Below are 72,089 nucleotides of genomic sequence, written 5' to 3' on the forward strand. Positions count from 1 at the left end.
TTTTAAGAGTTAATGACTTTCTGGTAACTTTTGGTTAAATATTAATGCAGATATAATAATTCTTATTCCTTAAGTAAACTTCTAAGCAATACAACTATCAAATGAATTATTCCTGCTGAAAAATCAGTCACGTCACAGTCTAGGTACAAAAATTTTAACCTCAAATAAGACTTTCTGCCTGTAGGAAAATGAATACAATGTTTTTTGCCATTTTTTCCCCAATTATATTTTAGATAAGGACATTCTCTTACTGTTCTTAATTTCTTCACTTGTGTATCTTACCTAAACCAGGATGTACCCTCACTTTTCAGGTCTCCAGAACCTCCCAAATCTGCTGAAAGTTTGTGTCTGTCTCTCTCAGGTTCAGGTGAGTTGCTGCCTCTCTGTTCCTCCCAGTGAGGCAGTGGCATCAACACTGAGGGCTGCATCCAAACATTGGTGCAGCTTGAAAATGCAGCACAGTGGGTTTTGTGAAGGAGTTCATGGTTCATCCTGTTGGCCAGGACTTCTTTCAATCACTCTGTAATCAATAAGAAGCCTCTGTGGGATTGCATAGATAAGGCTTCTCTCTCTCCACACTGATGGCAGGACTAGAGTAAAGATGATGGCTATGTGACATACAGGCAGTTAACAGCAGGTCCACACAAGTAAAAGCTGCAAAGCTATGAAGTGCTTTATGAATGTTTTGCTGTCCAGGTGCTTTCTGCAAAGGTTTTGCAATCTCATCCTCTACTCACTCAAGTCAGTCGCACCAGCTGGCAGGTAGGAGCTCCTTCATTTGTTAGAAAAGGGGTTATTTAGCCATTTTCCTTCAGTAAATCTAAACCAGAGTAGCCTGTTACACACACCCGTGTCCTCATCCATTCTTCATGAAGTTGCAAGGGACTATTTGTCCAAAATAGTGGGCAGTGCTGATAAGTGATATTAAAATATGATTCAGACATATGAAAGAAAACTACTTGATACTCCTCATGGCCTGCAAAACTCCTGCTCAAAGGTTGATTTCATGATTAATTTATGCCAGCATTATCCCTATTTTAGTGATACTAGAAGTGATATCCTATCCACAGCTATCAGGTAAATGAAAATAATCCAATACATAGTGCACAAATCTTTTTGAATGGTCACCATTTTAGGCATAGGCAGCAGCAGAGGCAGAAGAACCTGTATTTATTTATTTTTTCTCTGGACATGCATGTTGCCATAGATCAGTTGTAAAGTGATAGAGTCTGTTATCAGGCAACCCTTTAAAATCATTCAGTGCTTAGGGCCACTGATTTCTTACCCACATCCCTGTTTCACCTTTACTGCCAGGATTTTGCTCTGGTGACATCTCCCCAGCTAGGTACCAGAGAAGGTTTTTATTCTTTCCTTTGTGTGTTTTCAGTTTAACAAGAGAGAGAGATGCACTGTTTATAGGCCCTAGATATGAACCACTGACATACACAGAGGCAGCATGAAAATCCAGTAAGAGGCAGACTGATTTTCAGTAATCAAATAGTTTAAGCACTTTCTAATCATAAGCCTAAGGAAGGTAAGACTCAATAAAAGAAAAATCTTTGGAAATAAGTCTAAATATGCAATAGACTTTCTAAAGTTGTAAGTTTCAGAAATATTTGCATGAGAAAAAAAGGACAATGTTGTATTGTACTTAACAACAGACCTTATTTTACATGATGACAGAGCTACTAAAAAAAATCAGGAAAATAAATACATGGCCACAAGAAGTGACCTCTATAAAACTGACTGCTAAAGTTTTTCCCCCTGTAAGTAATGGGCTAAGAGAAAAATAAATTAAAAATAAATATAAAAAATAAATAAATATAATAAATAAATGAATAAAATATAATATAATGAATATAATGAACATTTTTACCAAGAATGCAAAATGTCCAGTGGTGCTTCTGATTTCCAATTGTCTCAGGTAACAACATTCTAGTCCAGCAGAATATGCAGGTAAAATCAATGCAACACACACTGGCATGCCCCATCTGAGCTAACCAGACATTGTATGTCCTTAGAGGTGCCTGAATTAGCAGCATAGTAGCAATTTTTGGTTACACTCAAGTACTTCTATCCTTCCAGTAAGCCTATTCAAACTCAAAACCATGAACCTCCACTTTTCTGGTATTCAAAGTGTTACTGCTGTTTGTCTTGTTGCAATCCTGTTTATAGAACTGTACACTACAGAGAGATTAGGAGCTAAAAACAGCAGGCTAAATTGAGTATTAATAAATGCAAATAAATGCTCACAGGGGAAAAGCCAATTCTCCTATATATACACACTGATGGATATTAAATTATTCAGTAACCTTCAGAATAGCTCTGTGGACAGTTCTGTGGAATGGCAGCTTAGCATTCAGTGGTACTTCAAAAAATAAATTAAGAATATGATGACAAAAATCAAAGCATAATTATGACAACATGTACATTTCTGGTGTGTCTGCATTTTGAACACTGGTTGCAGCAGAACTAGAAGATACAGAGAAAAGCAGTAACAATGAGCACAGATATGAAGTGCCTTTTGTACAATATGGTATTAAGCTCTGGCTTTTCCTCTGGGAAAACAGGCAGTACTTGGAAAACACACTAGGGGTCTGTAAATTCTTGAGTGGCACGGGGAAGACAAATAGGACACAGTTGTTCACCTCTTCTCACAATTTAACAGGCAGAAGGCATTACCTGAAGTTGTTGGGCAACTGGTTTAGGAAATCACAAAATTAATTGATTTTTCCTACATATTAAATTGTGGAATTCACTGATATTCAGCATGGAAAATCCTGTGAGTTTAGATGGAAAAAAAAAAACCAAAGAGCTGAGCTTTCACTACTACTTCATGGGGGCAGCATGAGAGCACTTTTCCTACCATTGCTGAAAAGGTCATGCTGATATTCCAGGTCTTGCAATATGGATTTTTTAAGATCAAAGCCACCAAATCCTTGCCCACCTTAGACAGGTTCACAGCCACCCAGGAGCGGCAGCCATGTGCTCTGGAATTGTCCCCTGCAGCTGTTAGGTGACTGACCAGAGCAAACTCACAAAATGCCACCACAGAAGGTGCAGGTGATGGTTGAAGCCCTGCTCTTCTACAAGGCCAGAGCCCTGGTTAGGCTGTCTCTGATTCCTGTACCTCATTCTTTCCACGTAAAGCCTGTGGCTTTCTCAGACCTTAACCACCAGAGAGAACTGCAGAAACTACAGCTGCGGACCGGAGGACCTTTTGGGTGGAATAATTCAGTGAGTGGAAGACTTTAATGCACATTGCATGAGTGAATCAGCTGATCATTTTAATGCAAACCTCTTATTTTCTTAACCCCTTCTCTTGAACATTGACTATCTAGAGAGGAAAGAAGTTAAGGATTACAGGAGGGTCAGCCATGGGAGCAGAGGGTTTCACCCTACAAACTCCAAATGGAAGTTCTTGTGTTGGCAGATCAGTGCTGTGACTAATGGTATCACTGTACAAACAGTGAGTGTTTCATGAACTGTCACTTTAAAATTATCCTTTAAAAAATGTCAAATTGAAGATTTCTAATAAATACATAAACACTGCAAACTGAAAACTAAATAGCAACCCTTCAAAGCAGCATTAATCTCACAGAACGTTTGGCATCTTTATGTCCTATGTTGCCATTGGGCAACTATCAAGGTCTATTAAAATAATCCTAAAGTCCTAGTCCTTGAGGACTATGTGACATAATTCTACAAGAAATTACTCAAGAAAGTGAATCTAAAAAGCATGCTAAAATACCAAAATACTTCTAAAAAAGACTAGGATACAGAATGATGACAAATTTTCCTTATTCAACTTTTTATTAAAATGGAGCTATTTTTACATATTTAAAATACTTCATATCAAAATTACACAATATTTATGAAAACAATTGTATGCAAATGCATAAAAATATGTAAAATCAGAGCTAAGCAATATAAAGCAATATATAGCACGTTTCAAAATGTATTTCAGGGCTAGAATACCTGAGTGTTCAATAAGCTGGTTTCTTGCATTTCACTGATTTTGACAATTAAGTTTAATAATGTATCTGATCTCACATAAAGCACTTTGGTTGGGAGAAACTGCACGGAAAAGGCAGTGATCAAGCAGAGATATTACTCAAGGCCTGTCTTCAGAATCCTCATCCACATGAAGATCCACTGTTTGAGATGTCAGGAAGGACTCCCATGTAGCAAGGCACTTAAAAAACCCAAAGACATACATATGAGCACAGCAGAGATTTCTGTAAACTGTTAGCCAAGGAGAAAATGAGTAAAAAAAACAGCAGAATACATACACATTGTCACAAGCTGCTTTTGTACGTGAGAGCAAAATAAGGTTTCCTAGGCAGCTCAGTGATATGCAAAATGTTAGCTAACATGCTGAGTGAGCTGTAAAGGTCAATTTTACATAATGACAAGCACACACTGTGAGCACTGTAATTGTATGTTGTAGCATGGAAGATGCTAACATTAATTACGCTCTTCTTTAATCTCTTCCTTTAGTTACAGGCAAAGATCTCTTCCAAATAGAAAGCACATTGTCGGGCACTGTTGCCTTGTAATCTCTGTGGATTCCTAATGTATACCCAATTTTCCTTCCAAGTTAAATGAAACCATTTTTTTTTTTTCTAAATAAGGAGAGAATTCATTTTTCCCCAGAGTAATGGGAAAGAAACAGAACCAGAAAGGGAGGGGCTGGGAGTAGGGAAATTGTTATCCTTACAAGTGGTATTTCTCAGCTTATGGAAAAATGCATTTACAATTATAAAACCTATTTTTTTTATTTGAAGCATCAATTTTGCAGGCAGTAAAATGAAAAAAAAAAAACAAAACCAAAACCAAAGCAAATAAAACCCCTATATGACTTTGGTTCAGTTTGGCTTAAATGAGTGTTGGCAGCTTGTCAAGCCATTTGAAATCATAAATTAGTGTTGAGAGCCATGGCAAGGCTATCACAAGGTAACCTGTAGTGCGTTGATCCTTGTTACCAAAAGCACCAGGTCTCTACTATTTCAAGTCTGCCAGTTGAACAGGATAGGCAAATTGCTGAAATAATTTACTTGTTCTGATGCTGTTGAAAAAAAGCCCTTGGAATGGAAATGTTCTTACAAAATTTTGACTTATAAATTCATACCTATTGTTCTTGACAATGCACCTGATTTACTACTTACTCTACACAGCTTTTTTCCATGAAGAATCTTTATTATGCACCATAAATCAGTCTTCTGAAATTTCCCAGGAAATAGATATTAAAACCTGGACAGCACATTATATTTACCTAAACTTTGAATTAAATCAGTGCCCTGAAAACAGCATTATTTCCTAACTGAAATCTTTTGCCATAAACTATTTAAGCCACAGCAACTTGCTAAGTCCAGCTCATTGAAACACCTCGTCTCCATCTCTCATTGCTAAGGAGATGTGGAAATGACCCTGCTTGAACTTGCAGCCACCTAACTCCATTTAACATTTCTTGTGAATGACTTCCAAACTCTGCCATTAAATATGGAGATTTAATCATACTACACTGAAGAGCTAGGTCCTGGTGCATGTCTGTGTGTAAGCAGATGAGTGGGAGGATCTGATAATGTTAAATATAAGCTCAAAGAGAAAAACAAAGAATACACACAGAATGACTGGAGATTGGGGGAATCCATGATAACACAAGGATACAGAAAGAGAGATACCCATAAAAGTAAGGGTGACAAAAGTAAGAAGAAAAAGAAAATAAACAAGTCAGCAGTAGCTTTGTCTCTGAAGACATAAGAAAGTAGAACATGTGGGTCTGCAAGGCAAAGAGAGCAGTTAAAAAAGCCAACTGAACTAAAAGATCACGAAATAAAAGTAAGAGCTTATTTTTGCACAGGTTTTTGGCTACTATCAGGCACGGTAGAGATCACTCCTGTTATCCACATTTTGCCCCATAGACTATGGATACCAGGATCTCTTCCGATCTTGCTGACAAAAGACCCAAATACTTCTGCTGCTATTGCACACAACAACATTATGCTGCTGTTCAGAGTATATCTAAGATTTGAATTACTGTTAAAAGAGAGAACTAACAGGGTAAGATTCAAGTGGAAATTTGCTTTCTTCATTGACTTTTTGGAGAAATGTTATTTTGAAATGGTACACCAGGGAGAAACTGAAGATACTGCCAGCCTGAAGAGTGAACTGAAGTGCTGAAAACTGGTTTCTGATTTAAAAGGTCTTTTTGATCTTTTGTATAAAGCCTTTAAGTTTGATCATTAGATTCTCCCCTACTTCATGTGACACTGTGGCAGCTGAGTCTGTCTGAGTGGCTTGAGCTGGAACATGGCCACTTGGTTTTGAAATGTCAGTGAGGCAGCTGCTAGCAATGTGTCTTCACTGTGGCACTCAAACTCATCAATTTCTGTTAGAGCTCAGCCTGGATTACCATCCTAGAAAGCTGCAAGGTGCAGCTGTTGTTCTAAGCTTTTTCTAGGTGTGGTACAATAAAACATCATTTTTTCTTGAAGAGTCTTTCATTGGCAATGACAGATTTTTTTTCTGAGACACAGTTTGATTTAATTACCACATAAATCCATGTTTTGTTATTCTGTAATTTCAGTAATGTGAATTAAAATACATGTATCAGCACCGGCTGCAATGTAAAAATGGCTTTGTATTATCTTTTCAACATAGAGGCAAGCTGCACATGGTAAAATGCAATCACAATACACTGCTTAACCAGATAGATATGATCTACTGAAGTCTGTCCAGACAAAGATGCAAAGCATTTTTTTCTCAAACAAATTATTTGGCTTTTCATTTATCCCTGTTTATATAACCAAAACACATTTTTCAAAATGTAAGAGCAATGTTGGCTCATTTCACTGTCAGACATCACAGTGCTGCTACAGCTGACAAATTTTATAATTAACCACACCAAAACTAAACTAGGTCTCTGTGCCTTAGGCTCAAGCTTTTCATATTGTGAAGCATGAACTGCATAAACGACATTTTGTTAGTGATGTATACTTCAACATTATTACAGAATGATTTTACTCCAGTCTCCTGGGAGGTTGAAAACGGAGATCTAAATAGAGGATCAGCCAGTTTTCACAAAGGAGACAGAAAGGAAAAAAACCCCAGAAAATCCAAACTAAGGAAATTAAATGTGTTTGCCCAGGATTGAAATTCATAATCCAATTACTCGTAAAAGCCCAATGGAAAACATAAAAAAGCCTAAATACACAAAATGCAATAGCAGGAACTTAAATAAGGCTACTTTACCTAAAATGTTCTGATCACTACTGGAGGATGCATATCTATTCTGCAACATCATTCTTAGAAAAAGCAGCAAAAAGTTTTTCATATAGTACAATTGCATATATAATGAAAAAGGTGATATAAAAATAGAACATGTAGTAAGGATGCTAGCAGAAGCAGTGTGTCACATGCCATGTTCCCAGTTATACGTGGCTGATACCTTAAAAATAGCACTTATGATGGCATTTTTTGGAGTAGAATCTGAAAATGGAGTCTTGTTTGTGACTGAAACAAAAAATATTTTCATTATTTCTGTGTGCATGGAAACAAAAGCTAGACTGCACAGAAATAGTAATTCACACTCTAAAAAATGTCTTCCCAAAATGATTTTAAAAAAATTTTAAAGGCTGAAGTGAATGAGGGTTCAAAGATGGATCTGCCTTTGAAGTGACACGCACAGGGACAAAGCGGCTCAGACGGGGGAGCTTTTGAAAATCTCCTGAAGTTTGGTAGCAGAACTCCCAAGCACGGGACGTGATCAACACGCAGGAGCAGCCAAATTTCTGCTACATGACCAAATAACTGCTTCAGTGCATCACTACAGAGGCCTCTAGGGCAAATAACAAATCTCATCAATTTTCTGCAGCTTTTACAAAACCGAGAAGTACACAAGGGCTTTGGAGTTAGAGGCAAGTTACTGTAATAGGGAACAAGTATTGCTTTGCTCTAATGAATCTTTTGGATCAATTTATACCTGTACAACAATGTAGGTCACAGAAATACACTAAATTGTACTTGAAATACTTAATAAAATCATGAAATTATTTATATATTTGAAAAACAGTAAGGTGTGCCAACACCAACAAGAATGTGACTATATCAATGGTAACAGATTCTGATTAAGATGCAAGGGATTAACAGGATTAATCTCACATGCAATTAATAAAATAAAATGCTGTACTTCAAAAGAAATGTTCATCCATGCTCAAGAAAAAAACCACATTCTTTCAATGCCAAAACTAATTAGCATCCCAGATTAAGAAAAACCACCAATCTGCCTGCATTTCCTGGAGTACCCAACAAGCAGTGGAACCCCAAACTCTGGTATATTTGCTGGATTTACAATGTCTAACTAGTCTTTGCATTGGGCTGTAAAATCTAGCCACTTATTCTGGTGATTTTCCTGAAAAGAACAGGATATCAAAAATTCTTTGGCTGCATATGTACTAGCTATACTAAACACATGAGAAGGAGGACAAATGTAGCATATGTTTAATTGCTTTTGCTCTTTGAAGCCAGAGTTCAACAGTACCTGGTTTAGTTCTGCTATTCTGCAGCAGCAACACTTCAAACCTGCCAGCTAAATAGCACTGCCAGCACCACCACTAACTGTATCCTGCTTTGGGTTTAGTAATGCTGCATCTTTAGAATATCTATTTCTAAATTAATGAAAATATTCATGGTGACAATCGGTTTCTCAGATGAAAGCTCCACCCTGTGGACAGTTTGTGATTCCAGCTGTTTGGCAGATAACTCTTCTGGACTAAGCTATCAGATAATGGTGTCATGACTAAGGCCTGATGAAAATGAATAAAATAAATGGTACATTGTTAACATGTGCTGAATAAATGCTATTTACTTCAGAATTAGGAGGAAATTTATGAACTTCCAAAAATTAAAACCTTTTCTTATTGTTTCAGAAAGTCCTCTTTATTTTAGCAATGCATTTACTGTCATTGTTAGTACTGTTTTTTTGGACTTAAGACTTTGTGGAATATGGAGAGACTTGAGGATGTATTCAACGCTTTTTCAGAGAAAAAGAAGTACAGAACTGTATGAACCATTGAGACCACCTACAGGAATACCAAATGATTGGTCAGTCATGGTAATTCTTGGCTCCTAATGATTTAAAATACATTATAACAAAGCTTGCACATTATCCCTTGAAAGCTTTCGTTTTCATAGGCCTGCACAGGAGCACTCTGTAAATCTGCAACACTGGGCTTCTATTCATGTCTTTGTTACCACAGCATTGAGAGACATAAAACAGCTATAGAAACAAAGGAACAATTCTTATTTGAGTATAATAAATGCAGATACCCAATGAACTGGAAGACTACAGGAATAACTCTTAAATTTATAAATCTGCAGAAACATAATTACAGGTAACACTTTTAGAGTAACACTTATGTGAGCAGTAATTCAGCTTAAGGAAGAGATACTCTTTCATGTTAGCTAAGTTATGCTTGACAAGTTTGACAGCAGAATCCTTAGGCAACTACAATTAAGAAAAAACCCAAACAAATGTCATATTCTTTGCCCAAATTGTGACAAAGATTAAATGACATTTTAAAAATTTTACTGTACTTTGACATGCTGCTATGTTGTTTTTGACCACACTGGCTTGGGTTTTATACAGTTTTGAAGGACTGCATTCTCTACTGCAGCAGCCATCAGAAAATACAAAATGCCTGTCTCTCTGTGGTTCCCAAAATTTAAGGGAAGCAGAGAATGACGGTGAACATAAATGACTCCTTCTTTGGTTGTATGCCTGGGAAATGCAGTCAGCAAGGGGAATAATGAGAAGCACAGTGAAATGCTGCTGAAGATAAGAGAATGGGACACTGCTTGTGGAGAGGCAAGAATAGTTTAACTGAGGGGTGGGGGAAGTTGTGGAAAGAATGAGAAGCAGGTAGACACTAAGTGAGAAAGCAGGAGATGATTCCTCATAGGAGTTGGACTGAAGAACTGGGCAACTGAATCACATTCATAGCAACCATGGTGCCTTGGAAAATGCACAGAACATGCTTTGGGAAACAAAAAAGGCAGGAAATAACATGAGGGATGTTACAGCAAGAAAAGGCTTAGTAAGCATCAAATGGTGCATCAAAAGTCTGAATGAGTAACTTCAGACATGTGAAAAAATGCTAATGAAGCAAATAATAATTAAACAAGCAAAAAACACTGTAACAGACTCTGTGCATGAGCTTAATGAGTCAGACTCAAACTATTACATTTAAGGTTGGATTCTCTTTCCTACTGAAAGCGTAAAAATAATATTCTGCTTCTGAGTTTCTGAGATTCCTTTCCTGGAGTTTCACTCCCAAACAGTAGGAGCAGATGCCAGAGCTTCTTTTCCTGCTGCTTTCAGGAGTACACACTTGTAGTTTGAGATACACGGGCCTCTGACAGTGATCAGTAATCACTTCTCTATTAATTAACCATCACCATTAACCATGGGTCTTGAATAAACGTATTTTAGGTCAAAACTCCCAATCAAAATATTAACTTTATCAAGTTCTTTTGAATATCAGGATTAGATAGTGGTTTTCTGATAAAACAGAAAAAATTGGTAAGCAATTTTTCTTTGCAAACAAGAAGCGATAGCACAATGTTGCTTATTATTGCAACTGCTGCAGTGAGATAAGGTGCCTTTTCTAAAATGTGGATCTACAAAGATCTAACAGGAAAACCATTTAATGAAGATTTCAATACTCAAGAAAAGTACCAACAAAAGATCGTGTCTCAGTATAAACCAATTTGTCTGGCATTTCAGAGGATATTTAAGAAGAACCTCTGGCAGATACAGAGACAGCTGAATAATTTTCTGCAGTTTGTGGGTTCAGAATAGTAATTTCATATATAGTATGAGCTTTGGTGTTCTAAATTAAATTTCTAATTCAGCAAAAAAGCATTTCTAGACAGGAAAAAGAACCAAATAATTATTTTTACCTTTTAGCTAATCATTCACAAAGAAAATTTTCTAATATATTCAGCATTGTTTTAACATACATATTGCTGCTACAGAAGTCAGAGACCATCAATAAATGAAGACAATGTTAGAGGATGCCAAAAGCTTGCTGCCTGATTTCTGAAAATATTTTGATCTTAATATGTAACAACAGATTGTCAATGTCCATGCATCTCACAGACTGCATGTTAATTAATTAGACTTGATGATCAAGAGCTCTGTCTTTTCAATCATGTTTTAACAAAATGATTTGCAAAATCAGAGCACTGCCACTGGCTAATGCACAATCCATAAAAGGCTCAGACTACAGGACTGAAGTTACAGATACCAAAATATATCTGTGAAAATGACTAATTTATGATTAATAGATTGCTCAGTGCATTCCATTTTTTCCCCCCAAAACAAGGAAAAATTATTTTAAAACTTCAGACATTTGGGATATTTTCAAAATGCGCATTTCAATCAACATTGTGTTACCCATGAGGAAACTTCAAAGAATGCTTAATGTATTTTGTTATATGTTTTCAAATTCTACTTCCTAGAATATATTCTTGGAAATTCTCACCAAGAATATTACCTCTGGCATTTGAGCTGAAAATAAAAATATGATGGAAACATATTTAAAGGTTTTTCTCATGCAGGTTTGAGCCTTCCAGAATGCTTCTTCATGCTCTCACAGCAAAGTGTTTCCAAAGTGAAATATAGCAGCTGACATTGAACTGAAAAGCATGTTCCAAGTTGTTGTGGTTAGTAAAACAAGAGTGCCCTCTGTCGATGATGAACTCAGGATCAAACAACTTGGGCACAATAAAATATATTCTGCTTGAAATCTGTCAAATTCAGGATAACTGCCTCTCTACTCCCACAGAAACTGATTCCAAAGTTACCAAATGTTTGAGCTAAAATGTAAAATTTCCTCTTTACAGAGAACCCATGGACTTCACAGAAATAATGAAAAAATAACATTTTTTGTGAGAAAGAGTTTTACCTCTTCATAATAACGGAGATTATTCTCAGCCACATTAGTGAATGTCGATCTCATATCCCACTGCATGTTCTGCTTCCACCTGTCCCAATCTGCTTTCAGAGCATTATTGGCATGCTCAACTTTGTCTTCAAGTCTCCCAATCTCTTCTGAGAACTAAATATTAATTGTAAACATTAAAAAATGTTAGTAAAATCACCATTTTCAAAATTATTGAAATCAATTGACTGTAGTAGAGATGAACTGTAGAACCAAGATTGTATTTAACTTAGCAAAAAAAGTATTTCCCCAGAGATAAATGTAAAATTAATTCTTAATTAATAAGTCACTAAAATTTCTGAAATATTAATAACATAAAATACAGACCAGAATTAAAGTGTTCCTGGAGATATTTTTGTTCACTGAGAAGTTACACTCTGGCACCTCTTCACTAGCACTTGACATTAATGCATCAAAAGGAACTATATAGAGGGCTTTACTGAAGCAGAATCAATTGTACAAGTTAGATTTGGCTAGAAAAAATGAGAAAATCCTGACAGAATCTTTGATAACAGGAGAAAACAGAATGATGAGAAGACAGCAGAAATCAAAATCACAAACTTTCTGGTTTCTTGCCTGTCACATTGCCATCTTTTCTTGTTGAACTGTGTGTGACCATATGAGGGAAGAAGAAATACAGAAGCAGAGAAAGAAATTAAATGGAAGGACTTCTACAGAGAAGAAACTCTTTCACAGCAATCCAGGACCCAAAACCTTGAGGGCTACTCTACAGACATTACTTGCTTCTCATTACTGTAGATGCACAAACTGACTTGCCAGCTAATGGGAGTAAGTGGACAGCAGCCTTGTCTTTAAGGAGATTTTCTGGTCTTCTCAGTAATTCAGTTACCTATTGTCATTTACTAATCAGCTGTGTCTGTTCTGGCTGGCACCAGGTCACAGAACGAGGCACATCTCCTGTGGCTACAGTGCAAAATCTGCTGCAGAGATGGGACTGCAGAGCCACTGTCTGCAGCAGCAAGGAGGGCATGCACAAACACCACCAAAATAAGGAAGATCAGGCAGGGAAACTTAATTCCTCGAATTGCTTCCATTGCAACTCAGGCTCCATACATTTCTTCTTCGTCCTTATATTCTCCCATAAAGCAAATAGTTTCTTCCTCATTACCTCATACTTCCTGTGTAAAGTAGGATAACTGCTTTTGCTTTCTGCAGAGCTGGTGTTTTCATTGATAGGAAGTTCAGGATTCCAGGACTAACTTCCAGGATTTTTATGACATGTTTAGGGTCCTGGCAGAACACAGAAACATCAGAACTGACAGCAAGACATGAAAAGTCTGGGTGCACAGCCACCAGCTTGAACCATGCAGGGGAATACAGTGATCAACTGCAACAGCAGTGATGCTGCCATCAGCCACAAACTGAATCATCAAACATTGCCTGAAATGGTCACAGAACCTGGATCCCATTCAGCTCTTAAAGAAGCCAAGAACTGCTTAGCTAGTTAAAATTTCATCTGAATCAATGTTATCCAATAATGTAACAATGTTAGCCAATAACATACATTTTTAGTTAGATTTGATTTCAACACTGATTTTCTTTGCCATGCTTCTAGATTAATGAAATACAGGTTATTAATGGGGAAAAGAATGAAAAAAAAAAAAATAAATTCTACTTTACTGAAAAGCCCAAGTTCAGTTATCTGGCTAGACCACTAATCAAGCTACAGACAAGGGTAATTTCAACTACCAACTGCATTCAAAATGAAAAGGTTAATCCAAAGTTTAAGCGTGGGGGAATTACCTTTACAGGAATTACAGACAACTGGATTTGGTATTTTGACCATGTTCAATGCTAATTGCCTGTCCTTCAAATACCAAAAAATGAACGCATACAGAATACCAAAAGTGATGACATTTTAAAGATGATTTAGAGTAGGAAAGACAGTTGAATCTATTCTCTGCTTTTGCAGAAAGTTCCTATATGGGAACGCACTAGTCTACACACATAAAGAACTTCTCTGACTTAGAAGTCCTGGCTGCAGCAAATTCCCCTGACCTCATTCTTTATAACTTTATAACTTTAAGTAAGTTATTTTACAGTTTGTTTTTGTCCAGCCTTTTCTAGCAACTACAAATTTCTTCCATACTGTAGTCAGAACATGATATGGACAGGTAAACTCTGTTATACAACTGTCCTGGGGTGACTTTATGATGCTTGTATCCCCGGTCGACTGTTCTGCTTATGCAGTTTGTTCAGAAACGGCTCTCGTTCCCCAGCATCCTGCTCTGGACTGTGCTCTCTGCAGCACGGACAGACAGCGGGACAGAGCTCTCCTTTGCTTTTACTTAGTTTTTAGCTAGCTGAGGCAGAGAAGCTCCCCAGACTGTGTTTTTTCTTTTTCCTTGAATCTGTTCAAACCTGCTGTGGACTGAAACCCCAGCCAAGCCCCGGGAGCTCACTCCTGTGGCCCACCAGGGCCTGGGCCTGGGCACTTTCCATCTCCGGAGGGACTGATAAGAGACTGAGCGAGCCGAGCTACACCCCACAACAAGGACTTGCTGGATTTGCCATCTCTTCAGAACAGCGAGAGGTTTTATTGATTACTATTATTCATTTTTTATGCTTGTAGATACTTTGCTTGTTAAATAAACAGTTTTTTCCACTTTTCTCCAAGGAAATCTTTTCCTGAACCAGCTGGGGGACGGTCCACTTAAATTTGCTTTCTAGAGAGACCCCATTCAGAGGTTTTCTTGCAAATTTTCCCTAAGCCAGGACAACAACTCTGCCTGGATATGAAGTTTAAACATCCCACTCTAAAACCCCAAAGAAACCACATACTGTATTAAGGCAAGGGTTGGACTCAAGGTCTAAAGGCAGCATTATGCTGCATGTCACTATGTCAGGTAGAGATGTTCAAGGTCTACTTTTTCAAAACTGAAATAACTCATCAGTGCTACTCTCTTTAGCTGCCATGACAGCAGAAAGGAAAGAATGGCTTGGACTTAACAAAAACATCTACCTAGTGTGTTTCTCATTTACAAGGTGTAAATTGTTACAACTGATCCTGCAAATTAAACAGGATTCTGAATCCATTTTCTTACATTGATCTCACTAAGGCAGCTGGTGTGAGAAATGAAATATCCCATAAGTGATGGCCAGAGGCCAGCACAGGACTAATCAGACATGGGACCAGAGCACAGGAAGGTGGGAGCCAGGCATTGCTAGGGCAGAATGTTACCAGACATGGACCATGTGACTGTAGCCAGAGAGACCTGCTCCAATAGCCAAATTACATGGTAAGTGACACAGCATTTTACACTATCTCACTATGCAAAATAGCACGAATTTCTATCTGCTACGTGAATTAATCCTACAGCTTGGTGATACTAACTCCTTTTTAGCCTGGAGTTAAAAGACAAAATATATTCAGAATGTAATAAATTCAGCATTTCATCTCTTTACTACTCAGTTTCAAGCCTAAACACTAGAATCCTTAAATTGGCATTTAATGCTTATCTCGCTCTGTCAGAGCACATTTATACCAACCTTTTTTCAGAATTATTATCAGCCCTACTGGCAAGACTAAAACTATTAGAAATGCCCAAACCATAGAGAGATACACTAGAGAGCATTTCTGTGTAACCTCCAGGATGGAGTGTGGGAGTCATGGAGCAGCATATCCCACTATCTTTACAGCCACAGCTCTGGAGGTAAGAAATGTCTAGATAAGCAGGAGGGTACCAAAGTCCTGCCCAATCTCTCTGTCAGAGCCTGCATCCAAAATCAGTCTTCAAATCATCCATACCCTGAACAACCACCTCCTTTGTGGACCAAATTTTGGAGTAAAAACCAAGGTTTTGGCTTTTGTAGCAGCACCACAAGCAGCTTTCTAACAGCTCAAGAAAACTTTTTTTTTCTCAGCCGATGAGCCTAATGTCCCATAAGGTTTAATTTACAATTACAGCCTATTTCATCTGCACCGACCTTTAGGGATGTTTTGCATTGTTCTGCTGTACAACCTTGTGTTCGTTAAATCATTTACTGTTTGCCATGACCAGTGCTAAACATCTCACAACCTTTTATCAGCTCTAATGACAGTCTGAGACTCCTTCTCTGTGGTGGAAATGTACTTCAAATGGGATTAAGGTTCATGCCACTCACTGTCAGCAAAAGTTCTGGCTACTAGATTGCACTGACAAGTTCAATCTAACATCTATGAGATCATTAGAAGCTACAGGAGTTCAGCTTAGGAATAGATACGTGCAAATACACCCAAACTTGGTGTCTCACACCTGTTCCAACAACATACCTGTGTTATGACCACCTTTCATTATGAAGTAAGTCTGGCTAGAATTGTCATAAAAATATTTCAACTCATAATAAAAGTTAAAATATAGTAAAAAAATTACCAAGAAAATAGTTAAGTCACTTGAATGGTTAAAAATAACAGTACACCATTTTCTGTTGCCAAACTATCCTTACTAGAAAAAGGCTTCAGCTTCTAATTAAGAAAAAGGCTTCAGGATACAGCTGCCACTCAATTAGAGAACACAGGATTTTATTATCAGATTAGACTAACAGACATCTGTTTTACTGCTCTTCTGAGACTCTAAGGAGTACCAGGCTCTCAAGAACAGGATTCTCTGAAATTAGTAAGAAATAGAGGGGCTGGAAAGATAAAGCAAAATCTGAACACCTGAGTAATCAGAGTGTCCAAAGCCTTTACCAAACTGTAAATGCAGATATGGAAACATATATACAGTGAAAAAAAAATAAGTTTGGGCAAACTGATTTTAAAATCCTACTGCAAGCAAGTACAAACATCTCATGATGGAGTAAACCACTGTCAATATCAAATCAACATGGTATGATCAATTCTATGCTAAAATACAAATATTCTGGTTTTTTATTTGTAAGAGTTCAGGAAAAGGGAGTGCATGCACGTTGTCTCAGAACTCCATCAGATTATAACAGAAATGCATCCTAAAAGGTGGCACGCCCTGCCAGGCTATGGTGTCTTTTCTACAGTAAACAATGAGTCTGGCTGCTAAACAAGCTGTATGAAGCTGAATTCGTCACTGAGTGCACCTGCCATGGCCACCCAACTCCCAGCCTAGGGGGCTTCTCCAACTCACTATCCTCTGTTCATTTTATAAGAGCTTCAGGCTTTAAACTACAGAAAAAGGACAGGAAAAACAGCAAAGAAAGTAGAGAAACAAAAACAAATTACAGAACACAAAGGCAATAAATAAACAAAATTTCCACTTCAGGAAGAAAACTCCAAAACTAGAAATATTTACTTAGTGTCCCACTGCAGTACACAGAGGCAAATTGTTACATAATATACTATAGCCATTGTAGATATCAGAAATCAGCAATATATTTTTAGTTATTCACCTTATTGCCAAAAAAGTCAAATGAAAATATGCATTTCAAGTGCCAAAAACAATCTAAACAGCTCATCTTCACATGGAAACTAATTACGATAAGCCTAATAAAAACTATCTGAAATGTTAAGGATTTTCTCCTTTGATGTACTAAAAGGTTAATAGTAATTTTTATATATTATTTACCCTGTATAACACTTGGTATTAATACTGTGCTAAAAGGACATTATTTAGGCTGGAGAGTTTAACAATCAAAAATTTTAAAAATGCTGATTCTCTTCCCAGAAGTTGTTTTTAATTGGCTACTGAGCCTTGCTGGTGGTTTTGGGGATGCCTGTCCCCATGGGGTATCAGTTACAGTCTGACTTCACTAGAATGAATGAAAGTTCCATACTGGGAGCAAAAGAAAAAAAAAATCCCTGGGTCCAACTGGAAAAAACAGAAATCTGAAAGAACAGAATGCAGAACATTTTAATTTAAATAAGTTTAATGAACAGCTTTGTTGATTCTAATCACCTCCTCTACTTCTCCTACATCAATGAAGCAGCAGCTACAAGAGCACTGCAGTAACTGTTACTTTCCTTTAACTCCAAGCGTGGAAGCAAATAGAAAAGCTAAAAATAAGCTGTGGTACAGCCTGTGTTGACAAAGGCCAGTGGTCACCCACCACAACCAGCCCTTCCCTCCAGCAGCCCAGCTCCAGAAGCGCTGCTTCTTTCTTGTGATGGCCTCTGCCTGGCACAAAGAGCTACCAGAGACAGCACCCAGTCCCAGCACGTGGCCTCAGGGGACACATGTCCTTTTTCTGTGTCTCCCACTGCTACAAGAAGGCCCAGCTCTCTGAAAATACTCACCTGATCCTTTTCTGTCTTTTTATTGGCTAAAGCATCAACTTTGGAATCCAGCTCACCTTGAATTTGGTCTCTCCTTTTCAAAACACCCTTAGTATGAAAAAAAAAAAAGAAAGTAAATGGCAGCGAATTTTAGCTCTTTCAGAAAACAAGATCATAGAATTATATCATTTAATAATTTTGATATATGTTTTATAAAAAAAAATTAAAATCATGAAGACTTATTTTTCCAATACTGTATTTTATCTTACAGGTTTTTCAATAATCTTACTAAATCCAAAATCAGTACCACAAGAATCTGCCATACACAGTATCACTGCCAGTTGTATGAGCAGAACTGCTACAGCAGTTTACTTGGTATCAGCTTAACTTACTATATATTCATTTAAAAACAGCAACATGAGTTTGCCAAATATCATGAACAGAAGTATGTTGAGTAAAATTTACCAAATAAAGTAGAATGACTAGAAATGGTATACAAAGCATTATTGAAATAGTGACTTCAATCTTTAATATTAATTTGTAAGTGCCAAATATAGTTTTGGCAAATCAGAAAAAAATATCAGAAAAAGCAGATAAAAGTTATAAGAATGATAGCTTTTCTACCATTAATATATATGCTTATTTTCAGCATATGTAATTTTTACCTCCTTTGAAACTATCTTATCAGGTATTGGGATTTTAGCATAATGTCAAAAAATAATTAGAAAGGGGAAGGAATACTACTCGTTGAGCTACAAAACAGGAACAGTATTACAGATTAAATTTCAATTTCTAATGCTCATTTGCTCTGAGACCTTGATGAAGCCTTACAAATGTCTCTTTGTCTTAGCTTCCTGATTTGTAAAAGCACACTCAGGTATGCTTATCCTGCAGAAGTGTTGCACGGCTTTTGTCTTTTTGAAAAAAAATCAGAAGCAGGACATACGTAATTACAAATCTCAAAACCTTCTTTTACATTACCTTGCCACAACTGGTTTTACTGCTTCTTCTGCAGAGATGTTCAGTATTCACCTCTAGCATAGGGCATGTTGAAACAGCACAGGCCACAAGCAGCTCTACCTTCTCTAGCTCTCTTATTTGACTGAGTTCTCTCTGAAAACTTGACACTTTATCAAACATGATAGAATAATTTAAGAGCTTAATTTTCAAATAATTTTTCAAGGTTTCTTTTTGAACAGGTAATCACTATAAAAAATTGGTAGACCTGACTTTGGGCATTTCTGAACAACAGATCAGCAATACAGATGAATGCTCATTAATAGCTTGGAATAATTTGGTTAGATAAATACAGAAAATATTTAGCTGGAAGCACAGAAGCAAAACAAATGTCTGGAACAGCTTTTCTTCATAATAAAAATGTTTTCTGTTTCTTCCTTTCTTTTGCCTCTTTTAAAACTTCTAATGACTGCTTGGCAACATTTATCACACATACACTTTAAATTACAAGACAAAACCAATTACTTTAATATTAACATGCTACATCTATAGGCAAGTGCTGAATTCTAATGGCCAACAAAGGCACTTTATTTTTAAAACATATTATTATACTTTTACAAGTTTTTTGTATAATACTTAATGGTACCTTGCCACAAAACCCACAAATATTTTATATGGACCCATAACTAATTAATGCTGTAATTTTTACCCTGAGGGACAGCAAATTTGCTCTGTGGGTCAGTTAGGAAGGGGATGGTCCAGATGTAAATATTTTAGCTATGAATTCAATTCTTTTCCCAGTTACAGGTTGAACTCTCAACACTGGAAAATATAAGGATTGTACTCTTTAGATCACACCTCTGAACATTTGCATGTGATCTTGGCAGCACTGCACCAAGGCCCCTGCAATGAGGGGTTAAACACACCTCTGAAGTGTGTTACTACCGGGTGAAATCCACAGGGTAAGCAATGGGCAGGCAGCATCTCCTCAGTTGCATGAAGACTACAATTGCTTATGGGTAAAAAACACAGAAATTCTGAAAAATCAGGTTGGAAGTGAGGGAGATGACCTGCAATTGCTACAACAGTAATCTCTTCAGATCTTTAAGCAAAGCAGTACCTACCTCCATCTAGCAGCAAATATTGAGGCCTGTGAGATACAGGACATTTTGTATGGCCCCTTTTCCTGTGAAGCTTGTATTAAAGACAGCAGTCATTGCAGCAGGAATTCCTAACTCTCAGTAGCTAAGCCTTACTGAAAAAGTAGCAATACCCTGCAGAGTGCCACCAAAGGCTCAGTTAACTTGGGTCTTGCTCTAGTCATGGACTGGAAGACTCTTGCAGCCCCTACTGAAACCACTGCAGCAGGAGCTGGGCTCCCAGCAGGAACACAAGAACAGATTCTGCAGCTGGCATTGCTCAAAACCTAGACAAAGAGGGGTTTGTACACATGTTCTGCTTTCTGTAGGCAGCTAAGTGGGAATTATGACATACTGAATTCAGTTACTTAATTATGTTGATTATCCACCAGCACTGACTATAATAACTCTGGAGTCTGATTTTTTTACATCCTCTCCAAGTGTAAGAAAAATACATACATAAAGGGAACTGAGAGCAGTAGCTTGTGGCAAAGACTAACACATGCTTATGTAATGGTGCAGGGACTGGAAGTTCCCAGCTGTTCTGGAAAAAGAAAACATACTTAGGAAGAGCTCCTAGAAAGGGAAAAACCTCTCCACTCCTTTTCCCACACACAATCTGTTACTCAATGAGTTCATGTCTTTCTCAGCTGCTGTCCCCAAACTCTCACTGCTACAATGCAGAGCTCATTGAAGACTGCAAACTAGACACCATAGCACAGCTACTCAGGGCTGCCTGCCAGGCAAAACTATCAAGCTCTTCTTATTTGGAAGGGGCACCTCTTGCCTGATTTGCAAGAGAAACAGGACCAGTTGGATTTCCCGATAACGGACAGGTATCATATGCTGTGCACGCTTTGTACTGAGTAAATACAGGGACTGTAAAGTCATTTTCATCAGATTCTCTCCTGGGCATTTTCATTGGACTAAGTCAAATTTTATACTGAGCCAGAAAGAGTCCTTCAGGAAACCTTACCATGAGAATTTCACTGTAGAGAACGTATTCATGTAAAATGGGCAGGAGGTGCTCTGAGAGCCCTGCCATTCGCTTCTCTGTAGCCCTGCAGCAGCGGTCGATGCAGCTGGCAATGCCCTTCAGGGAGTCTGCTATGTCTTCTTCTGATGCTGACCACAGTGTGTGGATGGGGCCATACTCCTTCATTTCATTAAAATAGTCTTAAAAGGAACATATACACCTATTACTCTTTTCTTCATCAACAGAGGTCTAAGTGACACTAATTACAACTTTGTATTTACTGTGAACCAAACAAGATACTGATGCTAATGTTTAAATTTGCTCAAATGACCAAGATAAGTAAACTCCAGTTCACTGTTTATGAACAAACTAATCAATTAATGTAATTAAGTAGCTTTGAGAAATCTATCAGCAAAAATGCCCCAGACATTTCACAATGACACACATACTCAAGTAGACTTGAAGAGCTGTTTTCAGACACCAATGACCTGCATTACTTCACAGTCTTCATACAGAGCAACAGGAGCCACAGCAGTTGGTCTGACTTGCTGACTTCTACTGCCCTGAATTCCTCTGCTTCTTGATAATAGTAATGTTCCAAATACAGTCTCAGTTATTAAAACTAGCAGCTTTGTTATGTCCCAAAAGCTTCAGAAGAAACACTGAAGTTCACTCCTGCTCAGCAGGTATCTCCTTCAGTAGTTTTTATTAATTTAAATACAGGGATATCTTATTAATTAATTTTCTTATGTTTCTAGACCAAGTGATAATCCATAAACAGGTAGAAGGCCCACAAATCACTGTGCCATTTGGTACAGCTAAATATAGGCAAGCTGCAATTCACAGGACAAACACATTGGTCATGCACTGAAAATGGAATTTTGTCACTACTAAATTTATAATGAAGAAATGTCCTAAGAAAGATGAAAGCAATTGTGTGACATAAAGGGTGTAATGTTTGCTTTGAGATTATTTGGACAAAAAAAAAGCCCTCTATGGAAGATGTAACCAAGCACCCCGTGTTAAGGTACTGCAAGCAGGAATGTTCTCTGTATCAGTGTTACCAAAAATTCCAGTAGTGTTGCCCTGCTTAAGGAAAAAAATCAGATTAAGCCATCCTTCTTGAGAAAACTTTAGTAGGCACAGCTTATCATGACAAAAATTATGGCCAACAGTAAAACTATTAAATAATTAAAACCTGCTTTATCAATGGATAAAAGATGCAGAACAAATTTGAACAGAGATGTTTAGAGACCTGGAATCAACATAGTCCCATGTCACTATGAGATTGCACAGTAAACTGTACATTCCCTTGAAAGTTAAAAACCAAAGGTCATACAGCTTTCCAAAAAGCACATTAAAATATTCTTCTAAGTTCCTTATAAGTAGCTGAATGACATGTTAAAACTCTTCCTATTAAAAAAGTTAATCAAACTTGAAGGTCTGTCAAAAACATGACCAGAAATAAAAACACAATATAAACACAGAAATCTCCCTTTTTCCTTGCTAGCTGGAAAGCATATTTTGCTTGCCACAATGAAAACTAATTTACTTTTTAATTACTTAAATCAATAAAACTGACACATTTTCTACTTACCCCTTTCTTCCTTGTAAATCCTATGAGCTATTTTATCTAGTAAGTTTATTTTCTGACTAAATGTTTCCATGTAATTGTGCATTTCTGTAAACATTTCAGGGCGATTTTTAACTGCTCCTCTTACTGAGGATGCTACAGCTCTGACGGTCTGTCCCATCCTGCTCAGCAAACCAGGACCCTGCTTCTTGTGTGAGGAGAGCTCCTAAAGACAGAACAAACTCTCTTTACTTCCAGGTACTTTTGTTAATTCTCTGAAAAAAAATAAATAAAGTGCCTTTTTTTTTCTTTTTTTCTTTTTTTTTTTTTTTTTAAATAAAACTACATACACAAACCTGCCTTTTTAATGTATAAATCTTATCATTATTAGATCAATGCCAGAACCATCCCTGTCCTGTGCATTTATTAGCCAAGCCTTTCAGAGCAAACACAAGCATGCCATGTATAACAAAAGACTGGTTTAAGAACCTTCACCCCTTCACTCCTCAGGGTGAGTTAGCTAGTTTGCCATTTAGCTTTTTGAACAGGAAAGCAGAGGTAATGATTGCAGAAATAAGTCTTGAGAAAAGCAGACAGTGCTCCTACCAGAGGAAGTAATCAATCTATTTTTTTAACTCTTTTTATATGTTACTAGAATAACCTTTGCTGAAATTTAGAGGCAGGCTTTTCTGAGTACAGAACTCCAATTTGCAACTGGACACATTTTACAACAATGCAGCAGGAAAAGCCTGTATTTTTCTTTTAAGAGATTAGTAAAACTTAATTAAAAAACAAAACACTGCCATGCAAAAACAATAATTAATTAAAACCACTATTTTCTCATAATCTTGGAAATTTATATGTGTACCTAAAAACATGCAGAGTTGAAATACTATGAATTTGCCACAAAAATCCAAAATGCAGAAACAAAAACAACTTTGGAAGGTACAGCAATATTTATGGTCATGTGCATGATTACCAAAACCACTGAAGAAACGGTTATCTCAAGTTATGAATATTCCACAAATCCCTGACTGCTTCTGCCGCTTCTGTAACAAGCCATGGGATGACACTACTCAATACTGAACCAGGGAGGCTCCTGATATACCCTACTAGCACAACATATGGTTTCATGTAACTGTAAATAAAATCTTACCCAGGCTTGTGCAGTAAGAAAAATTTTGAAGTCCTCATTAAAAGTTAAAGTTGGATGATCAGCAATCCGGTTCAAAAATTTATGTAAAGCTTTTCTTCGAGTCTCAATGAATTCATCACTAAATCGTTCCACCATTCCCTTCATTATGAATTTTTCCGGCAATGGCTAAGGAAATAAACAAGAAATATATTGTATAATTTGCATAATATTCAGAGTATTACAACAGTTCTTCTGCTTACTAAAAACCATAGATATACCTTGTAAAATCCACCAATAACCCAAAAGCTATATAAAGTTACCATATTCAACTAAGGTATACTATTTTTCTTGTAATATGCAGTGCAGACAAGCATAACTAAGAAAGGACATAAATTACTGCAAATTACTTCAAATGCCACAATTAAAAACCTAAGAAATACCTTTATGTGATTTTTTGTCATATACATACAAAACTAGGGAAAATAGGTTGGCTTAATGTTTGTGAAACTTCAGAAGGTGAAGAAAGACCTCAAACATCTCTGTACAAAACTGGAGCCATCTTATAAACAAATAAAAATAACTTAAGCTTTAGCAAACAAACAGGAATAATCAGTGTTGGATGTGCTTCTTCAAGTCTGCTCTTCAACCAAAGGAAATCCTGATATCGTCTTCGAACTTCATATTCACTGGAGTCAAATTCACCACGGGTTGTCTGACAACCAAAAGCAGAAAAAACAGGTTTCGATTAGAATACCAGAAAAAAAAAGGTTTAGGTTTTGGAGAAAACTGATTACTTGAGGGAATGCATATGTTCTATTTCATCCCTGTTACTGGTTTGCTGTTATTTTAAAGAACAGTGATCAATTATTTTAAAAGTTAACACATCCTACTTCAGCAACACATCAAAGTTTTCTTGGGGAAAAAAAAAAAGCGAGCAATAAGCTGCACTTTGTGCAGAATAATGATTATTTTACCACAATGTTTCCAAATAATTGCAATAATTACTTTAGTGTGGCATTTTTCTTTCAGCAATCACAGGTATGTTCGTTACTTTAATGGCACTTCTTTTAAAGTAATTAGTAATCTATCTGAACAAAGCCCAAAGAGCTGACACACATCCTTGGGACCTGGTGACATTGCTCAATAATCCTCACATTCAAAACATGAAAACTTCAGCATATCACAGCAATAACACTTCCTGCACTGCTTAATGCATTCTGCGGCCCATCATCAATTCCAGTTTTGCAGCCCCTGTTAGAACTTGCCAACAAACCTTTAATGCCTACAAAAAATGCTTATTACAGATTACAAAATTGTCAGACCATGAGATTTATTTTAGCACTGCTCTGTCTTCTGGAGGCAAGCCACAAAGAGCCAATGTTTTCATTAACGTGTGCTATTTAGCATTCATTGTTGCACAGAGATTTATAACACAATGCAAGTAAATTCTAAAAACCTCAAAACATGCTTTTGTAATCTAAACATTTCTGAGGGTTGAATAAAAATTTTTCAAGGTACGTGGGAGGAATGCTATTACTTTATCATCAAGAACCAGCACTCCAAATTAAATATGATAAGAAAGGATAGAAGAGATAGAAAAAGCAAAAGCAATCCACCTTACAGCCCTTTCATACTTGCCTGAAGAAAAAATGTTCTCTCATCTACAGAAACAAGCATAAAGTGAAAATTATTGCTAGCAACCTAAGATAGCTCTCTTCCTACTCATTAAATATTTTATGACGAATTGATATCTCCTCTTATTTAAAGATGAAGAATTCCCATTTGAAAATGTGTTTTTAAATGTATCTTTTAAAAATAACTCAAAATAAAATAAATTAACAGCATAATTCTCGAAATGGAGCCTGTAGAATATTTACTGGTAATCTCAGAAGACCTGACTGGTCTCACAAGGCTGATTTTTCTTCCTTATTTCCTGTAAATAACTTACGTTCAGGACAACTAAAAATACACTTAACTGTTTCCTAATACTATTTCATTAGAGAATTGCAGCAATTTCCCCAGAAATCACATGCAACTGCACATGGGAAGCAATCACCCATGTGTTAATGGATGCTGCCATTAGAAAAGAATGGAATTGAAAGACTGTAGGAGGTAATGTTTATGCAAGATGTAAGACTGGTAGCCTGTAAGTGATCCAAAAGTCATCAATACTTGTGCTAATATAGTGTCATCGAAGGGGATCTGTCCTTTGGCTGTTTCCTGTTCCTGCTAAAATCACAACAGAAAACATTATTGCCTCACAGCACTCATTTTGCCATTGAAGAATTATTAACTATTTATTATTTAAATTTTTAAACTATTCATTATTAACTATTATTAACTATTTTATCAGCATAAAGAATCTAAGCATGAATAATCTAAGCATCTGTGTATGCAGACTCACACTGAATTTTTCCCATTATATAGCACATTTTCATTCAGTTTCAGTTGTCTATAACTCATGGCAAAATTAAAGTTTAAATTTAGTAATATCCCAGAGAATGGTGTGCAAGAAGAGTGAAAATGCTAATTGTTATCAAAGTAAGCCATTAAACCATGAACAGATACTTACCTTTGTGACTACTCTGTATGTAATAAATGTTTCGATGGCTGTAATGTGGCTTTCCGGATCATCGACTGTAATGAAGAGATCTCTTAATTCTGGCCCATCTTCAAATTTATACTGGTTTATCATTGATGAGGGGGATATTGGCACTGAAGGACTGAATGAGTTTACCTCAGCCAGAGACGTATCCTACAGATAAGACACGAGGACATCCATATCAATAATCTTTGCATACAGACACATCTCTGATGCTAAAATGGCAAGCTTTAAAATAATCTCATAGAACAGATGAAACTGGGAGCAGATAAAATTATGTAGTGTGTAGCAAATCAGTATTTGCTTTGGTGAAGATGGAAGAAATGAGATTTATTCTAAAATGGATGAAAGAACAAAATACTACCATTTGAGAAGAATGTTATGCATAGCTAGAAGGAGAACTTGCCTATGAACAGTAAAATTAGTTATGAACCAAGCACACATTAATTGTGTAGGGTACTTACCAGTTTTATTAAAATTGTTAGAAGCCAGTTACTGAGGACTTATGATGTTTGAATTATCTCTAACTACCTGAACAGGATGGATGAAAAAATGATGATTCAAAAAAAACAAGGCAAAATCCAAATCAGAATTTTTACTGGAATTGGGTGTTTCAGTTTTCATTTATTTTAAAATAAAATTTGAATTGGAAAACAATTACAGGTACATAAATTAACCCCTTTTTTATTTTTTTAAGAAAAACAGTAAGTAAGGATGCAGTACAAATTTGCTGCTTAATTTCTAAAAAAAAAAAGTCAAACCACTGTTTTGCTGGAGCAAAAACCACTTTTTGATAACACTGACCACTTCTGCACAACTCTGTAAGAATATGTCCCCATTAGCAACTGCTTCTGCTAGTGTATTCAATGGTGCCCAGTCTGCTGAGAAATGAGGTGGAAACTGGAAACAGGCAAGACGTCTCATTTTCTTCCTTAAATACAAGTCTGGGTAAGATCCACTAATCAAGAATCTTGAAGGATACTGTTATGAAAATGAATTTACTAACTCTAATTACTAATAACAGAGCGTAACAAATTAATAAATCTTTAGAAATAATAGAGAAATTGAAAGAAATCATTATATTTTAAATATCAGATACTGTATATGGCTTTTTAATATATGCAATGCAAAGAATTATTTTCATAACAAACTTTAAAATTAATGTATTTTCTAGAAGTTTGCTAAAAAGGTAGACTACACTGAGTATGAGTGGCAAAGAGCTGCCCTCTCCAGTGCCTTGTTAACTATGCAGGAAGGAGAACAGAGATGTAGTTTAAGAGAAAACTGCTCAAATTCCAGGACTGGAAAGGTGTGAATCCTCACTAACTGGAGTCACAGCACCATCTCAAGGCTGACCTCACAGGAATGAAGAGAACCCCACTGTAGAGCTGCTGAACTGGGTGAGAGTTGCTTTTTGCCTTTCAATTCATTGGATCAGAACTTTCTTTGGAAAGGAACAACTTAGCTTGTTCTTTTTCTTTGAATTTATCAATGTACTCCCACAAATATGGGACTGACATTTATATGAGGAATTATGCCCAGAAAGTGCTCACGTACCAGTTCTCCTCCCATCGCTTACATGCAGTTCTGTGAACAGGGAGACAAAAGCAACACAGAAGACCAAAGACAACACTTTAAATATTACACAGTGGCTTTCTTGTACACCTGACAGTCATTTTACTTTTACCCAGTGTGTTTCTACATGGTTTCTATACAGCCAGCACTATCCTGAGTAATGCAGAATAAACAGAGCTGTTCCCAGAGCCCGCTTGCACTGGCTGCCCATGGTCTAGATGAAGAATGAGGACTGCTAGCTCAGAGCAGCCCACGCAATTCAAACTGCTGAGGCAATGGGAAATTTCCAGGGAAAGAAATATGCATGTGAGAAAGAACTTGAATGGCCATATAACTTGAGGAGTAATGATTCTGCAAGGCCTAAATTGGATCAAGGTAAATGTGTTTCATATTTTCTCATTTTCCATGGGGCATTAATATCTTAATGTTATATTCCTTCTTATAGGCTGCTACTAAAATTTGCTCTATTCATGCAGGTGTCTGAAAGTATATGTTTATGTGGAAGGGCTTATGAATATGTGGTTTGAGAAACAAAATATGGGCAATAAAAATCCACAGAATAAGCAAGTCTTTGGTTTTGTTTAATGCAGCTCTAGCATTCACATGCACATGAATGAATAGACGAGTTTTAAACAAGCATCTGTCTCTTTATCCTCATGATAGTTCAGGTTTACTTCCAGTAATTCTTGAAGTTCATGTGACCTAAGTCTGATGTCATCACAGAAACACAGTTAAAAACACCATGACAATTTTCTATACAGCTGTAATTTTGTGGTTGGAACTATGTTTTTGTGTGCATACAGATGAGGGCAGGAGTTTTGTTGCACAGGAAAAATAGATAATTCTTCTAGCTTTTGGGTTGCGTAACCTTCTTCCTCCTCATCCATGCAAAGAGCATCAAGGTCCTGTCCCAGAAAACGATGTCCTTTCCCACACCTCGCCCCTCCCCACCTACCTGCAGTACCCCTTTCCAAGCTCCTTCCCTCCTGACATAGCAGTTGGCATAGCTGTGTGTGCCAGTCCACAAACAGATTCATGCCTTTTGATTTACTGGCCAAGAGACCAAAGAGATAGAAAATCAATGAGCAGCTTGAGGGCCTTTTTCTGGGTGTCCATTTTCTAATACTTGCAGTTACCCTATCTCAGCCTCACATTTGACTGCAACTGGTCACTAACACTCCAAAATACATAAGGGAAGAAAACACTCCCACAGCTGGAGCAGCCTCAAAACAGGCTACAGACACAGCTGAGACTGCAACTCTTCGGAGAAGACACTAAAGTCTGGGGGTTTGTATAAACAATGCTCCCTCCCAGAGCATAGGGCCTTGACCCAAGGTTACCTCTGTACTCCATCCATCCATCCATCCATCCATCCATCCATCCATCCATCCATCCATCCATCCATCCATCCATCCATCCATCCATCCATCCATCCATCCATCCCTACCTCCCAGCAAGGATCCAGAGCTTGCGATAATCTGAAGCCAGGATCCAAAAACAGATCTTGAGATAAAGGACATAGGGCAGTTTGTCTTATAAGTGAATAGCTTGGTGGTTGGAGCATTCTTCAAAGAGCAAAGAGATTCAGGATGACTGATGTATAAGTGAATTTTTTTGCCAGGCAACTATTCTGTCTCAAAACCTTGATGAACTTGAAGAAAAATCTTGAAGAAAAATTAGTCTCTATGGAATTCTGAAGTGGCATATACATATTTTTCAGAAATATCATTAAGTTTTCTGTAATTATAAAATGCAGACAAACACTGTGAAACAGAGTTTGAAAGCAGAGGTGCTAAAGGTTTTAAGTATTAACCAAACTGCTGACAGCTTTGTCAATGCTACATATCAGTTATCAACAAATGCAAAAGATAACTGAATGGATATTTGTGATACAGGCAGTACTCTACAGCTAAAGGAAGAAAGCAGGGTGAAAACATTCCATCTGTGTGACTCACAACTCAGCTCCCAGAATTTGTCTCTGCTGAAAAGAATTCAGAACTTTTTCAGTGGCAGTGGAAACTAGGATAAAGTGAAATGCACTTCACATCATGAAATGCTTTATCAGAGCTGCTGAAGATGCTGGTCTGTAATATTTAAGATATGTTAGAGGATACCAGGTCAATGGTTTATAACACTATCAGGTTAAACATCTATGGATTTTTGTAAAATAAAAGCCCAGAGTTTACGTTCTGAGTAATAACTCAGGGTATTGAGGTTGACAATTTTTAAGAATCTCATTTTTCACCATTTTGTTAGCTGGCACATTGCACTGCCTAGACAGAGAACGATGAAGCTGACGAGAGTGGCAGGCAGCGAGCTCTGTGTGGCTGCTGCTGTCCTGCTTAGCCTGCAAAGGCAACACCACTGCCTTACAGACACTGAGTGAGGAGCCCCATTAAGATGCAATTTAAAACAAGGTAGTCCTGGAACAGTATGTTATGGAAAAATTAGTCTTACAGGACTTAGTTGTAAACTATATTTAGCCTGTCAGATTCCTTTGAATATATGGAACATGAATAAATACGGTGTAAAGCCCAAACAACCTCACAGATTTTCAACAACTCGAAAGATCAATCTCAAATTGCACTTGAAAACAAACAATGAATTTCTGGTTGATATATACAACCACTACATGCAGGTATCCAATGCTTTGGAAGGAAAGCTGTATTTTCATATAATATGACAATTTTTTTTGTTTGCAGGAATAACTTATCATGTAGCATGCATTAATAGCAGTTAAGATTTCATACAGGAAAAAAAGATTTGGCATGAATCCAGGCAGAAATGTAAAGATCTCAATATTTGCAAAAAAGCAGCCGTAACTTGTATCTACTCCACTTGTTTTTATCTTTTATTCCCAAGGAGAATTGCTCTTGACAAGCAAGCAGCATAAGCATCAATCCATTGTGTTGATAAGCAGATACCTTCATGGAGAACTGCCTGAACTTCACTCATAAAAGGAAATGGATGCAAAGTGAGCATAAGCAACTAAAATTATATTTTAGCACTGCTTTTGCATGCAAGTTCAGTGAATCATTCATCTTTTTATGTCAAATCAGGACTGGTGCTTTCCAAGAAAATATAATTCAGCCCGACCCTAGTTATGCTTCAGAAAAATATAGGTAACTTAGTGAAATTTAGCCTTATCTCTTGCATGTTACAGACTATTTATTAAATCACCTAAGAGTCCCTTCTGACCTTAAAAGACGTGAGTTTCAAGAATTCTATTACAGTCAGAGTTTAAATACATAACTCCTAAGAAGCAAGTCCTTATTCCAACAGTTGTATTCCTACATACCACAGCAGTGTTTCTCACCTACAGAAATATAAAAACCAAACATTTGCTCCCTATGACAATCTGTCCTACTGAATAGAAATACGTTGTCACTTTTTCAAATCGGAAATGTAACTGCTATTTCTCTCCCATGGCACACATTCTGTCACAGCACTTCACAAGTCTCAGATGGTGAATGACACCCTAGCCCCGTACATATTTTTTCCACCCTAGCTCTCTGTGTGCACTTATATTTTAGATGCTCCCTTGATAAGGCAAATAGATCCATGACATGCCCTCTTCTTTAACGGCTGAAGAGACAAGAGGTAAGTCTTGTCTTAACCTGTCCTAAATCAGTACTAAATGAGAAACAATATATGTGGAAGCCATACCCCCCCCTTCATTGGTTTAATTAAAACCAGCACTATCAGACAGACTGGCACACATGTACCTGTGTGCTCTCTGAACGTGGACCCTGATACATTGTCAGTTATGTTTATTTTATTCTCTTCATCAAAATTCAGATGTTATCTTCTCAAATCTTCTATATGAAGGTGTGAGACTTCATCTTTTAAAAGAAAACTCAAAGTGAAACTTGGAAACATTTATTTACATTCAAACACAGCTGCAATTACTAAACACGACTGTTTATTTAATTTACAGATACATATATGGCACCTGACGAACGTAAGTGCTGATAAGGGTACAGCGAGTCCAGATTAGATGGCATATTTAAGGTAAGCGCAGTCATGACTCGCATTGCTGGTCCGAAGCAGCGACTCCGCGTTTCGTGCCCGAGAAGTCACCCGGGACTGCGGGCGCGGCCGAGCGCTGCCCCTGCCCGCCCCGCGCCCCCGGGCAGCCCGGCCCGTCCCGGCGCCGCGGTGGCAGCGGGGAGCACCGTGCGCGCGAGGGGCGGGCGGGCAGAGCCCGCGATCGCCGCCCGGCCCGGCCCGGCCCGTCCCACCGCACCGCCCCGGCTCGCCCGGCGCCCGCTGGGGCAAAGTACCGGCGAGCTCGCCCGGACAACCCCGGCGCGGAGGGCGCTGCCGTACCTTGCTGAACACCTCCAGATCGTCTTCCTCATCGTCCAGCGCCAGCACCTCGGCGGCGGCGAGAAGCGGCCCCCGGGCCGTGCCGAGGGCACCCTCAGAGAGATGCGACTCGATCCCGGGCCCTTCCCCGCCGGCTGGGAGCGGCGGCCCCAGTAGCCGGCCCTCCGCCTCCATCCTGCCCCGCGAGCGCGGGCGGCGGCCCCGCCACAGCCGCTCCCCGCGGGACCGCAACTGGCGGCTCCCCCGCCCGGCCCTGGCCGCGGCCGGCCCGGGGGGCGCGCCCAGTGCGCAGGAGTGGAAGCGGCGGCGGGAGGGCCGCGCCGCCGGGCCGGGCTGGGAGCGAGCGGGGGTAGAGCCTGCCGGCAGGCCCGGGCAGCGGGCGGGGGGACTGCGGCTGCGGCCTCTGCGGAGGCGGGACGGGGCGGCTCAACGCCCACAGGCGTGTTCGTGGCGGCGCGGGGGACCCCGCCCGGGCCGCCCCCGGGGCTGCCGGGGGACTGGGCGAGCCGCCCACGGGGCTGCCGCTGGCCGGAGCCGCTGGAAAGTGTGTGCCGTGCCTCGGTCTGGGGAGCCCCGTGCCCGCCCAGGCAGCCGCCGGCTCTGCCCTTAGCAGCCCCCGGGCCCGGCAGGGACGTACCCAGGCTTTCTTTCCTGCGCTCTCCGAGTTGGTCTTTTTGCCCTCCTGGCAGGCGCCCAGGTGCCGCCACCGGGGCGGCAGCCAAAACCCACGCGTTGCTGCTTTGCCTCTTGCCTCTCGTACATCTTCTCTGGGGCAGCCGCTGTGTCGCTCCCAGCTGCAGCCCTTCGCCGTGGGGTCCTGGTGTGTGTTCTGGTGCTGAGGCCAGGGACTACTTTGGCGTCAGAAATGTGCTTGTGCGAACAAAGTGATACCACTCTACATCAGAAGAACAGCGGGGAGAGAGATACCAAACATTTAAAAGCAGCAAAGCTGTCCTTTTTTTTTTCAAAAGTGAAACCGTCGGAACTGTGATTTTGAAGTTGCCAGTATTGAACTGAAGGGTTGGCGGGCGCTGTTGGCTGCAGGGGCCAGGGCCGGGCAGGGGAAGGCAGCTCTGACCTGCCATGCCCTTCAGCGCCGGACGCGGGAGCTCCGCTGCGGGGCCGGCTCCTCAGCGAGGCCGCCTTTGCTCAGCGGGGAGCGGAGCACGTCTTTCCAGGCGCCGCCTGAAATAGCTGAAGTCAACTTTGTTGTTAATGTAAATTTCAGGAGTCGTGGGCGGGTTCTTAAACAGGCAGATACAACATTGCCTTTGTGTATCTTGGTTCCCTTGCTGTCAAACTAGAAAAGGCAAAACCCCGTAATCAAACGAAAGTATTTTGGAAAGTATTCCTTCGTGAGCCGCTGCTGGCAGCTGATGGGGAAATACATTTGATATTTCACACTTTTCAGCGAAGTCCTGAACCACAACTTGAAATAAAGGGATTAAAATAAAAACCACCGAATGTTCACTGAACTGTGCAAAGAGACAAAGACTACGTCTGCCTAATTAGAAAGCGTTTACTAAGACATTTTAATTGTTGTTTAGAAAATCCCCTAAAATTCCTGAGGAGCCGGGGGCAGCGGCCCGCCCCACGCCTGAGGTGCCAGCAGCGTTTGCTGCAGGGCGTCTCTCGCACGGAGCCGCCGGCAGAGGGAGATGGGATCCGCCTGTCCTGGAGCCTCGGACACTCGCTGGTGGCTGAGACCTTTCAGTAAGTGAGAATAAACAGTTTCTGTAGTACTAAAATAACAACTGACCCTGGTACGAGATGCCCAGGCTTTTCTTCCCGACCCTGTGTAGTCTGCCCCTGCCTTACTGCTCTTTGCTGTGCCTCAGCTCTGCTCCTCTGAGGAGCTCGGGGTTTCTTTGGTGCGCTGCCTTCCCCGCAGGCTGCCACGGGCCCTCGCTGGGGGCTGCTCGCCTCCAGCTGCTGCAAGGGCCGTGCTGGGGCCCCTTGTGCTGCAGGAGCTTCTCATCGGGCGTCCAATCTCCAGCTCTTCCTACCTCTGTGGTTTTTACGGTTCCTTTCCAGTGTCGTCGCTGCTCTCGTGTCCTCTGATTACCTTCAGGTACCAAAGACTGATGAAAAGTGACTATTACAATATAAATTTTCTACTCTGTCTTTTGTCCATCAGAGAGAAGTGTAGCTGGTTTGTTTTGTGACTTTATATATAGCTGATAGTATATAGTTTCCAATGGCTTTGCCCTTACTTCCACGTGTTCTGCTAGAGCCCTGCAGGTTTTCTGAATAAAGTACCTACAACCTGTATAATGCCAGGATTTTAATATGTCTGTATTTAAATTCAGATGATATGCATTGTGAGGCAATAACAAAATAAAACTCATCAAGGATCACAATTTCAGACAATACACATCAGAGATGATAAATAAAGGACAGCCAGTCAAAGAAAGTATAAAATTGATGTACTGTAGGCATGAATACTGAGGCTGTTGTCTGAATCATACTAATTTTTCAAAGTTTTACTGTGTTCTTGGATTCTTTATTTGTGTTTGAAAGAAATATCACAAGATGCTTTAATTGGATTTTTTCTTATTATAGCTTTTTATTAGCTCATTAATCAAGCTTAAGAAGACATATTTTTAGATTCCTTGCTGGCAGCGCTTATCTTTCTGTGCTTTATATTTGAAGTATCAATCTGTAAGGAAAAGGTATTCATTGTCCTTCACTCTAGAAAAATATGCATTGCATTTAACAGTCATTTGGAGGCTTAATCATCAAAAGGACCCCTGCTAAAACAAAATATGAGACTGTTCTCTGATCATTTCCAGCTGCCCTCCCCACCCTCTACCCCAGCTGTCCCTAATTTCTATTGAAAGGGCTGAGTAAACAAATACATCTTCAGTGCACCTTCCCACCCATGCTGAGTCCCAGGGGCGTTGCCAGGACCTCTCCCCTGCATTGTTTGCCAAAAAGAACGTTTTACAGACTTAGGAATTTTGTGCTCATTTCCTGCTATAGGACCAGAGATGACTTTAAATAGTTGAATAATTGTTCTATTCAAAGATATTACAGATAGTGTAAATACAGAGCTACACTTAGCAAAGGGGTTTTTGCAGGTTTCTCTTGTACTTTTATTTCAGAAGTGCATTGCTATAGATCTTGGTTTTTCTTCATTTCCATTTGTGTATATTCACAGGCTCCATGTTTCCTGGGCACCAGGGGTTTACGCATTTTAGTGCAGATAACCTTTTCTGAACCTGTGGAATGAGATCCTGGCAATAATTAAGAGTCAATATATTAGATGATTTTATACCATGACTATTGTTGCCCTGCTTGTTGCACCAAAACAATGCTTGACAATATTTTGCTAAATAAATCTTTAACATTTTGTAAAATATGCCGTTTTCTAAATTCCTGTATAATTTTCATGAAATACTCAAGCTTCCCAGGCCCTCCTACTCAGGAACACTAAGTGGAATATTCTCATATGCTGGGGTTGAGCTACAATTGCCTCCAAATTTTATTTATTCACTTAAGCCCAAAAAGCTATTTTGTATTACAAAAACGTCAATATTATTCCTTCTTGCATTTTCTCTTTTTCTTTGGTAAGAGTGTTGATCCTAGCTAGTAATCCCTTCCAGAGTTGCTTTTCCTTGAACAAATTAAATTTACAAACGCCGAAGCAGAACCAAGCTATTCCTTTGCTCTTATGTGCAGGCTGCATGTGATCCCTTTAGGCCACAATACCACTTTGAATACTTAATGTTGACTTGTCAAGTTTCACCAACTGCACAGTGATATGGACAGGATTAAATCTTGTTTTATTTCACCATCTCCCTAGCCAGGCAGCAGCGGGGTATGGAGGACTCATGGTATTTTACTCTGTTCCACCACTGCAGTGCAAATAAGCGTGTTAGTGAATCTGCTGACATTCAGCACCTTGACGCAAATGAGAACGTTTTTCTAGGTCTGAAATGGATTGTCAAGTAGCATTCTTGTCAGGGTTGTGTAGTGCATAAGCAGAAGTCATTATGTTTACACCCAGAAGATATTTTGATGGTGAATTAAGGGCTGACCTTCATATCATACCATTTATTAGAGCAAGCTTTTTAGTAAGCTCCATTTAATGGCTCAGAATAAGGTTAACTATTTATGTTCCGTGCTTGAACTCGCAAGGAAGTTGGGTTATTAAAGCTCTCTACAACGTGAGCTGCTTAGCTTTTCAGCTGCCTCTTATTTTGTGGTTGAAAGGTAACTGTTAAGTTCTTGTGTTACTTTTGTTGTTGTTGTTAATTGAAGTTTGGAAGATTCTTTAATTGGAATATTGTTAAATGATTCATCTATCAGATGGTGGATATCCTGCAAGCTTATTTTTCTCAGAGACTATCAGACTGTTTTTCCTTTCTGACTGCCCAAAGGAAATTACAATGCAGTGTACTCATAATCATGTTATCTCTTTTATAGCTGCAGATCATTTTTATGGCATTGCAGCTGTACAAAGCCTTGATCAATATCTGGAGATGTGCTATCCTTTTAAGTTATGTTACTGCCAAATTTTAGACATAAAAATATTCCAGGTGAAGCACTATTTGGTTTCATGTATTTTACAATATTTAAAAGCAGTTCTCAAGCTTCATTAGATATGAAAGCGTTGATTTTTTGGAGAGGGTGAGTGGGTATAATACTTTGCATTGTCAAATAGAGTCTATCTGTTCTAATACAGCATTGTCTTTTCTGCTGAAAAAATGGTTTCCTGTTTTCAAATAAATGCTTCTGTCCTTGTTTGTTGAGGAACTGTATATTTAGCAATCCATACTGTATGAAATGTAGTGAGTGAAATACTAGAGTATCTCCTAGTCAGAAAGTATGCAAAAAATATTCATACATTACACATATATAAAGGCTTATTGAATTAATTTGATACAGGAATTAGAGGTCTCTCTATTGTTAATTTTTCTCATGCCTAGTTTGGAACTCTAGGTAAAGGGTTTACTGGATTAATACTGGACCTCAGTTATCCTGTTTATCAATGACCAGGTGTAGTCCTGCATGTTAAAGAAATTTTAAGAAAAGTGATGGTGGTTGATATGAATGTTATTTCTTTACAAGTGTCTGTTTATAATCCATTTACATTGAAGAATTCTGTATTTCATCTGGTACAGTGTAATGGCTCTGAAAACATCGTGCAAACTGGTGATCATTTTTTGATCTTTTAGGCACAGGTTTTGCCACTATGTCAAAGTTAATTAGCCTTTATAGAATTGCTTTATCTGGATTTGGCAATCTTTAATGTTCACATGCTTTCAATAATCCTCAAAACTTTTTAGTAGGTGAGCCTAAGTACATTTGTGGTAGGTGAGAGTTCTTAGACCAATACGGAAGACACATCGTGGTTGAATTAATGCTCCATATTAATGATGTTTTAATAGGCTTATTTTTTTAGATAGCAAATTTGTGTGCTTTTTGCCTTAGTTTATTACTACCAGGATGATTACTAAGAAAGTTTTATAAAGGAGATTTTTTTTTAAGTTTTCAAATTCACATCTGAACTATTGACACAAAATTTGAAATAACATGCTACCTAATTAACAGTTTAATACTAATTGATAGAAAGTCTATAAAAGTATACATATATATAGGTAGTCATAAAGCATGGAGAAAATTCATACTGCAGCTACACTGCTGGAGAATCTCTCACTTATAACTAAGCTCTTCCATAAAACTCTGTGTAATACTAACTGTAAAGGACAGTGATTCGAGGTCATTCTTGCTAAAAGCTTCCACTTTTTGTTCTACAAAGATCAGAAAATTTAAAAAAGCCCGCATCATCATAATGCAGAAATAAAAATATGGTCATGTTTAGTAGATTATGACCCAGAGGAAGGAATGTGAACAGCATGGCTGCAAAGAGGAATTTTAAGTGATCTATGTGAAACTGCCAAAATGAGAATTGCAGCTGAAGGAAGTGAGCCAGCAGTCTAACTACAATCAATATCCAGGTTAAGTAAACAATTACAATCTGCCAGAGCTGAAGGAAAATCCACATAGCCTGACAGGGTACCTGAAGTGTCTTTGGGTATAAATTCTGAATTTACTTCATGGATAACTTTCTTGTCACTTGTACAGACTGTGACTGATTTTTTTTTTAATTTTTTTTTTTTTTTTTGTAATCCATAAGGCAAAAAACTATTCTCAGTGTATGAAGAGCTGTTGTTAAGTCCTTGCAAACAAATGATGCATTTTAGTTTATATTAGAGGTTGTTTAAAAATCTGGAAACTGGTGAGACTCAGAAGTAACCAAAGAACAATCTATTTTATCAGACAATCTGATTGGTTGGGAAGCAGGCTTGTGAATAATTAAGAAATACAAAGGAGTAATATTGGGGTCCTTTATGAGCACTGAGCTTACCCAACATAGGTGTCAACTTTAAAATGGGAACAGCTGTGTTTACAGTATTTTAGTATAGTTTTCTTATCAAAGACTAATACATGGAAAAGCCCTTGTGTTGGTCTAAGATTCTTCCTCCCCGTGACAACATCTTCCTTTCCTAACTTTAATTGTTAAAAAGTCGCTAAATAGTTCAAAATAGTTTCAACGCCATTAAGAGATATGCCTAAATCTCAAAAAGAGCTGAGATAGATTTATAGAAGAATGAATGTTTTTTACATTGTGCCTTGATCTCTTACCCCTTAGGCAAAACTTCTCAGGAAACCTCAAAATTTTCCTGCCAGAGTACATATATATAAAACTGGTAGTATAGTAGATAACTATTAGGGCACTCATGTGCCCTAGTTTTATATTTAACCCCCCCAAATATCTTCATTATTTAAAAATATCTATTGCTTCTGGTGCACAGTAAAGTGACAGAGTATTTTTTGCCATTGCTCAGAACACACAAAAAGCAACAAGCCAGCTACTGTCTGTTCCCTTACCACTGCATGACATGCTTGGGATTAGCTGAGGCCTGTGATGTATTTGGTAGGAATGCTATATAGCAAGTGTGTGCATGAGAACAAGTGCACAGAGGAGCAGGCTTCAGTCATTTTGTAGATTGGCGTTTTTTTGCACTGTGTACAATTTTGCGGGCTCTGTGTCTTGAAAACGGAGACGCATTTGTCTCCAGATGCTGAGAACTATTGCTAAATTCTAGAAAAGAGTAGCAAGGGAAACAATTTAAATTTCAAGACCATACCATGATGTAGTACAAGAATAGAGTGACTTTGGACAGTATGGTCAGACTGCAGCTGTGAGAGCTCTAGATCAGATGGGAAGGAAGTATTCCAGCAGATGTGATTTACAGTGGCAACACAAGCAGTCATTTGCTTCCTGCAGTTTTCTCTTTTGTGAGAAAATGAAAAAGACCAGATTGGTCTGTGTCTTAGAGGGGAAACAATGGGATTAATTAGATCATTATTATATCCAACAGAATTTTCACTTAGGGATGATGTGATAGCAATGCACTGATGATGTTGACCCTGTGGATTTGCAAGAGAACTTCTGTTTAAAATGAGGTTTGTGGCTAGATTGTGTCATTGAAATACTGTGTTCTGGTGAATTGCAGTGAGCTCTGTAGTTAGCATTGGTACTTGTTTACCACAGAAAAGCTGTTAGGCAAGATGAAACTGCAGGGGAGACTAGGTGTACCTGCCCAGCTCCTAAGGAATAAATCCCTATCATATTACATGAAAGCTTAAATACATTAAATTTCTCTTCTTTATCCATCTTTCTGATAATCAATTGCTAGAAGGATGTTGTAGACCTCAAAAAGGAAGACTATAGGAAGGAATATACAAGAACTTAAGAGGCATGTAGTACAATATTTACACCTAACCTACTCCATACTCTGAAAAAGTTCAGACATGAGAGAGGTCAGTTCCTTCTGCCTTAAGTACGTAGTCATGCTTTTCTTTTCCGTGAAGCAAAGTTGCATGCTATTTTTGGCTTTGTTGAGCTTCTGAAGCATTAACAGAATAATATTTTCTGTATGCCGTATCACTTGACAGCAAATGACCATCTGCTAGATTACATTTCTATGTGTATAGCCTGTGGCCATATTTACTATAATAATTATTTTGGTGTTCTGTAAAAATTTCTCTTCAAGCTGACTTAATGATTTATGCTACCAAATTGTTCACATTTCTAAAATGTATATGAAACTATTGAAACAGACTAGAACTTTAGATTTTTCTTGTTCTCATGTGATACACACGTGGAAAAAAGCAATGAACAGAGCACAACTATTGGAAAGGCTACATTTTCCATGTGCAGCATCTCTGAAAGCACCTTTGGTTTTGCTTAAGAGAAATTCCAGTTTAACCATTCTAGCACCTTTGAGACTATATCTAAGATGGGCAAACTCTATTGAGACCAGACTCAATAGCTGAGTCTCGGGAGAAGGGTCTCAGTGGTAAATTCATCTGGTTTTGAACCAGCTGGGAATTACTCCAGCTCTTCAGCAGGCTTGAATACTTTAGGAGTGCCTTCATGTGGATTTGTATATCTGTGTTTCAGAAAGCCCTTCAACCCACCAGGAGGAATGATACAAGACTTGGAAGACTTATATTTGGCTCCCACTCTGCCAAAAATATCACATATAATTTCCTATAAGCTGTATGGATTCTGTTTGAAGCCCTATGCTGATAAGGCAATACAGAAGAGTTTTAGATACAGTCATTCTAACCTTCAGCTATTCCCTCTGCTAAAGTCACTGAGTGGATCGGACCAAATCTGCTTTGATATCTGTGTGCCTTTTGAGGGCTTTTGGAGCACACCCCAAGAAGATTCTTAATTCCTGTGCTCTAGATTCAGGTTATTCACAAGACAGCAAATTAGCTGAATATTTCCATGAAAATATGCTACTGGTTTGAGGATGCTTTAACTTTAATTTTACATGCACACTGGAACAAAGAAACATGCCTGATAGGAGTAAGGAAAGGAAGTGAAAGGAAACAATTAAAGCAAACATGGTAGTTATGAACTTAAACCCAGATGAGAAAAGGTTTAAACAGTCCCCTGGTTATGCAATGTATTTAAAAATCTAATCTAATTAAGATATAATTTTTTGCTCATTGTTTTTTAGTACGAAAAAAAGCCGAGTAATGTAGTAGCATGCAGATCACCACAGAAGCTGGAGGAATGAGTCTCCAGTAAAAGTATGCCCTGAAATGCAAATGATTTTAAAACAAAATTATGTCTATTTAAAAAATGAGTAAGTCAATTTTTAGGTAACCACAATGCAGAGTGGGATGGATACAAAATATCTCATAGTTGATCAAAAGGTAGGTAATGGTATGTACTGCTGCATACTGAAGAAACTGAAAATAGGAAATAGCTTTAGTAATCTACCTCTGGGCAGCTGAGGTTGGCATGACGGACAAAATGAGTCTGAAGCCACGAAACAGGCTAAGACAGATTTGGGCTGCCCAAGCTATCTCCCATTAACAGAAAAAGTCAAGTCAAAGAGTTCAAGTGTTTTCCAATGATGATGGAGCTGACAGCAAAAACAGTTCAAGTAGTATAGCACTGAGATAGGTTTTAGTGGGCATGGTGCATTAGGTTAAATGTTGGACTTGATCTTGGAAGATTTTTCCAGCCTTAATGATTCTATGTTAGATGGATTACAAGCATGTAGTGGAAAACAGGTGAGAAAACTGATATGGTAATCACAAAAGGTAGAATTGAATATTAAATTATGAGGCAGATTAAAGAAATTAATAGCTTTAGTGTAGCTATATTGTTTGAATCAAAACCACCTCAAAGTCAGAGAATGATAGAAAAATTCTATTAGTTTTGTGAGTCTGTAGGATATTGTAGGGTTGAATTTGCATATTAAAAGGGATCTTTTTAAAGAATTTTATGTTTTAACATTCTGTGCGTGGTTAAAGCTTTTAAGTACTACTAGGAGTTGTGACCATATGGGTGGGCAGCCCTGCATATGGAAGTATTTAACTTCTTCAGAATAAATTGGAGAACAAATGTTGATAGTACTGGTTATTTCTGCTGATAATAGCTGACAGTTTTTTCACTTCATCAATAAGGTTTCATTTAAGTAATGAAGATATTCTAGATGAGCTGATTGAGGAATGTATGATATGTGATTCAGATAAAATTAACTGACAAGAGGAAAAGAAATCTGTGTATAACTGAGGATTTCAAAGCTCAATACTCTACAGGTGTGAATCAATCTACCAAAGAAGCCCTGAAACTTAAATGCGGAAAAGGTCTGGAACTTCCTTATTCAGAAGCTTTAACACTCTCTGGCATTAATACCTGGAACAAAGAAAGAAGCGTAGAAATAATTTAACTGCATCATAAATTAGCAGAATGAAAAAGATTGCAGAAAGGACTGACAGGCATACGCAAAAGAGTTAGAGAAGGATAGGAGTAAGGTGAATTTATGTCAAGCAGAGCCAGACCTTGCACTGGATATTAAACATGATAAAATTAGTCAGCCTTAAGCAAGCAGTTTCAGAAACAAACCATTAAGAATAGCATGTGGTCACTGTTCAGAGATTAAATGTATTGCCTTAAAGGTAATGAAATATGTTTTTCTGTCTTCATTACAGGCATGGTGCTGATTGTGGTGAGAATTGGAGGTTGTGTAGTAGGAATAAGTCCACAGGCTTAATAAAAATCATCACAACCAAGATCAAAGCAGTTTGATGAAGGATGGCGATCAGTAATTCCTTGGCCAGGAAGATACTGGCTCATGAAGTCTAATATCTCACTATGTGACAGCAAATACACAGTGATTAGGGAGAAGGAATAATGATCCAAGTGGTTATAGGTGCACTAGTCCTACTCTGAGGCTTGAGAACAACTTTTGAAGGAAAGCTTTCCTGTACCTGCAAATAAATGCTTGACTGATTCCAGCTTTGGTTGTAGATATTGGCTGTCACAGGACTGCTGGTGTTGGCAGTGCTGCAGGCACTGCGCACACACTCCTCCCCAGAGACCATGTGTTCTTGAGGGCCAGTTTATCCCAACTTTGGGCTGGAATGCTTCTGTACAATTTGGATCTTTAGGTAGCATTAGACATTTTTTTTTTAAAGTGTCTGAGCATGGCTTAGTCTAGAAATTATTAATTCCTTGCCTGTAATTTAATTTTCATGCATACTGGGCAGATCAAGATTTGCACAAATATGAATTTCAGTTGTAGGCTAAGATTTTCTCATACAATGCACCAAAACTTAATATAGGTGCAGAACAGACATGGAGTTTCTGTGAGATTCCCCTCCCACTGACTTATGAGTGCAGTGAACTCTGAAGTGATCTTAACTTTCTTCTTGAGAATGAGAAAGACTCTGAAGAACACACATGAGTCTACAAAGATTTTCCCATAAGAATCAAGTCCACTGGATGAATTTCAAATTTTATCCTGTAAGGTAAGTGCTTTAGACCTCTTACTAGTACTAGGCATAAATTAAGTTGTGGATTGTGATCTATTTAGAAAAACTAAATTTATTTCTAAATTGTATTTAAGTGGTGGTGTTGTGAATGAGGTGAAAAAGCTCACAACAGATCTTTTCCCTATAGGTTTCTTGACAAAGGAGTTTTCTTTTTGACCATCAGAACCAACAGCTTGAGAAAAATCATCCTAAATACCGCATTTTCTCTAACATATCTACAGGGACTGTAAGAAAATTAGGCCTAACCCAAATATCAGAGAGCAAGTCACATTTTGTGACCTGTGGCCTTCCCCACAGTTTAGGACTGTCTGTTGAACTGAGGTTTGAGAAGTTATTTCCAGAACTGAGTTGAGATGGTGGTAGGCATTTTTACAACATAGGTCATTTTAGTATTAAAATTATTGCTTAGAGTGCATGTACTCTATAAAGAGTGCTGGAAGAGGACTGTACGATGAATAATAAGCTTAGGCAATACTGATAAATTAAAAATAAAACCTGGCTTTAGAATTTGCTCAGAGGAGCTTGTTAATGTTTAAATTTTCCCAAAATTAAATATCAAATTATAGGTAATGCCTGGCATCCTTTGTAGAAATGTAATTCAGATACACTCACCAAAAGAGCTCACATCGTTAGCAGGGTGATTGTGTCATCGTCCATTGAAATGTTCTACACCATTGGTGTTTTTTGGCAGACTGACATGCTTTCACTTGACATTGCTGTAACCTCTGGGAAAGAAAGCTCTACCTTTCTGTGAATCATTCAGTAGTGAGCCATCACACTGAAGTATTCCCTCCTTTTGAGGGAGGGGGGGAGGGATACCAAAGCTACTTACTTTTACTTTTGGGCTGGTTTTTTACTTTTTTTAATGCTACCTTGCAGTCTTAACACTTCCTAAGTATTCTTCCATAGGATGAATACTTCTCTATTAACATAGAACTAACTCTCAGTTCTGATCCTTTGGTTTGTGAATTAATCCATATAATTTTGCCAAAGGGTCCTGGATCAGAGCAGTGGAAAGCTGCTGATGCAGTGTAACCTTTCTGATAGTGCTGGACAATAATGCCAGTAAATCAAACTTTCAGAAATCTAGCTAGGAAGCATGGCTGGCTGTTCAGTAAAATGTGCTAAAATAAGTTTGAAATGACTGTGTAGACTTCCATTGCCAGCAGTGAGCATGCAGGACAAGTAGTGCACTCTTGGCAGAACCAGGGGAAGGAGCCCTTTCGTGTTTGACCAGAGAATGGAGGGCCCAGTGTTCACAGGAGTGTTTAAAGCACTGGTGAAAATGTTTACATGGAGTTGATTTGTCTGACTTTTGAAGTGTAAAAAGTCTGTATCTTCACTTTACCTGATAAATGTTCCTATTGCAAGTAATAATTTTAAGAAATGTGTTGAAACAGAGGACCCAATATAGCTTTTTTAAAAATTTATGTTAGGTAAGCCTTTTACTAGGTATCCTGTTTGAAGGCTCTACTAATGGATTTTTTTCCTAAAACTGTATCAGTAGCAGGTGTTCACTTTGTTCTTTACTTTTTAACTTCTAATATGTATTTTTTCATGTCTGCTAGAAAAGCTTTACTCTCAGTTTAAAGCATGTTCTTGATAACAGACAGGCAAGGGCTGGATGAACTGTTCTTCTATTCTTATGTGCAATATCTTGGGTATTTGAAGGGCTCTTTAGTGATCCCTTCCTCTAAGAAGCTCAAATAATTCCTGGTCTTTTATTAATCTGTCAGAGCAGGGGTTGCTTCTGAATTTATCTTAGTATTTCTGTCTGAAACAGCTGTGCAGCCTATGTTTCAAATTGCCAGCATTAAATCAACATAGTTTTCCTCCTCATTCTTCATCAATTTGTCATATAGATAAGCCCACTACCTGCACTAGCAATCTTCCATTATCCACTGTTCTTGCTGGTTTCTTCCATATGCTCCCATCAACACGCACAAAGGCTTTTTACCCTCAGATATATTCTATCTTTCTCTCTTTAGGTTTTTTAAGTCCACTGCATAAGACAATGTCTACAGATAGCTAATGACTCTAAAATTGAGCATGACATATGACTTATTTTGCCAGCAATATAGCTAGGTGATTTGGACTTTAATATCTTGAGATCGTATAAAGGAAATTAAAAAATTATGAAGTAGATAAAAAGAAAAAAAATCACAAGAAAAAGGCTTCTTGATGTTTTTTGTTATTTATGTAAACTCTAACATCCAAATTTCTTTTCTAATTACTGAAACTGTAAACACTGAAAATGTACACATTTGAGGAATATAAATGAATACACTGTACCCTGCATTATGCACTGTGCAGAAAATGTCCTTTGTGATCAGAGTTCTACCCCATGAAATTTAATCTTCATTCAGATTCTTCTGGGATTTTTCATATATTTGCCTGTCTTTAAATGTGCTTTTGTGACATCTGTATATGTAACCTCCATAACTAAGATGTGCTTATTTGCATTGTAAAAGAGTAAAATGTTTCCATTGCCAGTGTTATAATGAATACTATATTTAAAAGATCATGTCTCATTTTCCTATGTGCTGTGTTGGCAGCAGTGTTGTAGTCTGTCCTGATATTTCACTGTATAAATTAGACAGCTAAGGAAGGGAGGAGAGCAGCAGATATAGATTGAGTGACCTGTTCCATATCACAACACACAACTTAGGCAGCATGAGAAGCAGATTCCTAGCCCAACCTACTAACTAAGGAGTCATCACAAACAGAGTCCTGATTTTTAGGAAGAGGTGAGGAGTTTTGAATTGTCTTGAATTTTATTTTTGTCGTCTTTGTGCCTCTCTACAGAAATAATTGTAACTGTATATGATGGCTTTTGTAAACGTCTTTGAAACGGTTTCAGAAACTATTGCTTCCAATGGTCATTCCAGAATGTTTTTCTAAAATGAAAAAAATAAAAAAGAAAACTAACTTTTTTTTTTCACAGGAAGAAAGACATTTCAAGGGTTTCTGGTGTTCCTCCATTAGAGCTCAAGAACAAGTTGAAAAGGGGCATATGTTTTTCAGTGTGTAACTTCCATGTATGAACATACTGGATGCTAAAAAAAGAGCTGATAGACTTTTTAAAAAGGAATAGATATATTTGCATGAAGAAAGACTAGAAAAATAATCTAAACACCTGAAGAAATAAATAATTAAGAATACAAAAAATGGAGATTCCTCTAAAAATGTTGTGCAAGGTGTTTGCAAATAAATACTTTAAAGGAGGTCAATCCTATTTCAAATCAGACCAAAGCTGCTGCTTCCCTTTGCTTCCCTATGGCTGCTCCAGGTGCCCCTGGTTTTTTCCTTCAGAGCAGCTGTGTTCCACTGACACAAATGGCACTTCCTGGGGACTACATCTTTAGTTACTGGAACAAGAGTCATCGTAATGTGCAATGGGATTTCAGTAATGTTTTCAATTGGCTATTAAAACACAACACTGCATAAGCAAATCACAACTGCTTGCTTGCAGATAGAGCTGCCAGTGACACAGATACCTATGTGTTATTCCCTTCAAAGAGGAGCTACTAGAAAAATTGTAGGGCAGCAAGGAAATGTGTGAAAAAAACCAGATGCTTAGTGATGTAGTCTTACTGCTGTCTGTCTTCCCATCTCCCTCCCAATTTTCTGTTTCAGTTTATGATCTCCGAAATACTAAGTTTTCATAGCTCAATTTCTTTTTTTCTTCACATTACAGGGAATGCCTAACAATATCAAATGCACAAAAACTGATTCAAAGTATGCCAAATGTCTTCAAAAAGGTCCCAGTTTTTACCTGCACAAAGTAAACATTTTGGTTGGAAGAGTGCAATATGATGTGCGTTAACAGAATGCTTTGCCTTTTCCTTGACAAAGGTTTGTGCATTAAAGCAGGGGTAAACCCACATGATGATTGTAAAGCTCACAGCCCATTCTGCAAGATAGAAATTATTAGGGTAAAGAAAAAAGTTAAACAATGTTGAGGAATTGCAGCATAATGTTCCTTTCTCTGCCCTAGTATCCCACAGTAAATATTAAAAAGGAACCACATTTAAGTTGACTTCGGTGCAGCATGTGTTCCTGGCTTCTCAGGACCTCATCCAGGATGTGCAGAATTTATCTGCCACGGATTTTGCAACTGTGGAGGTTGTTGATCTCACAAGTGGTGCAGGACTCCTCCCCTAGCTCTGAGGATTTGCGTGTCAGGGTAGGATGCTGTTGTGTGAAGGTATTGAGATACCTAGTAAAGAATAATGTACATTTCTTGGGGCAAGTAGACAGGGACTTAAAAGTTCTTCTGGGTGCTTAGAAATTGAGCCCCACAACAGCCAGCAGTATCTGCTCCTAGGCTTTTTGATTTTCATAGGTTCGTGCTTTTGTCATTAGCTTATTCTGCCCTTAAATATAGATTGTAGCTTGTCAGGGTTTTAATTTGAGGAGTTAAGCTTTACATCCTGGATCCATGAAGTTGTATCTGTATATGAACAGGAGAATAGTAACACTTCAAACACCAGCATGTATTTCAGACAGACTCTGAATACTCAAAAAATGTTACGATTCAGGATCTTTCCAATGACAGCCATGACTGCTTTGTTTAATGTCAGGACTCTGAAAGATGCTTTCCTAGCCAATGTTGTTTACCTATCTGTCCCTTAAAGAGAAAAGAGACACAGATCTTGCATTTGAGTTACTTTCTCTCCAGCTGGAAATGTTGTGTAGTACATTCTTTATTGTATTTATTACAGAGTATGTGGTACCTGCTTGAGTATAGCAAGACCACATACTTGAATTGCTTTTTTTTTTATTGTTCATGACATTTGCCCAGTGATTTGCACTCAAATCTTAGTTTTGCAACAGAATTTCAGTCTTATCTTGCATTCTCTACCCTTTATTTTGCCATTGGAACTGTTAAAATTCATAGTAAGTGATTTGGCAGTCTGTCTATTTGTAGGCAGTTTATTTGGGAACAATAATGGTTATCTCCTAGATATTTCCATCACGATTTTTTGAAAAGCCAAAAGCATTTGGCTTTAAAGTATTTGAAAATATCAGTGATTGAAATATGAACTGTATGGTACCATGATAAAAAGTATATCCTGGTTTTGTTTTCTGCTTGGGGAGGAATCAAGTTTCAGCTCAAATGGTCATGGTTGTTCCTTTGTATTTTGTTTCTGGTAGGTTGTTCTACAAACCTGCAGAGTAATGATACAGAATAAAAACCTCCTGAATAAATCCTAAATGTTATGTATATGTTTTATAGATATATAGATTTGCCAGCATAGAATATTTGTAATTTCAAGGTTTTTAGTTTCCTTATAGTTTGGACAGGATTTTTGTGTGTCATAAAAGAAATGTCTGTCATTATCTTCAACTGATTTTTTGCATTAGTGTAAGGCAATTATAAATAAGTCTGGTAAAAATAGTCTCCTTTGATTCTTTAGTAGATGTTGCTTAAATTAATCAGTTTCTTTATATATGTATGTGAATTCAAAGACTAAAGATCAATAAGTTTAGGGAAGTTGAGAGCTGCTGGGAAGGGGACAGTGGACAGTTATTCAGATTCAGCATAAGTGAGACTAGAGATGCAACTGCTTTTAATATTGATAACTGTCCCTAATTTTCTTCTGGTGATTTGTGTCATTTCAAAGGCATGATTTTAAAGGGTGAAGCTTTTTGTGGAGCTGTCAAAATTTTATATTTCACATTTCTGAAATAATCAAATTACATCTTCTTATAAATAACTAGAGAGACTGAGGTGCTTTTCACATGCAGTATTGCGCTTAGCACAAAAACAAATGCTAATGTGACTATCAGTACAGGACCAAACTTTATCTGAGATCTGGGGTGTTGCCATGGCAATTCCAATTGTTGGAAAAAAATCTCTTTTGTGCTTCATTCTGACATTATATTGCAAAATGATGATTATGAAGAAACATACAACCCAAAAGGGGGGGGGGGGGGGGGAGGAATCTCTTCTTGAAGATGTAAAACACACTTTCTATCACATTTACTTTTTCTGAAACACTGAGTGTGTGCCCAGATTGTTACGAGCTGTATTTTTTGCAGATTCAGATACATTGTTATTTCTCAAGCTGCCATAATACTACTCAATGTTATTTCTCCCAAATGTAATAATCAACATAATAAAGAACTCTGAGAAATATATCCTATTTCCTATGCAAAATATTGGTTTCTAGTGTATGTTATACTGCTGATGTGGCCCTTTTGCTTTTAACAATACTGCCTATGTTAGCTGAAGCATATCTACAATACAGATCTCGCTTAAGTTATTTATATATATCAGCTCTATAATCTATGTATAATAGAATAGCTCATACTAGCTAATAGATCAGTCATTTCTGTTTAGTTATAAAATTGTTTTTCTACCAGTACATCTCACTGTGACAAAATTGATATGGCTATTACCTGTTCCTTGCTAAATCAATACACAACAAGCTTTAAATAAATAAATAAATAATAACACACCCCTATGCTCCCCCACAAAATCCCAACAGCTGAGCAACAAAACCACACAATACTTCCCAAAAAAGAAGCAAATGAAGGAGTACAGTTAAAATGTAGTTTGCACTGCAATTCATGCTGAAGTTTATTGTGCATTCTTTTATGTAGGCAATGTGTAAAATGGGAAACATTTCCAGAAGAAAACTAATTCTTGCAGTGCTGCATTGCTGCTTTATAAACAAATCATTGTCCTTTCTCTATTGATCACTGGAACAAGCCAGTTGAAGAATGCTGACTTAGTGCAGCCCTATGCAGGATGGCTGGATTGAGAGAAAAAGCTGGGTAAGTGGGACCCAGCAGCAGGGAATTGGGAAAATCCCAGACTGGTTAGAGATCAGGTTTGGTGCATGAAATTCTTGACTTGTCTTTTACCTCCAAAAAAGCTGGACAAAGCAGCTGATTTCTACAAGATTTTCTGTCCATCTTTTCATAATGTCATTGATCAGGAGAATTTCAATTTAAGACAATACTAGTTTTAATAAGTGAATGATGCTGAAAATCTGTGTTTAATGTATTGTGATTTTTTTTTTGAGAACACAAGAAAAGACTTTCCAAATTTAATTAATGATCTCAATTATGATATTTATTTGTCAAGAAATAAGGGCTCAGATCTTCCAGGAATACGTTTGAATTTGTAGACTCTCAGAAAGATTACTGCATTCCTGTGAATTGAGGTGGAATCTGAATTTTATTTGGTTATCACAGATAACCAAGATCATAGCTTGCCAGTCTGACAATTTGATGATGTCTGATTTGTCAAGACTTCAGGTAACAAGCCTCAAGGCTTTTCTGGGAACAGGAGTAGCCTGTTACAATGAGGACCTGAGAAGTACTATTTGGATTTGCATGTTGGACCAGTAAGATCAGTATTTGGATCTCAGAGGCATATATACTTTTTAAAACATGGCTTTCACCGAAGCCTTTGGTAGATATCTATAGCAAGAGTGCATACTCACAATGTTGTTATCCAGAACTTCTAGCTAGTTCTAGAATATAAAGTTCTTGGTTTTCATAAAATAAGATTTACTGGTAAATGCAGTGCTCAGCTGATAACAGGTTACTCAGGGCCATGGTGATGCATTGCTCTTAGGGCATGTTGTCATCGCATCGCTTTTTATTTTGTTTCTTATTAATTACAAATACTTCCAGGAAGCAGGTGGGTAAAATGTAATTATTTATTCCGCTGGGTGTTTTATCTCCAGTGCCGCAGTCGGAGGCAGCAGACGCTGCCGCGTTCCGAGCAGCGCGCCATTGGGTGGCAGAGAGGAAGCAAAGGGCAGGCTTGGCTGGCTGCAGAGGGAGGTGTGGGGCACGGAGCGGAGCGGCTCGCCCAGGGGCGGGGGGCTCTGCTCGCCCCGCTGCTGCCCAGCGCCCAGGGATACACCTGCACCCAAAGGGCTACGGGGAACAAATCTGGAGGTACAGAAAGAGACTGCGTGTCTCGATGCTGCAACCACGGCAGAAAGCACCTGGCACAGCCCTAGTTTCCATTGGACTGGCAGTGGATAGGCTTTGCTTTCCTCTCCCAGTGTCCGAGTATCAATCGGTTCGTGCCTTCTGCTAGGATGCTAAAAGTCCTGTAATTAACATGAGCATAATAATCCATGAAGTATTTCGTTATCTGAAATAATGCGATCTATTAAACAAACAAAAACCCCGGTGTTTATTATTACTCCCGCGCTTGACCGTCCCCCTCTTCCAGCTGGAGCAGAGCCTGGCCGCTGGCCACTAGATGCCAGTGTTGTATAAGGACAAGCTGGGCGTAATGATCTAGACAATGAGTAATTTACTTAGAGAACATGTATGTGTGTAATTAGGAGTCATCAATGTCTTTCTTTTAAAATAAAATAAGTTTACCATATCTAATTAGATATTTCTTATAAGATGGATTTCATTCTAATTGGGTAAAGCTATGCTACTGATTTAAAATACAGCAAAGGATGTATTTGTATTCACTTTCACAGTTTCCATATTTTTTTAGTCCTTGCAATAAATGGATCTGATTACACCTTTTAAATCGATGTTCTCTCAAACTGGTATGACATAAATGATTGTTCTGTCATTGTGATTTTACTGCCATTGTTTTCAGCATGTGAGGTTTTTTTAGTGATATCTCTCTTAATCTCATTCTGTCTTTCCCTATCCTCCTGGTTGTGATCTTAAATCTGCATGTTCTTTCCATCCAAACTGAAGTATTCTATTTAAAGAGCCAACAGTGGCCACCACGGATGATTCTGGCTTGACCGTGACAGCCCAGGCTTTCCAGCAGCAGTGAGCTCAGTAACCCACAGCTAGTGAACCAGAATTCCAAAATGTCTGTTGTGCAAGGGGCTTCTTTAAAAGCTCAGATTTCCTGTAGCTGAGTGTTGCCAATGGAAATCTCGATTTTGCAGATATTGGACTATATCCAGCCTAGGTGAAATTCAAATTCAATGTTTTTTTGCAGGGAAAAGGAATGGCTTAAAATTTCAGTATGAATTCAGAAGGCACTGGCTAGTCATTGTCACACCCAGTGTGGGTAAGGCTTACGCCCCTTCCCAAAGTGGTTTCGTTAGTGCCTGAATTCTCTTCACCAATCTGAGTTCTGGATTTTGCCACCAAAATTCTGTGTTGCAGGCTAACGTAAGAACTATGCTCGTTTTACTGTTCTTTCAGATATGTGGGAGTTTTGGTATGGGCAATCTTCCTTAAAGCAGCTCTGGTGACACCAGGCTTCAACACTGACCACTCCCACCTTAGGAGTGTTCCCATCAGGCTATTCCTGCCTCTGTCTGACACATGAGCTACTCTGGTGTTTCCCAATTATGACTAGAACTTGTCTATTGAATTTTGATGGCATATTTCAGATTTCTCTAAATTAGCTCCTGAAAGAAGCTACTCCTGCAACAAAACAATGGCAAAGTGATTTTAGAGTAATTTTCAGATTGTGGTTTATAACTGCATTGCACCTCAGAAATAGCCTGTCCCAGTGGGCATGGCTTTTTCTGCTATCCCTATCTCTCATATATCAAATTATGGATTGTTATACAAAAGTTGTATCTCTGTCTTATTTATTGAAGTGTTGGTTCACTAAATAAAGGATCTCAACAGTGATTTGAGCCGGCTGAAAACCTGCTTGAAATTTATGTATTTCAGTGAAAGGTTTTCAACAAGCTCGATTTCTGAAGCTAAAGTACTTCAATTCCCAATGACCAAATTCATTAAAATATAAATTAGCCTAAAGAAACATGTGAATCACAATGGTATATTTTCATATTATCTATTTGGTGTGCCTATAACAGTTTCTTCATGTGGACTAACAGCTACAGCAATCTTCACAACCACAGATTTGAATAAATGACTGTGGGGCGAATGAGAAAGCAAAGAGGACAAGGATGAAAATTCTGCTGAATAGGAAAGAATACTGAAGAATTCTGAAATTGAAATTAAAACCCGTGGTAAACCAGTTTCCCTCACTAAGACATGTCTTAGCTAATCAATTAGCATTGACTGTCTCAGTATTCTAATAATAGGAAAAGATTTAAGGAAATGTCATGTTTCGTTTGTGTTTTCAGAACTGTAGATAATTACTGATTATGGCACAAGAGTGAATATCATCTAGGAAATAAAGGTGAAGAGGGTGGAATGAGAATATCTTATCTCAGGGGAGTTAAATGATCCTCCTGCAGTAAGACCTTTGCATCCTCCAAAGGCAGCAGCAGAAATTTCTCATAAAGTTTGACCTGTTGTTCTGTAAGTAATATATCTGAGACTCCAGTACAGAGTATCTTGTCAATTCCTTTTAATAAATGAAACTGAACTGATACAGTAGCTCAGGTAGTTTCTCTGATCTGTACCAGTTCTCTGGTCTATGCCTTCACATGTATTTCCATGAATTGTTGATACACTTGGTCAGTGAGTTTTCTGTGACTTCAAAGCTAAGCCTTTCACTTTGCTTTGTATAAAACATGCCCAGAAGCTGGATTCTGAAGAAAATAAGTAAAGAGAAAAATATTGATTTTAGATGTTAGGATAATCTAAGAAAAATGGTTCAAAAATAAGAGTGGAAACCCCTTTTTCTTTCTTTTTTTAATTTTTTTTTATATTTTTTGTATTTGTCATTTGTTGCAAATACGTCCCAGAAAATTCTTTTGTAGTGAAGTAATTAGCTCCATATAAATGCAAACAGTAAATGCAAGTATTGCATTTGTGACATCCAGAAAGTGCTTTGCCATTCTTAAGAGATGATGTTCTACATCTCTTCTTCATCTTTGCAGGGGAAAGAAGGAAGAAAGCATTGGTTTTTCTTCAAGAATGATGGGCATCAGGTTCATTCTTGGATTTTCTGAAAAGGCTTATGTTTGATATCATAGAGCACAAACTTGATTAGCTCTAATGTAATTTGTTAGCTTTTTTGATGCAACTCAGTGTATGTCATTGTGCATTGCTCTGATCAAGTAATGTTAGGGAGACAGTCAAAAGAGCCAGTTAGTCACAGATTTATGCCCTTTCTAGAAGTGGCTAGAACATTTTGAATCCTATAGGAGAATAGACCTTTACACTTCTAACTCACCTAGAATATCTTTTAAAATATGACCTTTAATATAATCCCATCTTTCTAAATGGCTTAAGGGGTCATCCTAGCATTTCCAGATAAATTTGGACACAAATAAAATGAGGAACTACTGAGTTCTCTTCCAAGTGAGAAAGAGTAAATCATAAGATGTGAAAAAAAAGTTCCATGACTAAAGCTTTTAAAACAATGCAATTTTACTGTATTATCATATCTCACTAGTCCTTCAGTCACATGAGAACACAAAGCATGTAAATAACCTGACTATTGCTGCTCTTTAGGAATATGGTTCAATAATTCATTGACCTCCTATTGTCTAAGTTTGCCATCTAAAATATAATCCTCCTTTTACTTGATATTGTCAATTTTTTTCATGAGTGGAAGTTTTTAATATTCAATTTGGTAGCATTTGAAATCAAACTGAAATAGACAATTTTATGAGAGTTTTATAAACTTCATTTAAACTGAATCCAAGGAAATGTGGAAAGAAGTATTGCAGATGAGTAATTTTTAAGGAATTGGGAGGAAGAGACACCATTATGTAAAGGAATGTTTAGTATCAAAGCATATAAATAGCTTTAGCTGACAGCAGAACAATAACTTCGAAAGTTAACAAATCATTCTCAAATTTTGATAGAAAATGAAGCTAGAAAAAGAAAGCTAGATTTATTCCATTCTGAAGATAAGAAAGGCTGTTTTAATTGTGATTTTTAAGGATTTTTCAGACATCCTCAACTTTTGATTTCAGTGTTTTTAATCCTGATTTGCACTAATAAAAACTAGGTGCAAATGAAGGCTGATGAGTCTGTATTGAAGTTAAACGAATAGTTGAAAATGTGTATGAATATTCATTTAAATTCAGAAATTAAGTCCAAATTGATCATGCTTATGACTTTGCTCTCTACAAGCATACATGCACTTGAAATTAACTTTCATGAATATTTGCAAAAGCAAATTTTCAACTAGATATTTCATATACTTGCAGAAAATAATTTTTCAGTGATATATTTAATTGTGAAATTTGGATTTTACATCATGCTGCTTGATATTTGTGATCTGTTCTGTGGGACTGCATATTTGAAGGCCTCCAGGAAGACTTAAGCTGGATGGAACACTTTGGAAAACCCTTACCTTGTGAATTACAGGATTCATCAAGAAGCAGAAACAAATTAGAATATACAAGAAAATAAGAAACTGTGCTGATTTCCAATTTTCATTTGAAGATTTAAAAAAAATATACTGAATATTGTACTTCATCATGAAGTCAATCTTAGAAGCCAATTTCTCCTCATTTGTGCTCTCAAGCCATGATCACAGCCAAGTTCAGTGCAGAACTGAATGTCCAAGCAGAATAATTTTAATGAAGTGGTTGTTTGGATTTTTAACCATTGAAGATGAGGATGGTGATAGATTGCAAAGGCTGATAGTTTGGGGTAGCTTAGAAAAAGTGGCATACATACAATGACTGTCATTGCAGCTCCAAAATGGTATGTGTGGTTTCAGTTAGAAGCTGACTTCATGTAATAAGTCCTAGATCTAATAAGATGTTTGTATAAAACTGTTCTCATGGTGTATCCACTTTAAACATTATCTAGAGCCCACTGACTTGCAGGAAGAACTGAAGCTGAAAACAGTATTCCTGCTAAGGAACACAATAGAATCTCAGGAGGAGAAACCAACGCCAGCAGGTGAGTTGAGAGGCTGTAGGCCTGTTTGGCACAGGTACTTTGTCTTCCTAGAAACAAGGAGAAGCAGGAAGGATGCTTGACCCTTCCATGGGTGCAGTGGGCTCAGTCCTGGCTGGAGCTGTGATCCATGGCTCAGAGGACAAGCTGCTGGTGGCCTGTATTGGTGACCACAGCAGGCCACAGGCCAGCCCAGGAAGGTAAGCTCTCCCACCTGGAACAAGGGAAAGGGGCTGCTCAGGAGGAGCAGCCTGAGTGAGGTTTGCACCTGGCCTTAGCAGCCCCCTCTGCTACTAATCTTGCAGGGGAGGAGAGGTCCTCATTGATAATTGCAGTCTAGGAATGTACTTTCAAATTTCAGTTTAGTTTTTATTTTGTGAGTTCATCCACTGTTGTGCACAGGAGTGTAACCACTTATTTTGTTACTGAATTGTTACTAAATTTTTAAATACAATACACTTTGCTCGACTAAATGTGTCCTGATTTCATCTTTTACCTTGGCAACTGAACGGCATATTCCCTATGGCTGATTCAGGGCACCTTCTTACTGGTGGAGCAAGGAAATATACACACACAGGTATTCTCTCAGAGCAGGGGAGTGATTTCCCACCTAGTTACTAGAGCCAGCTTGAGGGCAGGTAACAGGCAGTGCTGGGTCAGTCTCCCTCAGCAGGCACAGCCAGTGCCTCTAACAAGCAGCAGGGGAGGGGGAGATTGTTTATGATGCATAAGGTAGCATAAGAGGGTAATACAACTCAAAAGAAATTGAATCAGGTTCTGAAACTGAGACAACCAAATTTTTCAGAACAACCAGCCTTGGCTTGCCAGGGTATTGAGTACCTTGGATTCCATGTTCAAATATTTTACAGGCTAAAATACTGTTTATTGGAAGAAACTTGTGAGTCATTTAAAGCCAGGAATTATTTGGGGAATTTTCTGAGTGATTTTGAGATAATTTACAAACAAGAAATGTAAGATGAGTAAATTATTTTGCTATATATTACTTCTTCATCTCTAGTTTGAATAGTGAGAGAATCTGGCCCCAGTGCCTAGAGGTCATACTCAAGGATTGGATTTCCTGTGTAAAAGCTCTACAGTGTGATCACACAGTTGTGCTGCATATTCAGTTTTTATATGTAACCTTTTAAATAAATTGGAATACTCTTTGTGCCTATACTGACACACACAGAGAGATCATAAACAATAATTTTGTAAAGGTCACTTCCTCACTAAGAGCTTGAGCTCATGGCAAGAGCAGCATAGGGCTATTAAAGGACTTTTATGCTTCTATTTCTTGGTGTCAATATTTTTGCAGCTTTGAAGCTCTGTTTAACATAAAAGCTGTGGAATGTCCCATGCCATGGGTCAGTCTGTGCAGGCCTGTGCTGTGAGACCCTGGGCAGCCTCCCTGTGCATTTAAATAGCAAATGCCTGCTGGATCTGGGGTTACTCAGCAGAGTGGAGCAGCATGCCCGAGGCTGGCAGCATTCCTCCTGCTGTGAATGAGGGGCAACACAGCAAGATCCAAACAGTGGAGGCTTTTGTGTCAGTAGAATCTCAAGACAACCAGGTATCAGGAACCTGGGCAATACGTGAGTGCCAGCAGTGGCTGAGGGATCTGCACAAGGTGAGAGGTACCAGATGCTTGCCAAGCTCAGTTCAGCTGTATAGCACATTGCTCAGATTTTCCTGCTGCTGCCCTTCTAAGGTGCTAATGAAGTTGTTGATTGAATAATCTTTTTTTTGGTCCAGTGGAAAGTCTCTTGGTCTTGCTTGTCCCCAGCCAAATACATTGTCTCAGAGGAAATGCTTGGAAGTTAATAGTCTGCCCAACCAACATTAAAACCACGTATATCTGCTGGCCTTCAGAAATAAAAACAGATTTTGTTACAAACTCCCTTTATGCTATACCTGTTGGACTGTTCTTTCCTGTGATTGACAAGATGGCCTAAATCAATATCCTTTCATTTTCAGATCTCTATTATTTTGAAGAAATACACATCTGTCTTGCTGACAGTGTAGGGGGAAGTTATTCACCACTGTAGTGGCATCAGAGGATACCCTCAGCAGGGTAAGGGGAGTCTAACTGGTGTCATTGAAAGAGCCCCTAGCCAAGATGTGTATGGTGTTTGCAGGGGGGCAGTTGAACTGGAGGCTGAGATGGTGCATTTTAACTGTGAGAAGTTGTTTTCTCTCCAGTGCTGCCTGCTGGTGTAAAGCCACCGTGGCTCATAGAGGGAATGGGATGTTTGTGAGTGTATTGGCCTTACCCAGAGGGGTTGTAACTGGAAAACACCACAGTGTTCCTGAAGGAAGGATGTTTGATGTTGCAGGCATGGCCTCTCTAGTGGGCAGAGGTTGGTGCTATCTACACAGGAGGTGGTTCATCCATCTGCTTGTAGGGACACTCCCACACCTGCTCTGGCACGGCTTGAATTGTCCCAGTCCCAGACACAGCACTATGCAAAGCCAGGGTCATAGCTGGAGAACAGCCCAGGTATCCCCCAGCTTCTGCTGCTGCCATCCGTGCTGCTGTGGCGTTTATTCAATACTTAGAATTTTGTTTAAAATTATTTCACTTCTTTCTCAGTGAGAAGTCCTTGAATGTATGATTCAGAGCTTTGATTTTCTCTTCTATGGAAGACCTGTGCCTAGCACCTGTCTGTGATCTTGGGGAGGTTACATGCACTCAAGAGCAGAAACTTTTCAGCCTGAAAGTTTAAATTACTCAGGTATCTCTTATCCTGGAAAATCTCTTCACTCTTTCTGAGGGCAAGCTGATAAAAATCCGTATTTCCTAGATTTAAAGCATCAATGTTGCTAGCTCCTTCTTCATTACTAGATTGTCTGTTTCATGGGATTCCTAATAAGGCACCTAAATTTTAACAAATTTGCATGAATGCATTTTAAGGAAGGTCATAACATTATAGAAGTATGTATTTGTACTTGTTCCACATCACTTTAAAAACTGTAGCTTTTTTTTCTCAAACTGATAATTGTACCTAGTAATTTCACTCCTTTGGCAGCATTTTTCTGACCTTCCCTGCTTTCCCCTGTTCCTGAATCGAAAAGAATCTTTTGGTAGGATACTACATAATCTTCCCAAAAAAAGGGATAGAACTTCACACTCATAATAAGGAATAAAAGATGTAATTTCCCTTGTGATTGGTAAGCATAATTTCTAAATGAACCTGCTTTATGGAACGGTGAAAAATGGTTGGAGCAGTTAAAAAATGAATTGAATATGGTGAAAATAGATTCCCCACAGAAACAATATAAATTTGTAAATGTGGAATACAAAATTATTTATAGATGTTGAATGAACAAATTAATTTGGCTGACATTACCTTCAATTTACATAGAAACCCTCTTTCACATTTTCCATGTAGACCATTTTCTATGTTTTGCTGTGACTGAGGGAAAAACAAAGCACATGAGTCCTTTAAGGCAAGAGGAAAACATCCCAAAAGTCATTTTAACTGACTCCAAGAGTTGTGCAGTGGGCAGAGATTCAGGGAATGACAAAGGCACATGCAGAGAGGGAGGCAGCGATGCCAGGGAAACAGCTGGTGTCTGAAAAGCCCAGTTTGCTGTTCCCGTTACTGCTCTGCGTGGAGGCTGGGGTGGAGCTGTTTGCTGATCAGGCCAGGATCTAGCAAGGATGCTGCTGGGGAGATGCTGGTCTGAAACTCATGGCTTGGGAGGCCCCAGCCAGCTGGAAAAGTACAGCAAAACCCGGTCCTAGCTCCGCACTGCCATGGAGAACTGTAAAACCAGCTTCTTGATTGACCACATGGACTCAGTGGGAGTGACTGTGCTGAGGAAAGATCTCTGGGGTGGGCTTGTTTCAGTTCTGCTTGCACAGTAGACATTGCTCCTAGACTACATGGGTACATATGGGTATGTCTGAGTACTTCTGGTTCTTCTATCACAAGACTCAGAAGCAATTTTTTCATCTGTGAGCCTTTGTTTTTCTAATTCTTTCTGATCACCCCAAAGCTGAACAGCTGGTGAAGGCCAAATATATCTGTTTAAGGTTTGTTTTTGAAAACAAACCACAGCATTGTTCTGCTACATTATGTCGTAACACCATCCAGGACATTTTTTGTGCAGGAGGACCTAGGTGAACATCTCAGTAGATGCAGCTAAATTGCAAAGCAGAGTACAGCTCCTGAGCCCCACATAATGTCTAGGAACATCCACAGGCTGATTTAGAGGCCAGGGACAGTGACTGTCTGATTCCTTCTCTTCCCTCTGCATCCTTTCCCTTCTTGGTGAGTAGTATAAGAAACACCCATTTATTCTCCCTAGATCAAACTCAATCCATAATGAGACATGGTGGTATCCTTTCTTGCTACTCAGGCACATAAAACACTCAGCAAGTTTTCCAGGCTTAAAAACTCACTGAGTGGGGCCTTGTGTGGTGACACTGTGTGACCAAAAGCAAAGTGCAAAAATGCCTAAAATTCAGGACCTCAATTTAATTCACTTTTGTTGGGACATTTCAGACAAAGGATAGAGAATGACACATGAATCCAAAAGACAATTTTTGTATAAAAAGTCTAATAAATATTTCCTATGTCTTCCACAAGCATTTTTAAAAAAAAATAAAATTAACTCGCTGTCCTGTTCTGTTTCAAATTTTAAAGTCACTAGCATATTATTTGAAATCTGCCATTCCCAGTAGCTGTGGCCAGGGGAAGGAAACAATAGTGTCAAGGCATTAGGAAGAGAGAAGCAAAAAATAGGTTGCCCATTCTCATTTCTTTCATCTCTTGCACAGTTTGGCAGAGAGTTTGGGAAGGGGCTTTTCGCCTCTTCAGGGAGAGACATAAACTTGGACCACACATTCTCAAACACTGCCAGCTTGTCATTCAGCTCATGCATTCAAGATGTTGCATATTAATAGCACTCCCTGATGACTGGTGGATAGAGGTCTCTCCACCTATACAAAATAAGCCTCTTGGCACAACAAAGTACAAAAGAGGCCCATACAGGGAAAAAATGCACTTGAGAACTGGTTTGGAGAAACTCTGCACAGATGCTTATGTGCAGATGCATATTTCAGATGTTTTTTTCCTGATTAGCATGCAGAAAACTCACCTGTTTTTCTGCCTAGAGGAGTCACAGCAGACATGGAGAAACACCTGCGTGAGTTCAGTTCTGTCTCCTGTGAATATGATTTCCATGGCTGTTCTGTGTAGCCGCTGAGACCCTTTTCAATCCCCCTCTTGGACATGCCTAAGCCAGCAAACACAGAGCAGTACTTTGGGATGAAGACAAAGCATGAACAGTGCAGGGTGCTGCGTGTTGAGATGGGAAGAAGAGAATGAGTGGGTGGATTGGTCACACAGGGGTGTTGGGGGTGCACTGGAGATGCTCAGGCCAGATGGGTTCTGGCATGGCTGAGATAGGAGGATGAGCTCGCAGGACCTGCAGAAGAACCTCACATTTGTCATCTGCAAATGATCTGACACTCAGCACATACAGTTTTACCTGAGATCTGGTCATGGGATTCAAGAAAATTAAGCAGGCTGTTTCCCACCTCCCCTGCAGTGTGCTGGTTACACGTGTCTGCCATCAATTCTCACACTGAGCTCTACAGGCAGATCCTACACACACGGGGAATAAATTTCCTTTGTGCTCTGCTCCATTGTAGTTTACTCCAATGGCAGAAAGCACAGTTCTAACCATGTGTTCTTGTAAAAATGAGCCTCAGAAGGAGAAAGTGGGGAGAGAGTTGCTTATACATGTGTCGGTATATAATGCAATCCGCAGTGTGAGCCACGTTTTTCTGGATATTTCAGCATACACTGATAATGACACATGAGTAGTCTAAGCTATTTTCAGAACTGACAGTTTTCCTTTTCACTCCAACAATTGCTTCTTCAATACACTAGAGTATGCAAAGTGCTTCAATAAACTTTTAATTTGGAGTAGGAATAACAGTGAAACTAAGGGAAAACTTTAGGCAAAACAAAAGCTGACCTCAGCTCATACCTGTTTTGTGGGCTTGCTGTTAACTTTTAAAAAGAAGCTGAACAGCTTGGCATTTGTTGGTTTCTGGCAAGGCTTTTCAGAAGTCCTTTTTAGGAGTCATGAAACAGCCTATGAAAGACTGGGTTTATGATGTTCTTGACCCCAGAAATATCCAGCAGAAATCTGCTCTGATGGAAGCCATGGGCTAAAGCCGTCTGGATATATTTTGATCTAAGCTCTTAGGTATTTCTCTAAAACAAAATATTCAAAATTTTTGAGAATTTTCAGAAAATCTTCTCAGATCCTTACAACAGAAAACAGATTACAAACAAAACTCTCCAGATAAATGTGAGATGGATTTTGCTCTAATGGCTCTTTCATACTCTTTGCCTGAAGTTTACTGATTGACACCAAGAATGCAAATATGCCAGGGACAGGGTCTCTACTTTTTCTTAAGCTGTCAAAATCAATTAGGGATCTGAGGCATGGTGGTGTATTTCCTAGGAACTTAATTTCTTTCTATTACCCTCCTGACAAAAATAACCAATCTCTTCGGAGCTTGCAAAAGAAGGTGCATCCCACAGAGCTAATGTTGTGTGCACTACTTGTTGAAAGGTATGTTTTCCAAAAGTTGCATTCTGGATGCACTCCCAATATCATTACTATTGTTTAATTTCAGCTGCAGTTTGGCATCTGTTTAAGATAGTTTCAAAGATAATAATTTCACCAGACAGATACAAAATACAAAACTGAAATTACGTTGCTCAATTATTTTGTTTACTAGTGGTATTAAACTGCTGTTTTTGTCTGAATCATGCAGAAGAGCTGTGATTTTTTTTTACCTTTAAGCTCCTCTGAAAATACAGCTGTTTAGCATCAGTACCTATTTCTTTCCAGATTACGTTGTATGAATGAGTTTGATAGGAGTCACCATGGTGAGGAAAGGATAATGGAATTTCAGGTAAGAGTTCTCCATAATGAATTCATTCCTTACAGCATGTTAACACCCACCCATGGAATTAGGGACCTTTGTAACACAATGCAACAATTTACTAGACATCGCAAAACACCAATTATAGAATTGGACTGAAACGAGCTGCCAAATCCTCTGTCCCTGATAAAAGAAGGATAGGTACAGTCATGCCAGCACATTTTAACTCCTTCCTAAAAATTCACTTGGGTCCATTGTGAACATCCTCAGTGATACAGTAGATTGACTGCAGTGCTATGTGTATGACATGAAAGTAAAATAAAATAAAAATGAATAGGTCATGAACAGCAGTGAATACGAACTCAATTTGGATCATATTTATTTAAATAATTACAGCAGATTTTTAACTTTGAGAGTCTCCTGATTTATGCAAGGGAAAATGAAAGAGACTTGGCTTCTATATTGTGTATTTAGCTTGATAAAAGGAAGCCAGTCTGCATGGAAGAAGTGTGCAATTGAAGTTCCTCAGCTGATATTTTATAAAAGCACAATTAAATGTCAGTACTTTACAAAGAACTCTTAAATCCTAAGACTGAATCTCGTCTGTTTTTACTGGTAGCAGAGTACCGAACTGTAAGCAGAACTGAACAGGATCTGACTTTCCATCACAGACAGTTAATAATTAAATCAAACATTATATTCAACAATAGAACATATGCATCAGCTTCTTTCAAATTGCATTTCCTTCCTGTTAGATCCATTAGTGTAAACCAGACTGCCTTTAGAAAACCCCTTATTGCTGCTGTCTTTCAGCACAGTTCCTGAAATGGATAATGTGGTGCATATTATGGGCAATTACACAGAACTCCCTAGTGACAGGGTTTTAGAGTTTCAGAATAAAACAGCTGGAACTACAGGGCTGTAAACTAATCGGGAAAAGAGACAATAGTAACACATTTAATGCACATTGTTAGAACATGGACAAAGATTAGATGAGAAATACTACATATCACTATACCTACTGTATTGCATAGTTATCTTCTTTGCAAAATCCTGTTTAACTCTTGAAAGACCAGACAGTCAAAAGCCCAAGATTTTGTCATGGACAAATGCATGCACAGCTCTATAACCTGAGCTAATGGGAAACATTAGGGGAAGAAGCCTTGATCCAGAGCCCTGGTTTTCTCTTGATGTCAGTGTAGTTTGAATCAAATCCAGAACTCTATTCAAAAATGATAATTTATTAATGAATGCATAATGAATATATACCCACATATGCTAAAAAAACTATGTCTCCATCCCTCTTTTGCTGTTTCAATATACTGAGAATTTAGCATTTGCGTTGCGAAAATTGCATTTGCTCTTGGACATATCTTAGATATTGCCACAGTGCATAGTGGTTGATCCTCCATCAGTTTAAATTGATAGCAAAGCTCCCATTAATTTTAGTAATACAGCAGCGAATTTTTAGAATAGCACATGCATCATTTAAAAGCACAATGACCATGATTACATGTGTAATCACAGTAATTGTGCACACAATTACTGGTTGGGTATCTAACTGCCTTTCAAAAATCAGTTGCTCTACTTGCGAGTGCACTCACAGCAGTCGCTTGTGCAAATGCAGTGCAGCCCAGAGCATCCCCACCTCTGTGCTTGCCCCTGAAATACTACAGGGGAGGGCTTGTCTGTGGAGTAGGGATGTAGGATAGAGAAGTATATGTTTACATTGCAGTGGTTTGAACACTAAATAAGAAAGGAAGAGAAATGGCTGCAGTGTCTCTTTGGGAAAGTAAAACTGTAAAATTACTTCAACTAATTTTTCAAAAGGACAGAGACTGATTTGCACCAGCTCCTGTCTTGTGAGCCTCCTTATCAGCAGTGTCCAGCAGGCATGGGCATGTTAATGTTTTGTAATGGTATGGCAAAATGATCAAATAATATATCAAATAACAGCACCATACTAGAATAAAACAAAAAAAACCATTGAGTCTCAACACTGAGTCAAATTTTGCAGCTTAAAAAAATTCAGAAAACAATTAAAGTTTAAACATAGGGCAGCAAGTTTCTTAGAATGCAGAACCCAAGAATCAACTGCTGTGGTTCTCTGTAGTTTAAAAGGTGACTCCTTTCTCTCAGAAGGTTGATTCCTATAGCTGCAGAGGTATAGAAAAGCACATCCTCCCTAGATAGGAATAAGACTTCCAGATCCATCCTTTTCTCAGTAAAATAGTAGCTGGAGAAAGTTTTACACAAACCGTTTTACCCAGTTTTCCCCTACAGTCCTGGCTTCCCTCCTCCCCTGGGGCATGGCGAGTGTGCTTTGCTTTCCTGGTGACAGCTTCATGACCCCACAGTCGAGGGGAGGGATGGAGGAGCTGGGCAGGCTGGGCCTGGCTGCCTGGCCTGTGCTTCCCCTGAGGGAAGGCTGGGATGAGTTGCCATGAGGGAAAGCAGGTGTCAGAAGGAACTCTCCTCCTGGGGAGGAATGGGCCCGGTTCCAGGGCATGGGGACACTGGAGTTGTGTTAGAATGAGAAGTAGCACAGCCTCTCCAGGAGCTCCCTTGCTGTGCAGTGACAGCCAAGAGCGCTCGCTCCAAGGGACTGGGGCAGGACAGGATCCCACATGAGAACAGGCCCCCCAGCAGCCCTGACCCTATGGGAAAGGCAACTGTCTTTCCAGATGGAAGAATCAAAAATTGGCAATTAATGTAAAATTAACTTTTTCTGAGGCTGCCAGTGGCTGGAGGAGGGCAGTTGGGCTGGAAGTCCTTTGGCAGACTACACATTGTATGTTTACCAAGGAGGAAACCTTGTAAAATGTGCTGGGGCAGATGTAATGATTACAAATCACATGTGCTGTATAAATAAGATCTGAATATCAAATGTTGCAATGTTTGACAATATCTGGGTTTCGACTTCCCTTGTTTTAGAGGTAGAAATTTTGAGTCTCATCCCCATATGAGGGATTTTAGTCCCATCAGAGTTTGGGAAGTTTGGTTCTGGGCTCTGGGACTAGACAAATGTACAGTCTCTATCAGGAAGAAGAGGAAACAGTGATCAGATGCTTGAGAAATGTTTCCTCTGCTACTAGAAAGCTTCAGTACCTTTCCCTTCAACAGCATCAGCTTGTAGCCTGGGCTCAGGGCTGGGGAACACTGCACTGCATGCATGGCTGTGCTCCCTGGCTTTTCGGAGCCCATGGCCACAGTGATGTGACATGTTTTCAGAATAGCTTTATGTAAGTTAATCCAGATGGCATGTCTTGTTGCCTCTGCACAAATAGCTGCTAAATAGTTTTTTTAAAACTATATTGAAGCACATGATTCCCTTCTTGATTCTCTACAACCATCCTGCTGATCATTGTAGCAGATTCTGTTCTTCATTTCATTACCATAAATGTGAAGTAACCTCATTGACATCCAATCAGAAGGAATTTCAGCTCTCTGCATTGCCTTGGGTCTGCGGTCTTGTACACAGGAGCTGTTGATGTAGACTAAATTCAGCACAGAGCATTAAATGCTGTGACTTTTGTAATTAACATCAGAGAGCTATATGAAGCCTTGAAGCTAGGAAATCCCGTAAGTCCTGTAGAAAATGTTTCTTTATACAGATCTGAAGTGTTATTCAAAGGAATTCACCCTAAAAGATGGAGAATTGCTGAGACATGAAGAACATAAGGCTCTAAGACTGTGTATTGGAGAAAAGTTCCCTCAGAAGTATGCATTTAGTCACCTTTGGTGACACACGCTGCCTTGGCTGCCACCTCTGCAAGTGTGGCCTCACTTTCACTGTTATTGCAACATGTGTCAAACGAAATGAAAACAGAGATTTGGGAAAGGATATAATTAACCTACTTGTAAACATTAACCTTAAATATCTTGCTAATTATCTCACTAATTTAATCACTGCAGATCTCAAACTTGTTTGTTAAATATTTAATTCTGCAAATTGTTTTTGCTACAGAGGTGTGGGGAGCTTTCTGTGAATGTAAGTTACTTTGTAAAACTCTGTAAAACCATTGTCATGTTCACACGTCATTGCACAAACCCTGCTGTCAACAAGACTTTTAATGGAAGTCACAAGAAACTGTGCCCTGAGGCAAAGAGATATAGTGCCCTCTTATTTTAAAATCTAATGAACACATTGTGTTGAGTGTAGACCAGGGTAAATTTCTTGCACATCTTCATGTTTGATTCCATGGGAGTCTAGACTGGAAAGCTCTGGTTTTCCTTGTTCCTTTGGCTGCAGTTAAGCAATACAGTTATTTCTTACCTATTCACCTCTTTGTTACTTGAGTAACTCAGCAAAATTATATCCTTGATTTTCAGCCCTTTTTATCAAGTCGTTACCTTGTACTATAAGGAACCCTAAAAGGCTTCCCCATCTAACACATCTAGTTATGCCACCCAAAGTGCCTCTAATTATTCCTGAGAAGAATGCTTTTGAATTTGATAGTGTTTGTTGAGAAGTTGAAAGGTCTGTGTTTGTTCCCTCCTCCCTGATGGGAAGGGGGCTGTGCTTGTGCTGCCTCCTGCAAACACCCATGGCACAGCCAAGCACTGCAAGGCAGGGCCATGGGACACCTCCCAGTGCTGAGGCTGCGAGAGGAAACAGGTGGGCTCTGGGTGCTGGGGAACATCCTGGATGGAGCGGATGGCTAAGCCAGGACACACTCTGGAGGCTGGAGGCACCCAAATCCTCTGTCCCATGAGAAGGTGGGGGCCCTTAGCTGTGCAGTGCCTCCCCTCAGACAGGAGCTTCAGCCAGCCCCGTGTTTCAGGCTGTACTGCTATGGCAGATCTTTGTCTGTGTTATTTTCTCCATTTTTGTTATATTTGTCTTCTTAATTGAGGAAGAAAGTGAAAGATTGGGACTCACATTGTGTTTCTGCACTGTAATTCTTACTATGAGAAGAAGGTACAAAGGTGTGCTAAATCCAGCTCACAGCAGACCTGTGACAAGAGCCATTTGATTAGTTAGGTGTCCATATAAATACCTATTTGGGATTATATTGCTACCTTATCATATATTATTTAGAATTTCATCCTGATTGTCTGTGGTTATTTATTACACACTTAGGTACTAGTTAGTTCAATAAAAAACAAATTTCTGTGAATTTAGTTGAATAAAGCTCTGTTTGTTCTTGTTAGTTATATGAAGTCTCGTTCTTTCTATGCATTATCTCAATTTCTGGGCATTTTTCCCCTTCATTTACTCCAAAAATTACTTCAATACTAATGAATACTGAAAGACAGCCAAGACAGGATGAACTTTTGGACAATTTATGCAGACACGACACATGATAATAGATTTACTATAAACATGTCAGGCACAAAAGACTTGACTGCTTTTTAAATACAGTGATACTGGAAGAGATTTATGGATATTTTCAACTGTTCATTAAAGAGAAAAATATTTTGAAACTATAGGCTCTATCCTTTTATCCATTTTTGCCTTCCAGGCTGAGTTGCAAATCTTTGATGTTTTCTTCACCAAAAATTAGTTATGAATTTATTTCTTCCAAGTACTTTCATTTTTGTGTCAATTTACAGTTTTTATTACATTCCTGGCAGTCCAAATTATGGTGTTTGGAGAGCACCTAGAGTCCACAGCTCTGAGTTTTCTGAAAATAAGGACCAAGTTCACTTAATGATGCTTTCTGGATATTGTCTTTTTTCTTCTCCTTTAGTAATAAAAGGTTAGTAAAATCTTTGAATACTTTAACTGCCTGTTACACCAACCAAGCAATTAAAGGTTATTCTATTCTAAATGACTGGAAGCCACTTGAATTGATAAAAGTTAACATGAAATAGCCAGTACCTGTTGGATCAGGTTAATAAAAAGCAAAGTCTTAGACATGAAAATCATGTATAAATATGGTTCCTGTAGTTGACCCAGGTATCAATTCTTGGAGCCAGACAGGCATATCTTTAACTGTTTATTGTCAGAGTCTGCTTCTGTGCCCTTACAAATCAATAGTAAGCCTTGCTTTCAACTTCAGTACAAGTGATTTTGTTGGCAGTCAATGATTTTGCAAGATCAGTTCAAGATACTGGAATAGTTTCATGGAATTGTTGGATTCTTTCTTTCTAAAATAGTGTTAAACTCATAAGTAGGAATTTAAGGAATTTAAATGTGAAAATATATGCTCTTCCACTGCTTCTTAAAACCAGTGTATCTTGCCAAATCTTCTATCAAGTCAAAGCAGTGCACCAAAATGATAGCAGGAAGGATTGTGCAGTGCTCAGACATCTAATCCTGCATACTCACAGTGATGAGCTTGCCCTCATTTTTTGAATAGATGGAGAAAGATGGAGAAAGATGGAGAAAGCAGATTTGGGTGGAAAATAACAGTTTTCATTGCAACTTTAGAAGAATATTGACAATTTTGTAACAGAATGATTTGAGCATTCTGAGACCCTTCAAAGGAGGACAGTAAGCTTAATAAAGGCTTCATTTTGGAAAAATGGATAGCTGAAAGTAGTATTTTACTAATTCTTATTCAAAGTGCATTTCCAGCTTTTGAAAATTAATTTAAGAGCCACAAACCAACACACATTTATGAATAATATAATGCTGTTGGAGATAATGCAAATGTCTTTATACATAACATAGTATAACTTAAATCATTATTTTTAATGCCTCTTTTTTTTTTTTTTTTTTCTATTTGAACAGGTCTGTGCTGGTCTGCATTAATTAAATGTAGGTAGGTTTGTAAGGCCAGATGATCATTACTTCTGTGTCCCTGATTTAAATCTGCAGTAAAACATTTCTCCATTTAGTTTGGTGCTTTTGTGTCATATTTCATACACTAGTTGTCTCTTAATTAAATCCATGATGGCCCACCAACACAGACTATTAAAATAACTATACTTTGCACTTGACATATTTATGAGACAGATTCATAAGAGTATAGACTGATACTTGAACTACTCACTGAGAAATGCTAATAAGATTATGATGAAGGTAAGATTAGAACATTCGTCTCCTTTTCACTTCTCTCTTCTTTATAGGAATTTATTTTTATAACTGCAATTCACTATTTCTATTCCAGGCTCTTTGATGTTGTTGTATGTACCAACAGTTCTTTCTGTGTCGATTTATTGTGGCAATGAAGAGTGGGAAACTGCTAATTTATATCACACCAGCAAAGTGCATAACTGTTGTGTTCCTTGAAGTATGAATGTTTGCAGACGTCTGTAAACCTTCGCACGGGACTGACATGTTCAAGATAATACCTTTGGAATTGGGTGATGAAAAATATGGATGATGGTGAAGTGCCACGTTGTTTTGCTTTATTGCCTTACTCCTTCAACCCTCCTGCTGGCCGGATGAGTCTGCTTCTGGAGGAGGGAGGAGACAGTGGCTTTGCACCTGTGACCCCTCAGTGCCTGTTTCTGTTTCTGTAACCCCTCAGTGCCTGTTTCTGTTTCTGTGACCCCTCAGTGCCTGTTTCTGTACCTGTGACCCCTCAGTGCCTGTTTCTGTGACTCCTCAGTGCCTGTTTCTGTGACCCCTCAATGCCTGTTTCTGTTTCTGTGACCCCTCAGTGCCTGTTTCTGTGACCCCTCAGTGCCTGTTTCTGTTTCTGTGACCCCTCAGTGCCTGTTTCTGTGACCCCTCAGTGCCTGTTTCTGTTTCTGTGACCCCTCAGTGCCTGTTTCTGTGACCCCTCAGTGCCTGTTTCTGTTTCTGTGACCCCTCAGTGCCTGTTTCTGTGACCCCTCAGTGCCTGTTTCTGTGCCTGTGACCCCTCAGTGCCTGTTTCTGTACCTGTGACCCCTCAGTGCCTGTTTCTGTGACCCCTCAGTGCCTGTTTCTGTACCTGTGACCCCTCAGTGCCTGTTTCTGTACCTGTGACCCCTCAGTGCCTGTTTCTGTTTCTGTGACCCCTCAGTGCCTGTTTCTGTGACCCCTCAGTGCCTGTTTCTGTGACCCCTCAGTGCCTGTTTCTGTACCTGTGACCCCTCAGTGCCTGTTTCTGTTTTTGTGACCCCTCAGTGCCTGTTTCTGTGACCCCTCAGTGCCTGTTTCTGTGCCTGTGACCCCTCAGTGCCTGTTTCTGTGCCAGGCAGGCTGTGCCCTTGCCCATCCCAAGCCGTGACAGATGCAGTGGATTGTCCTAAGCTGTGCAGCTGCTCTGGGTAGCTTGACTGTCACTGCAGTGTTGGAAATGGCCTGGGTGCATGGCCTCAGTGAAAAAAGAAAAGCAAGCAAATCCACAAGTCATATCATTTGAAAGGCTGTTAGACAAATGCTGTCTAACATCATTCTTTGATCATTCACCTGTATAGATATCTTGGTATTGCCTTCTTAGCATTATTTGCTGACAGACTTGCTGATACAATCTCTTCATTAATTTTCTTAGTAATTTGGATGTGGAAAGTTAAAGGAACTTTTTTTTGATAAAAATATTGCTAGAAGTGAAAGAGCTGCTAAATGAAAATCACCAAGGATTTCTATCATTTTTCAGGACTGCAATGTTCACATCTTAGGGACCTTTCCTCTCTCTCTATTTTTTTTCCCATTCACATTCTTTCATGGAAGAGCTTCTGCTCATCATTGTGTCAGGGTCCAGGTGTAGGAACA

The 72,089-nt window shown here is 38.7% G+C and overlaps 1 protein-coding gene across 2 annotated transcripts; it reads right to left on the reverse strand.

Annotated features, from left to right (window-relative positions):
* Positions 1-3,800: 3,800 nt before the first annotated feature.
* On the reverse strand, positions 3,801-34,734 carry SNX7 (sorting nexin 7). 2 transcript variants are annotated; one of them, XM_058842654.1, is made up of 9 exons: positions 32,476-33,237; positions 26,542-26,724; positions 24,571-24,681; positions 23,991-24,155; positions 22,859-23,060; positions 21,262-21,461; positions 18,211-18,297; positions 11,970-12,122; positions 3,801-4,195 (listed from the first exon to the last, which is right to left on the reverse strand). In XM_058842654.1, exons 1-9 carry the CDS (start codon positions 32,647-32,649, stop codon positions 4,115-4,117), a joined length of 1,356 nt encoding a protein of 451 aa, XP_058698637.1. In that variant the 5' UTR covers positions 32,650-33,237; the 3' UTR covers positions 3,801-4,114. The 2 variants fall into 2 exon arrangements, with proteins under 2 accessions (XP_058698637.1, XP_058698638.1); XM_058842655.1 differs by lacking the exon at positions 3,801-4,195 and adding an exon at positions 7,450-7,515 and having other exon boundaries at positions 32,476-34,734.
* Between the last annotated feature and the right edge of the window lie 37,355 nt (positions 34,735-72,089).

The sequence above is a fragment of the Poecile atricapillus genome, chromosome 7 (genome assembly GCF_030490865.1).
Source record: "Poecile atricapillus isolate bPoeAtr1 chromosome 7, bPoeAtr1.hap1, whole genome shotgun sequence".
NCBI classification, from domain to species: Eukaryota; Metazoa; Chordata; class Aves; order Passeriformes; family Paridae; genus Poecile; species Poecile atricapillus.

What these genes read in the sequence shown, in the direction of transcription:
- SNX7 (XM_058842654.1), bottom strand. Translation starts at nt 32,649, where the DNA reads ATGGAGGCGGAGGGCCGGCTACTGGGGCCGCCGCTCCCAGCCGGCGGG. An exon ending in TTCTTACTGCACAAGCCTGG is followed by an intron (nt 23,061 to 23,990) that starts GTAAGATTTTAT and finishes TTCTGTCTTTAG; the next exon opens with GAGCTCTCCTCACACAAGAA. An exon ending in TCTACAGTGAAATTCTCATG is followed by an intron (nt 18,298 to 21,261) that starts GTAAGGTTTCCT and finishes TTTCATACTAAG; the next exon opens with GGTGTTTTGAAAAGGAGAGA.